This window comes from Saccoglossus kowalevskii, chromosome 1 (assembly GCF_978046115.1).
Source record: "Saccoglossus kowalevskii chromosome 1, keSacKowa6.1, whole genome shotgun sequence".
Taxonomy (NCBI): Eukaryota; Metazoa; Hemichordata; class Enteropneusta; family Harrimaniidae; genus Saccoglossus; species Saccoglossus kowalevskii.
Window position 1 is genome coordinate 39,143,915 of NC_140641.1, and position 72,089 is coordinate 39,216,003.

Sequence of the window (72,089 nt, forward strand, 5' to 3'; positions counted from 1 at the left end):
CAGAGTATATATACGTGCACGTGGTATGACGTGGTCTTTAGTATCAAAAGCAATATACTGTATGCCCAGAGTATATATACGTGCATGTGGTATGACGTGGTCTTTAGTGTCAAAAGCAATATACTGTATGCCCAGAGTATATATACGTGCATGTGGTATGACGTGGTCTTTAGTGTCAAAATCAATATACTGTATGCCCAGAGTAGATATACGTGCATGTGGTATGACGTGGTCTTTAGTGTCAAAAGCAATATACTGTATGCCCAGAGTATATATACGTGCATGTGGTATGACGTGGTCTTTAGTGTCAAAAGCAATATACTGTATGCCCAGAGTATATATACGTGCATGTGGTATGACGTGGTCTTTAGTGTCAAAAGCAATATACTGTATGCCCAGAATAAATATACGTGCACGTGGTATGACGTGGTCTTTAGTATCAAAAGCAATATACTGTATGCCCAGAGTAGATATACGTGCATGTGGTATGACGTGGTCTTTAGTGTCAAAAGCAATATACTGTATGCCCAGAGTAGATATACGTGCACGTGGTATGACGTGGTCTTTAGTATCAAAAGCAATATACTGTATGCTCAGAGTAGATATACGTGCACGTGGTATGACGTGGTCTTTAGTGTCAAAAGCAATATACTGTATGCCCAGAGTAGATATACGTGCATGTGATATGACGTGGTCTTTAGTATCAAAAGCAATATACTGTATGCCCAGAGTATATATACGTGCACGTGGTATGACGTGGTCTTTAGTATCAAAAGCAATATACTGTATGCCCAGAGTAGATATACGTGCATGTGGTATGACGTGGTCTTTAGTATCAAAAGCAATATACTGTATGCCCAGAGTATATATACGTGCATGTGGTATGACGTGGTCTTTAGTATCAAAAGCAATATACTGTATGCCCAGAGTATATATACGTGCATGTGGTATGACGTGGTCTTTAGTATCAAAAGCAATATACTGTATGCCCAGAGTAGATATACGTGCATGTGGTATGACGTGGTCTTTAGTATCAAAAGCAAGATACTGTATGCCCAGAGTAGATATACGTGCATGTGGTATGACGTGGTCTTTAGTATCAAAAGCAATATACTGTATGCCCAGAGTAGATATACGTGCATGTGGTATGACGTGGTCTTTAGTATCAAAAGCAATATACTGTATGCCCAGAGTATATATACGTGCATGTGGTATGACGTGGTCTTTAGTGTCAAAAGCAATATACTGTATGCCCAGAGTATATATACGTGCATGTGGTATGACGTGGTCTTTAGTGTCAAAAGCAATATACTGTATGCCCAGAGTATATATACGTGCATGTGGTATGACGTGGTCTTTAGTGTCAAAAGCAATATACTGTATGCCCAGAGTATATATACGTGCATGTGGTATGACGTGGTCTTTAGTATCAAAAGCAATATACTGTATGCCCAGAGTATATATACGTGCATGTGGTATGACGTGGTCTTTAGTATCAAAGGCAATATACTGTATGCCCAGAGTATATATACGTGCATGTGGTATGACGTGGTCTTTAGTGTCAAAATCAATATACTGTATGCCCAGAGTAGATATACGTGCATGTGGTATGACGTGGTCTTTAGTGTCAAAAGCAATATACTGTATGCCCAGAGTATATATACGTGCATGTGGTATGACGTGGTCTTTAGTGTCAAAAGCAATATACTGTATGCCCAGAGTATATATACGTGCATGTGGTATGACGTGGTCTTTAGTGTCAAAATCAATATACTGTATGCCCAGAGTAGATATACGTGCATGTGGTATGACGTGGTCTTTAGTGTCAAAAGCAATATACTGTATGCCCAGAGTAGATATACGTGCATGTGGTATGACGTGGTCTTTAGTGTCAAAAGCAATATACTGTATGCCCAGAGTAGATATACGTGCATGTGGTATGACGTGGTCTTTAGTATCAAAAGCAATATACTGTATGCCCAGAGTATATACACGTGCACGTGGTATGACGTGGTCTTTAGTGTCAAAAGCAATATACTGTATGCCCAGAGTATATATACGTGCACGTGGTATGACGTGGTCTTTAGTATCAAAAGCAATATACTGTATGCCCAGAGTATATATACGTGCACGTGGTATGACGTGGTCTTTAGTGTCAAAAGCAATATACTGTATGCCCAGAGTATATATACGTGCACGTGGTATGACGTGGTCTTTAGTGTCAAAAGCAATATACTGTATGCCCAGAGTATATATACGTGCATGTGGTATGACGTGGTCTTTAGTATCAAAAGCAATATACTGTATGCCCAGAGTATATATACGTGCATGTGGTATGACGTGGTCTTTAGTGTCAAAAGCAATATACTGTATGCCCAGAGTATATATACGTGCATGTGGTATGACGTGGTCTTTAGTGTCAAAAGCAATATACTGTATGCCCAGAGTATATATACGTGCATGTGGTATGACGTGGTCTTTAGTATCAAAAGCAATATACTGTATGCCCAGAGTATATATACGTGCATGTGGTATGACGTGGTCTTTAGTGTCAAAAGCAATATACTGTATGCCCAGAGTATATATACGTGCACGTGGTATGACGTGGTCTTTAGTATCAAAAGCAATATACTGTATGCCCAGAGTATATATACGTGCATGTGGTATGACGTGGTCTTTAGTGTCAAAAGCAATATACTGTATGCCCAGAGTATATATACGTGCATGTGGTATGACGTGGTCTTTAGTGTCAAAATCAATATACTGTATGCCCAGAGTAGATATACGTGCATGTGGTATGACGTGGTCTTTAGTGTCAAAAGCAATATACTGTATGCCCAGAGTAGATATACGTGCATGTGGTATGACGTGGTCTTTAGTGTCAAAAGCAATATACTGTATGCCCAGAGTAGATATACGTGCACGTGGTATGACGTGGTCTTTAGTGTCAAAAGCAATATACTGTATGCCCAGAGTATATATACGTGCATGTGGTATGACGTGGTCTTTAGTATCAAAAGCAATATACTGTATGCCCAGAGTAGATATACGTGCACGTGGTATGACGTGGTCTTTAGTGTCAAAAGCAATATACTGTATGCCCAGAGTAGATATACGTGCATGTGGTATGACGTGGTCTTTAGTGTCAAAAGCAATATACTGTATGCCCAGAATAAATATACGTGCACGTGGTATGACGTGGTCTTTAGTATCAAAAGCAATATACTGTATGCCCAGAGTAGATATACGTGCATGTGGTATGACGTGGTCTTTAGTGTCAAAAGCAATATACTGTATGCCCAGAGTAGATATACGTGCATGTGGTATGACGTGGTCTTTAGTGTCAAAAGCAATATACTGTATGCCCAGAGTATATATACGTGCATGTGGTATGACGTGGTCTTTAGTGTCAAAAGCAATATACTGTATGCCCAGAGTAGATATACGTGCATGTGGTATGACGTGGTCTTTAGTGTCAAAAGCAATATACTGTATGCCCAGAGTATATATACGTGCATGTGGTATGACGTGGTCTTTAGTGTCAAAAGCAATATACTGTATGCCCAGAGTATATATACGTGCATGTGGTATGACGTGGTCTTTAGTGTCAAAATCAATATACTGTATGCCCAGAGTATATATACGTGCATGTGGTATGACGTGGTCTTTAGTGTCAAAAGCAATATACTGTATGCCCAGAGTATATATACGTGCATGTGGTATGACGTGGTCTTTAGTGTCAAAAGCAATATACTGTATGCCCAGAATAAATATACGTGCACGTGGTATGACGTGGTCTTTAGTATCAAAAGCAATATACTGTATGCCCAGAGTAGATATACGTGCATGTGGTATGACGTGGTCTTTAGTGTCAAAAGCAATATACTGTATGCCCAGAGTAGATATACGTGCATGTGGTATGACGTGGTCTTTAGTGTCAAAAGCAATATACTGTATGCCCAGAGTAGATATACGTGCACGTGGTATGACGTGGTCTTTAGTATCAAAAGCAATATACTGTATGCCCAGAGTATATATACGTGCATGTGGTATGACGTGGTCTTTAGTATCAAAAGCAATATACTGTATGCTCAGAGTAGATATACGTGCACGTGGTATGACGTGGTCTTTAGTGTCAAAAGCAATATACTGTATGCCCAGAGTAGATATACGTGCATGTGATATGACGTGGTCTTTAGTATCAAAAGCAATATACTGTATGCCCAGAGTATATATACGTGCACGTGGTATGACGTGGTCTTTAGTATCAAAAGCAATATACTGTATGCCCAGAGTAGATATACGTGCATGTGGTATGACGTGGTCTTTAGTATCAAAAGCAATATACTGTATGCCCAGAGTATATATACGTGCATGTGGTATGACGTGGTCTTTAGTATCAAAAGCAATATACTGTATGCCCAGAGTATATATACGTGCATGTGGTATGACGTGGTCTTTAGTGTCAAAAGCAATATACTGTATGCCCAGAGTATATATACGTGCATGTGGTATGACGTGGTCTTTAGTGTCAAAAGCAATATACTGTATGCCCAGAGTATATATACGTGCATGTGGTATGACGTGGTCTTTAGTGTCAAAAGCAATATACTGTATGCCCAGAGTATATATACGTGCATGTGGTATGACGTGGTCTTTAGTATCAAAAGCAATATACTGTATGCCCAGAGTATATATACGTGCATGTGGTATGACGTGGTCTTTAGTATCAAAGGCAATATACTGTATGCCCAGAGTATATATACGTGCATGTGGTATGACGTGGTCTTTAGTGTCAAAATCAATATACTGTATGCCCAGAGTAGATATACGTGCATGTGGTATGACGTGGTCTTTAGTGTCAAAAGCAATATACTGTATGCCCAGAGTATATATACGTGCATGTGGTATGACGTGGTCTTTAGTGTCAAAAGCAATATACTGTATGCCCAGAGTATATATACGTGCATGTGGTATGACGTGGTCTTTAGTGTCAAAATCAATATACTGTATGCCCAGAGTAGATATACGTGCATGTGGTATGACGTGGTCTTTAGTGTCAAAAGCAATATACTGTATGCCCAGAGTAGATATACGTGCATGTGGTATGACGTGGTCTTTAGTGTCAAAAGCAATATACTGTATGCCCAGAGTAGATATACGTGCATGTGGTATGACGTGGTCTTTAGTATCAAAAGCAATATACTGTATGCCCAGAGTATATATACGTGCACGTGGTATGACGTGGTCTTTAGTGTCAAAAGCAATATACTGTATGCCCAGAGTATATATACGTGCACGTGGTATGACGTGGTCTTTAGTATCAAAAGCAATATACTGTATGCCCAGAGTAGATATACGTGCATGTGGTATGACGTGGTCTTTAGTATCAAAAGCAATATACTGTATGCCCAGAGTATATATACGTGCATGTGGTATGACGTGGTCTTTAGTATCAAAAGCAATATACTGTATGCCCAGAGTATATATACGTGCATGTGGTATGACGTGGTCTTTAGTATCAAAAGCAATATACTGTATGCCCAGAGTAGATATACGTGCATGTGGTATGACGTGGTCTTTAGTATCAAAAGCAAGATACTGTATGCCCAGAGTAGATATACGTGCATGTGGTATGACGTGGTCTTTAGTATCAAAAGCAATATACTGTATGCCCAGAGTAGATATACGTGCATGTGGTATGACGTGGTCTTTAGTATCAAAAGCAATATACTGTATGCCCAGAGTATATATACGTGCATGTGGTATGACGTGGTCTTTAGTGTCAAAAGCAATATACTGTATGCCCAGAGTATATATACGTGCATGTGGTATGACGTGGTCTTTAGTGTCAAAAGCAATATACTGTATGCCCAGAGTATATATACGTGCATGTGGTATGACGTGGTCTTTAGTGTCAAAAGCAATATACTGTATGCCCAGAGTATATATACGTGCATGTGGTATGACGTGGTCTTTAGTATCAAAAGCAATATACTGTATGCCCAGAGTATATATACGTGCATGTGGTATGACGTGGTCTTTAGTATCAAAGGCAATATACTGTATGCCCAGAGTATATATACGTGCATGTGGTATGACGTGGTCTTTAGTGTCAAAATCAATATACTGTATGCCCAGAGTAGATATACGTGCATGTGGTATGACGTGGTCTTTAGTGTCAAAAGCAATATACTGTATGCCCAGAGTATATATACGTGCATGTGGTATGACGTGGTCTTTAGTGTCAAAAGCAATATACTGTATGCCCAGAGTATATATACGTGCATGTGGTATGACGTGGTCTTTAGTGTCAAAATCAATATACTGTATGCCCAGAATAAATATACGTGCACGTGGTATGACGTGGTCTTTAGTATCAAAAGCAATATACTGTATGCCCAGAGTAGATATACGTGCATGTGGTATGACGTGGTCTTTAGTGTCAAAAGCAATATACTGTATGCCCAGAGTAGATATACGTGCATGTGGTATGACGTGGTCTTTAGTGTCAAAAGCAATATACTGTATGCCCAGAGTAGATATACGTGCACGTGGTATGACGTGGTCTTTAGTATCAAAAGCAATATACTGTATGCCCAGAGTATATATACGTGCATGTGGTATGACGTGGTCTTTAGTATCAAAAGCAATATACTGTATGCTCAGAGTAGATATACGTGCACGTGGTATGACGTGGTCTTTAGTGTCAAAAGCAATATACTGTATGCCCAGAGTAGATATACGTGCATGTGATATGACGTGGTCTTTAGTATCAAAAGCAATATACTGTATGCCCAGAGTATATATACGTGCACGTGGTATGACGTGGTCTTTAGTATCAAAAGCAATATACTGTATGCCCAGAGTAGATATACGTGCATGTGGTATGACGTGGTCTTTAGTATCAAAAGCAATATACTGTATGCCCAGAGTATATATACGTGCATGTGGTATGACGTGGTCTTTAGTATCAAAAGCAATATACTGTATGCCCAGAGTATATATACGTGCATGTGGTATGACGTGGTCTTTAGTGTCAAAAGCAATATACTGTATGCCCAGAGTATATATACGTGCATGTGGTATGACGTGGTCTTTAGTGTCAAAAGCAATATACTGTATGCCCAGAGTATATATACGTGCATGTGGTATGACGTGGTCTTTAGTGTCAAAAGCAATATACTGTATGCCCAGAGTATATATACGTGCATGTGGTATGACGTGGTCTTTAGTATCAAAAGCAATATACTGTATGCCCAGAGTATATATACGTGCATGTGGTATGACGTGGTCTTTAGTATCAAAGGCAATATACTGTATGCCCAGAGTATATATACGTGCATGTGGTATGACGTGGTCTTTAGTGTCAAAATCAATATACTGTATGCCCAGAGTAGATATACGTGCATGTGGTATGACGTGGTCTTTAGTGTCAAAAGCAATATACTGTATGCCCAGAGTATATATACGTGCATGTGGTATGACGTGGTCTTTAGTGTCAAAAGCAATATACTGTATGCCCAGAGTATATATACGTGCATGTGGTATGACGTGGTCTTTAGTGTCAAAATCAATATACTGTATGCCCAGAGTAGATATACGTGCATGTGGTATGACGTGGTCTTTAGTGTCAAAAGCAATATACTGTATGCCCAGAGTAGATATACGTGCATGTGGTATGACGTGGTCTTTAGTGTCAAAAGCAATATACTGTATGCCCAGAGTAGATATACGTGCATGTGGTATGACGTGGTCTTTAGTATCAAAAGCAATATACTGTATGCCCAGAGTATATATACGTGCACGTGGTATGACGTGGTCTTTAGTGTCAAAAGCAATATACTGTATGCCCAGAGTATATATACGTGCACGTGGTATGACGTGGTCTTTAGTATCAAAAGCAATATACTGTATGCCCAGAGTAGATATACGTGCATGTGGTATGACGTGGTCTTTAGTATCAAAAGCAATATACTGTATGCCCAGAGTATATATACGTGCATGTGGTATGACGTGGTCTTTAGTATCAAAAGCAATATACTGTATGCCCAGAGTATATATACGTGCATGTGGTATGACGTGGTCTTTAGTATCAAAAGCAATATACTGTATGCCCAGAGTAGATATACGTGCATGTGGTATGACGTGGTCTTTAGTATCAAAAGCAAGATACTGTATGCCCAGAGTAGATATACGTGCATGTGGTATGACGTGGTCTTTAGTATCAAAAGCAATATACTGTATGCCCAGAGTAGATATACGTGCATGTGGTATGACGTGGTCTTTAGTATCAAAAGCAATATACTGTATGCCCAGAGTATATATACGTGCATGTGGTATGACGTGGTCTTTAGTGTCAAAAGCAATATACTGTATGCCCAGAGTATATATACGTGCATGTGGTATGACGTGGTCTTTAGTGTCAAAAGCAATATACTGTATGCCCAGAGTATATATACGTGCATGTGGTATGACGTGGTCTTTAGTGTCAAAAGCAATATACTGTATGCCCAGAGTATATATACGTGCATGTGGTATGACGTGGTCTTTAGTATCAAAAGCAATATACTGTATGCCCAGAGTATATATACGTGCATGTGGTATGACGTGGTCTTTAGTATCAAAGGCAATATACTGTATGCCCAGAGTATATATACGTGCATGTGGTATGACGTGGTCTTTAGTGTCAAAATCAATATACTGTATGCCCAGAGTAGATATACGTGCATGTGGTATGACGTGGTCTTTAGTGTCAAAAGCAATATACTGTATGCCCAGAGTATATATACGTGCATGTGGTATGACGTGGTCTTTAGTGTCAAAAGCAATATACTGTATGCCCAGAGTATATATACGTGCATGTGGTATGACGTGGTCTTTAGTGTCAAAATCAATATACTGTATGCCCAGAGTAGATATACGTGCATGTGGTATGACGTGGTCTTTAGTGTCAAAAGCAATATACTGTATGCCCAGAGTAGATATACGTGCATGTGGTATGACGTGGTCTTTAGTGTCAAAAGCAATATACTGTATGCCCAGAGTAGATATACGTGCATGTGGTATGACGTGGTCTTTAGTATCAAAAGCAATATACTGTATGCCCAGAGTATATATACGTGCACGTGGTATGACGTGGTCTTTAGTGTCAAAAGCAATATACTGTATGCCCAGAGTATATATACGTGCACGTGGTATGACGTGGTCTTTAGTGTCAAAAGCAATATACTGTATGCCCAGAATAAATATACGTGCACGTGGTATGACGTGGTCTTTAGTATCAAAAGCAGCTGATAAATTAAAGAAGAATGACGTGCTTCCTTCGTGACATTGAAATATCGTGGATTTTCAGGAGTGATCATTTATAATTTTTGTGATAATCTTACTTAGTGTTGACAATAACGAACAGCCATGGTAATTGTTTACGTCATTACGTCATTTAATGTTTTTTTTATGTAATCGAAAAATAACTTCCTTACCCAAATTTGATGGGCGTGAACACTCCAAGAGAATTTCACCTCTTCTGATACAAATTGGTTTCCTTATTTTGTTAACAATACCATCTGGACCTGGTTATTTAAAATTGTTAATGTTTTGGACCCAAATTGAAAGTTCATACCGAGTGATATTTTTATATTAACTGTTCTAGGAATATTATTAGGGCAAAGGTAACCTTGACAATCATATTCTCATATTGTATCTAGAAACATTACTTCCAAAAACATGCAAACGAATCTGTAATTCGAAACCAAAGTGATGAATTAATTTGAATACTGTGGGTGCTTTCTGATCTACTGCTCTTGATTTCGTTAATAACTAAACATTATTATTGTCTTGCACCATAAACAACAAAACATTACGTTGATTTGATCTATAATTTTCATACTTTGTTCTCACAGACTTTTATATTTATTATGCATTTCCAAAATCCACTCTTTCTGCTCTACAAAATTGATTTACTGCTCAGATTTTCGTTTTCTCGTTGTGTGCCGTGCACCGGTATTACATTCAGTATTTATTTATTACATTTCTTCTTACCAGTAATATTCATATCAACTCATGCTCTGAAAAATATATTATTTAAATGGGCCAGGGATTCATCTGTTTCATATTTCTAAATGGATTGGCGGAGTGCTGTGATGCATCTAATATAGTTTTTTAACTGGGATGGGCAATCTTTCCCACGCATGAAAATCCCTAGAAGTAGGACCTGTATATTTTTGCAGCGTCAATGACAATCTGATTAAAATCCGATGTAGGCAAGGTATACGATATGAAACAAAAACATACATAAAGTAATACCGCGGTATATATATATATATATATGTTTATTCAGTACCATTGGCCATAGGCCATAATGTACACACTTAAATGTAACACAAATAAATAAATCGTTTGACAAGAATAATCACTGCTACTGCTTGTCTGAATATTACAAATTTATACTTCACCTATGAATACCAAATTAAATTTATATTTCAGTTAAATTTCCCTCCAACAAACTATGACGTTTTTGTAAAGAGTAGAATACGTATTTTGCAAGATTTTGTATTATATGTGTATTTTCAGATTGCAGTAGCAAAATAAATTTCCATTCAAGCGCTGGGCAATAGTAAAACTTGTGTATAAAACGAGTTCTAATTTCCTCAAATTTGGGGCATTGTAATAGAAAGTGGAACTCGTTTTCAATGAGATTACAACCAAGAGGACACAATCTTTGGTCAAGTGGTATTCCCAATGCCCTACCCTTTTCAATCATGAGCTCATGAGCAGATATTCTAAAACAAGCGAGAGATTTTCTAAAAACACTTATAGTAATAGAATCCAGATATTTTTCCCCGGCTAATAATTTTTTAAATTTAGAATAAGTGCATAATTTTGAACTATTACCAATCTGATCATGCCACTGTTGCTGGGAAATATCTAGACACCGTTGGTTAAACTGTAGCAGAAAACAATTTGGGTTATTCACATACTGGCTTTCCCATACGTGTGCAAAACCAAAATTACATAACAAATCCTTAACATATGTTGCCCAACAATTGAATCCCCTTTGTACCCTGTCATATTGATAGCCATAACATTCTTTTACTAAAACAGAAGAATCACCACCTATACATTTTAACCAATACCGAATTATTTCTTTGTTCACATGTGTTCTAATTAGATGTCTTCCCAACTCCCCCCTCACAGCAGAGTTTGTGGCCTTTGGGTGTACCCCTAAAACAAATTTACAAAATTTATGATGAACTGTTTCTATATCGTAAGATTTAAATGTTCCCCATATTGCACTGCCATAAAGCAGGATTGGGAGAATTTTGCAGTCAAAAACACGAAATGCAATAGCTGGTTTGAACCCATCATATTTATAAAGAATACTTTTAATACTGTGCATGGCTTTCGTTGCTTGTTCAGCAATGTGTTTTTGGGCCTGATAGAGGGCGTTTGTCCAAGCAACAGGGTGTTTTCAGTGCTCTTCATAAATTCTGTAAAGTTATACGAATTTTACCCGAAATAACATTTAAAAGTGACATAGACTGCTCAGTGAAGAAATATCTTATCATCAGGTGTTTATTGCGCTATAGTATTGCTCGAAAATGTTTTCTCAACACGAGAATATTCCCGAGTTCCGGTTCAGCGAAAGCACATGTGCGATCAACATGGCCGAATACACGTGAGTTTATTCATCTTCGGGATCTTGCTACTTTTATCGGGCGATATTGAAGATATATATATATATATATATATATATATATATATATATATATATATATATATATATATATATATATATATATATATATATATATATATATATATATATATATATATATATATATATATATATATATATATATATATATATATATATATACCGCGGTATTACTTTACTTGCCGATGTATGTTTTTGTTTCATTTTGTTTCACCGATTATTAGTTGATTATTAGCGAATTGCTGTGTTATGTTTGTCATCGTTTAGGCCTATTTGAAGTTTTGAACGGAACTTGGCTCAGTGATTTTGAACTAATTACGAGATAACCGTCGCTATTCAGACTACTCATTCTGACAGTTGGTATCCGTAGTTATTAATGTAGTGAACGATTAATCAAAAGATATGACGTATTCAGTGCTTAGTGTGATTGGCCTTATGATTGAAGGTTACGCCCTAGAGTCTTTTCACTGTTTTGTAATTGGTTAGAGCTTTGAAAATGAATAAAGAGAGTTTGAGTTGGTCTTGGGGAGCACAGCACGATAGACGCAGTCGAGTCCAGTCCTGGAGAGCCTTGGGGCAAGTGTTGACGCAGTCTAAGAGAGTCTTGGGTCAGCCTTGCGATAGTCTTGGGGATTTTTCCCCAGGGCGCTGTGTCTTATAGAGTGCTCGATTGACCGACTAAGACGAGAGCTGAAACGTATTTCGTTGTGTGTGTCTTATTTGACTGTAAAGCTTAAGTGACTTTCCTGATCCCGTACCTCAAGGGGACGCGATATAGAGACGAGACGAGATTCCCCCCTGACTCGTGTGGAGAACCCAGAGGAGAAGATTTCCCCCCTGATAGAATGAGTGAGTGGATCTCATCTCTGGAACAGCTAAAGCTAAACTATTTTCAATGAACCATTACGACAATTTTTATTTAAATCTGTTAAGTGGTTCTTGAGATACATAGAAGTTACTTAATTTATGTTCAAGCTTCATTGGGTCTTGAAGAATCTGTTAAAGGGCGGTAGTCGTCGCGCCGCTTCCTGTTTGATATGGGACTCACAGCGACGTATACAACGCGTGTAAAATACGATCACCGCGCTTTAAAAAAGAGGAAAGTGGATCATAACAATGCAAATTAGGTCAATAATATGCATGATTTGAACCCAATTGTACCAGAGCATCCATGTATATATAGTGCCATGATTAGTTCTTGATATATATATATATATATTGGAAAAAAGCTAGATATTAGGATTTCAGCCCAAATCCAATCGTGTCTGTCAATTGTTTAAGATCAAATTTGTACCGAGTTTCATTGAAATGTGATGATTAGTTCTTGTGATGTCATTGTAAAAACACACAGACAGGATAACCGCATAGACATTTTTGTGAGTGAGGCTCACAATAAACTGTTCATTCAACCTTTGAAACAGAGGCTTTATTGCTTGCAAGATAAGAACAATATTTCAGGCATTTTACACCAAAGTAATGAAGCTACGTCATAAGCTACGTCACATTACTCTAATTAAGAAAACCATGGTATTAGAGTGATAAACGTAAATATTATTACAGTAATTAGATTCGTCAGCATGCAAACAAAGTGTGACACTCGAGGTGACTGTCCAAAATATCTTCAATACATCGTTCAATACTACAGGTTGTTTGTTGCATTCAAGCCTAGACACATTTGACTAAATTAGGCGAGATATGCAATTATATAGGCACCTCATATACTGCCAGTGTAAATGAAATAATAAAATAAGTTTAAAATTTGACTGTTTTTAAATTTACATACGTCGATAACCATGTACATGACGGGTGGGCGACTGTGAGCTGTGCGTAACGAATGGATGAACAACTTTGCATGGAAAGACACAAAATGGCGCAATACGGTAGTTATCACAAAGTGAGTTTGCACTGAAACAAACCGAACGCATCTACTCATGCAAGCCATTAGAAGAACAATCAATACAGCACTCAATGAAAAACAATCTTTTCACAGTTGCTATAGTAACCGTGGTTTAGTGAAAAAGCACACAGGTATTGCTGAGGTAATTATGCGTGACGTCAGCCAGGAGGTCAGGCCATAGCGGCCAGTGAGGTAAGCATGGCATTTACATTGTTAGCGTTAGACGTAAAATAAAAACGTATACTAGTATATATATACGTTAGAGTTAGAGAGTTAGCAATCAAGGTTCCACACGCCTCATACACAATGGATACGTGGATTAAATAGCCGTATATGCAGATATAAGGCTCCGGCTTTTTACACAAGATAAATACCATTGTGAATAAATTTAAACAAAACAAAAACGTGGCCGAAATAATCAAATATAATGCTAGCAAATCGTAACTGCACAATTCATTTTTTCAGACAGGCAATGAAAGTTGTTGTAACAAATCGGAGACAATTATTGAAATCGTGCATATTGAATATGGCGATTTACCTTAATTAGCGAATTTAAATTTACAAAAAAATCTCAGGATTCACAAAGTCAGGTCGTGACCGAAAGTTTTGAAATTAGGGTTTTTGCAATGAGGTTAGTGTCACCTTGAAAAGCAGCCACCCCAAACATATATGCATTTGTCTCAATTCATAACGTTCCATGGGGTTCGAAAGCACCTTTATTTCGCTGTTTCATAACTTTCAGCGGAATAGCAGAGAAAAGAGCAGATGTGAATAAAAATGACAGCAAACTAGGTTGTTAGTCTAAAGCGGTATGATTTTCAGAAATAATAATATTACATTATAATGTAATGGTTTATGTACACCTAGTTTTGACGTCATATCCGGTTTCACTCTGTTACATCATGCATTGTCCAATGAAATGTGACTTCTTTAAGTAGGTACCGATCGTGAAGTGCTCTGAAGTGAACAAAAAGAAAAATGAAGAAAAATATATGAAGCTCAAAATACTATATTACGTGACTAATTTACATATCTATTTAATGGACGCCATATAGTATCAATGAAATATGTGTGTACAAATTGGACGAGGAGGCTGTGTAACTTTTTGTCTTGATAATTTAGGTTTAACGGTAAAATAGAATGCATTTTATGTGATAAATGCATAATAATTAGGAAAATACTAGGTTTTGTGAAATATAGTAGTCTGACTAGGACGGAAGTAGACACTGATTCGCGCCCTCATCGACGGTGTATTTGCAGCTGACTATGAGGGCGCAATTCACACGACCATTGACAGGTCAGAACATGTTTGCTATCCGAATTTATTCCGATTCATTGTTTTTTCTGTCCATACTGAAATAACCAACACATTATTCTTTGTATGCTATGTACAGCGGAATTAGTCTCAGGATTAATCTCACTCTTTGGCAGTGTTTACTAAATGTGGCAAACTGACGACGCCAGTAACACGACCACGTGATTCAAGCATATATTACGTATTGCACGTATCCCACAGGACATAACATGAAAGAAGATTTGAGCTCGTCAATCGTTAACTTTAGCCTAGTATCTTTTTAGATTGTTGGCTTGTCGTAAACATACATATAGTTTTATACTGGTCTCAAAGAAACTGACCATATAAATAGTATTACTTCGAAATGACATATTTGTAATGGCGGGAAACAAATAAAAAATACGTGAATGTAAATAAGGACAGCATTAATGTCTAAATTTAAAGCACTTTTTTTACACTGAGGTAGAAATGTAAGGCTAATGCTGGGCAGCAACGGCTTTGGTTTGAATTGAACCTACAGATTTAAGATTGACCCATCCCATGTGTGTCGGATCAGACGATTCTTCTTCGGCAGCAAACCTGTGTTTTCTGCGAGTGTGCACTGTGAATGAGCACAATATTATTGACATCACTAGCATGAGTAGACCGTTGATAGAGGTCGCCCATCCAAACCCATACAGGTCAGTAAGAGTACCACTCACAGTCGGCCCAACGAATACTCTGTAAAACAGAAAGAAAGACAATAATCACTATCTCTCATTAGCATATCTTAAAAATGGAACATAGACGAAGACATATATATGTTTAATATTGTTTGATAATGCATGTTGAAGAACAAATGGAATTAATATTTATCGTAAACTGAGATGTTTCTTTTGCTTCATACCACTCTCCACGTAAGATGGCGCTTAACCTGCCTGCGCTAAGAACTTTGTAAGCACTTACTCGAGTGAGTATGTAATGTAAAACAGGTACTTATCCCAGTGAGTACATGTATAGTAAAACAGGTCACTTACCCGAGTGAGTATATGGAGTAAAACAGGCCACTTACCCGAGGGAGCACATGGAGTAAAACAGAGCACTTACCCGAGTGAGTACATGGAGTAAAACAGGTCACATACCCGAGTGAGTCAATGGAGTAGAACAGGTCACTTACCCGGGTGAGTACATGGAGTAAAGCAGGTCACTTACCCGAGTAAGTACACGGAGTAAAACAGGGCACTTACCCGAGAGAGCACATGGAGTAAAACAGGGCACTTACCCGAGAGAGCACATGGAGTAAAACAGGTCACTTACCCGAGTGAGTCAATGAAGTAAAATGGTCACTTATCCAAATGAGTACATGGAGTAAACCAGGTCAATAATCCAAATGAGTACATGGAGTAAACCAGGTCACTAATCCGAGAGCACATGGAGTAAAACAGGGCACTTACCCGAGTGAGTACATGGAGTAAAAAAGGTCACCTACCCGAGTGAGTACATGGAGTAAGACAGGTCACTTACCCGAGTGAGTATATGGAGTAAAACAGGTCACTTACCCGAGGGAGCACATGGAGTAAAACAGGGCACTTACCTGAGAGAGCACATGGAGTAAAACAGGACACTTACCTGAGTGAGTACATGGAGTAAAACAGGTCTCTTACCCGAGAGAGCACATGGAATAAAACAGGGCACTTACCTGAGGGAGCACATGGAGTAAAACAGGTCACTTACCCGAGTGAGTCAATGGAGTAAAACAGGTCACTTACCCGAGTGAGTCAATGGAGTAAAACGGGTCACTTATCCAAATGAGTACATGGAGTAAACCAGGTCACTAATCCGAGAGCACATGGAGTAAAACAGGGCACTTACCCGAGTGAGTACATGGAGTAAAACAGGGCACTTACCCGAGTGAGTACATGGAGTAAAACAGGTCACTTACCCGAGTGAGTACATGGAGTAAAACAGGTCACGTACCCGAGTGAGTACATAGAGTAAAACAGGTCACGTACCCGAGTGATTACATGGAGTAAAGCAGGTCACTTACCCGAGTGAGTATATGGAGTAAAACAGGCCACTTACCCGAGGGAGCACATGGAGTAAAACAGGGCACTTACCCGAGTGAGTACATGGAGTAAAACAGGTCACATACCCGAGTGAGTCAATGGAGTAGAACAGGTCACTTACCCGAGTGAGTACATGGAGTAAAACAGGTCACTTACCCGAGTGAGTACATGGAGTAAAGCAGGTCACTTACCCGAGTTAGTACATGGAGTAAAACAAGCCACTTACCCGAGAGCACATGGAGTAAAACAGGGCACTTACCCGAGTGAGTACATAGAGTAAAACAGGTCACTTACCCGAGTGAGTACATGGAGTAAAACAGGTCACGTACTCGAGTGAGTACATGGAGTAAAACAGGTCACCTACCCGAGTGAGTACATGGAGTAAAACAGGTCACTTACCCGAGGGAGCACATGGAGTAAAACAGGGCACTTATCAGAGGGAGCACATGGAGTAAAACAGGGCACTTACCCGAGTGAGTACATGGAGTAAAACAGGCCACCTACCCGAGTGAGTACATGGAGTAAAACAGGTCACGTACCCGAGTGAGTACATGGAGTAAAACAGGTCACCTACCCGAGTGAGTACATGGAGTAAAACAGGTCACTTACCCGAGTGAGCATATGGAGTAAAACAGGCCACTTACCCGAGGGAGCACATGGAGTAAAACAGGGCACTTACCCGAGTGAGTACATGGAGTAAAACAGGTCACCTACCCGAGTGAGTACATGGAGTAAAACAGGTCACTTACCCGAGTGAGTATATGGAGTAAAACAAGCCACTTACCCGAGGGAGCACATGGAGTAAAACAGGGCACTTACCCGAGTGAGTACATGGAGTAAAACAGGTCACCTACCCGAGTGATTACATGGAGTAAAGCAGGTCACTTACCCGAGTGAGTATATGGAGTAAAACAGGCCACTTACCCGAGGGAGCACATGGAGTAAAACAGGGCACTTACCCGAGTGAGTACATGGAGTAAAACAGGTCACATACCCGAGTGAGTCAATGGAGTAGAACAGGTCACTTACCCGAGTGAGTACATGGAGTAAAACAGGTCACATACCCGAGTGAGTACATGGAGTAAAGCAGGTCACTTACCCGAGTTAGTACATGGAGTAAAACAAGCCACTTACCCGAGAGCACATGGAGTAAAACAGGGCACTTACCCGAGTGAGTCAATGGAGTAAAACAGGTCACTTATCCAAATGAGTACATGGAGTAAACCAGGTCACTTACCCGAGAGAGCACATGGAGTAAAACAGGGCACTTACCCGAGTGAGTACATGGAGTAAAGCAGGTCACCTACCCGGGTAAGTACATGGAGTAAAACAGGTCACCTACCCGAGTGAGTACATGCAGTAAAACAGGTCACTTACCTGAGTGAGTATATGGAGTAAAACAAGCCACTTACCCGAGGGAGCACATGGAGTAAAACAGGGCACTTACCCGAGTGAGTACATGGAGTAAAACATGTCACTTATCAGAGTGAGTACATAGAGTAAAACAGGTCACATATCAGAGTGAGTCAATGGAGTAAAACAGGTCACTTACCCAAGTGAGTACATGGAGTAAACCAGGTCACATACCCGAGTGAGTACATGGAGTAAAACAGGTCACTTACCCGAGTGAGTACATGGAGTAAAACAGGTCACTTATCAGAGTGAGTACATAGAGTAAAACAGGTCACTTATCAGAGTGAGTCAATGGACTAAAACAGGTCACTTACCCAAGTGAGTACATGGAGTAAAACAGGTCACTTACCCGAGTGAGTACATGGAGTAAAACAGGTCACTTATCAGAGTGAGTACATGGAGTAAACCAGGTCACTTATCAGAGTGAGAACATGGAATAAACTAGGTCACTTACCCGAGTGAGTACATGGAGTAAAACAGGTCACTTATCAGAGTGAGTACATGGAGTAAACCAGGTCACTTATCAGAGTGAGAACATGGAGTAAACCAGGTCACTTACCCGAGTGAGTACATGGAGTAAAACAGGTCACTTATCAGAGTGAGTACATGGAGTAAACCAGGTCACTTATCAGAGTGAGAACATGGAGTAAACCAGGTCACTTACCCGAGTGAGTACATGGAGTAAAACAGGCCAGAAACCATTCCATATGTAGCCATGTTGTCTTGTAAACCGGCCATTCTGGTGGAGAAATGAGCATGTTAACCCAGTATTAAATACCATGCAATTATGACGCAATGCCTTTTAACAATGTAATAGCCAATGTTGCAATGCAGTGAAAGTTCGATTATATCACAAAAACTTGAATACTTATATCACTGAATCATTTCTTTACATATCCATTGGAATATGATGTAACGAAAATTATAGTATATTTACCTTGTTGTTTCAAGTACGGCTCTGAGGATTGGTACTAGAATAGCCGCCAGTGAAAACCCTAGTAATGCCAGCGATACTCCTATCAACCACAGTTTACTAAATATTATGTAGAAACGAGAAGAAAATGTTAAATGACCCTGGAAAATATGTCTACACACAGATACCGCAAGTACCACACTAGACACAGAAGTAATAATACGTATTGACACAAACGCTGACTTAGAATATTAAAGCAGCAAGGTCTAAACAAAATAATAAAACTGAAACATATCCTTATGCAGAATTTCGATTTTTGAACAACACAATTTTTTTATCAGTTTTTGCGTTACATTTTTGAAGTGTCATTGAACTAGTAAACCATTATTATAGGCTACGCCCTCTAGGATGGAGAATATCAATGTATTGTGGGTGACACCACACGGCATATATAAATATATATTACCATAAATCATTACGTGTTCGTGAACAAATTGAAACAATTGAAACAAAAATACTAAACACATATTTATCGATATCTGAATCCGTATGAAGGGGGTTGGTTTTTGGTACTTTTCAAAGTGCAAGCAAAATACTCACGATTCGACTCCAAATATTGGACATGGCCCAACTAAGAAATACGACAAAGCTGCTCCAAAGAGACCTCCAGTCATAATAATTTTGGCAACACCCTACAGATAAACACGATTTTCATAGTTGTATATGTACATACTTGTCACAAAATACAGATATGACGAATACTTTGTTGTTATATTGGGAAAAAGTTCGCCGTGTTGTAAACCGAAACCGGCGCTGATGCGCACGTGACCGGTGTTTATATATAAGTATGTCATTGTGACGTCAAATACTATACGAGTCGACTAACTCGACTATAACGACTATTTGGTTACTTACGTGTACTCCTTTAAGGTCCGAAACCCACCCCCAGAGTGGGGCAGAGGCAGCATAGCATAGCGCAACTAACAAGAAAAACAGCCCTACCACTGTCCTGCTCAGATTGAACTGGGTGGAAGAAATTGAAAACAACTTTGATGAAACGTGTGACGAATGAATTATCGTGAGCCTAGAGGGTCGACAATTTCATATACAATTAGCTCACAAACTACATAAGAATTATTATGAACCACTAAATATATCCGGTATTATATATACATAACTGCATAGAACTTCCACACATGGAAGAGCGTCACTTACCGGTGCTAGATGTATAGACAAGGTTGGGTTCATATAAGATAGTGCTACTGCTCCCATACACGTTGCCATGGCAGTGATCAAAATGGCAGGAACCTTTAGCAATTCTAAAAGTGACCCTGTTTCTATTTTTGAATCATCTGTGGGGAGAAACTATAGCAATGAGAGACGAGAAACTAGCCAGTAAACCCGTTGGCACTTTCAAACGAAACGTTTGCTAACATGTGTTGCACGACTTGTCGGTTTTCCCGATATATATATGTTTTACTTGAAGTTGAACGACAACAAATTGATACGTTAGAATTGATACGTCTATTTGTGAAAAGTTTGTGTTGACAGACCCGACGATATTAGTTATTAACAACGCTCTACAGTCATTGGAAATATTAACGTACCTTTTTCTTGAATTGGTAGTAGAAAGTATGTAAGAAGAGCAAATAATAACATAATTGCACCCAGGAGTATAAAAGGAAGCATGTAGCCACCAGCCTGTAATAACGGTAGTAGTTATTTAATTGGGAGGTTAAGACGATATACACCGTGATGTTGGTAGACACTGGGTTGGAGGGGTGGCTGGACGATTTGTTGAAAAAACTGTACGCTCGGCACCGAGAGAGTACAACGTACTGTACGAAACGGTGCTTGTACACTCACGAAAATAAAAATGTACAGGTTAGACACGGCGAAAACAAAATTGCGTTGGTTACACACATTAGTCCAGCCCCTCCTATGATTTCAAATGACTGTCCCCTAAATTCGCCTGTACATAGTTGCTACTTGTCACAAGACAGGTATACATTGCCTGGTCTGACGGCAACCGATTCAAATGCTACTTTTGAGGCTTCAAAATAACCAGTGAAAATAAAGTATAATTCAAGACCGAAATATAAAAAGAAAATTAGATATATTCAAAAAGCAAGGTTCGTACTCACGTCATAAAGAGCGCCACCCACGACTGGTCCTGCAATGAATCCAAGTCCGTTGAATAATTCCACGGTTCCCTGCAGCAGTACAAAAATTCAACATTAGAAGTGACACGGGGACAGTAGAAACTAATAAATTATGAATTACGGTGTATTGAAAAAATATCCATATTTAATATCAAAACGGAATGTGAACTTCCCAGCTGCTATGTTTTACGTCCATTATTCATTGATGCGAATAGTGGATATATTCATGCCAACGAAAGTGCAGATACTCCGAATCTTGGAAAACAACCGATAACCTCTTCGACCCTGACATCAGTGGCATGTCAACAGCTGAGTGTTTTTATTATACTTCTAATCAAATAAACACAATGAATATTATTATTTAATAATAAATCTGTTATTCCTCTGTCGCCAAATTGAACTTCAGAAATATCACAACGTTGGAAATCCCGTTTTGATTTCTTGTCAGTAAGATATGTAGTCTCATTAGACCACGTAACCCCCGCTGATTTGTCGGATATTAAAAAACGTGTAGATGGTAATCGCGTATGCGATGATGCGTGGTTATCGTCCTCGTTCGCATAATTTATCAGAGACGATGCTCGTTGTGTGTGCGAAAATGGCGAGAGGAGGGTGATACTCACAGATGCCGTGGCAACCGCATCAGGAAACTCGTTAACTATAATAACGTACGAGGCCGTTATACATGCTGAACACCCGAGTGCTTCTATGATTCGTATAAAAAATGACATACCAATGAAAAGGCCGCGGGTTTCGAACACATCCAGAATTCTATAATTGACAGGAAAATAGCAAAATAAAAAGAATTAATCATAACGTAATACACACATACAGCGCATGCGTAACATATCAGATACTATTATGTGAACAATTGTAATGCAACATACACACATACACATGAGGAAACAGTAATGTACCCACCTATTCTATAAAAAAAAACAGTGTAAAAAGTGTAAAATTTGTCATTGCATGTCAATACGTTCAGCCACGGTCTAAGTTTAATTTAACAGTAATAACCGTACAAGAAATTCAATTCATGAGAGACACTTCTAGACATCGATCATTTTATGTGCGTTTTAAAAGTTCATTGACACCAATTAGCAGTGAAATACAAGCAACGTTACATCAAGAAAACGACTTTCTTAACCTTCTTACTGTACAAGTCGGTGCAAGTCTACGACAAATGTCGCGTGTTATATCATAAACCACCTTTGTATAGCACAGGTCACGTACTCATATAATATAATTACAAACATCTAACGCTGCTTTTGTTTATTTCTCTTTTCTAATAATTCATATCTATACATGCAATAATCACAATTCTATACAGATACATAATTAGTTATAATTAGAATTGGTTAAAATTAGATTTATTGACGACCCAGCTGTACTATCCCCGACACTTACCCGAAAGCTATTGTAGCGATACCACCTACAGCCATTCCCCCGAGAAACATTCTCCGGGAACCCAATTTTGGCAACTGAAATGAAAATAGAAATAAACACATAGAGACATTGGTACTCATGTAATGAGGGACGGACAAACTAATAATTAAAATCAATTGTCTTAATGTGGCTCAACATTTTTAATATACAGCTAATGAAGTGTGAAAATGGTATCATCGGACGATCGAGAAACAAGAGTCTTAATATACAGCTAATGAAGTGTGAAAATGGTATCATCGGACAATCGAGAAACAAGAGTCTTAATTATTGTGGAAAATTGCATAATTGTCAATTGCTTTTATCTTCATCATTTTTCAAAATCATTATTCGATTTTGTATTTGTTCTCGTGGTCACGGTTATTAAACCTTGTTTTAGTCAAATCAGTTTATCGACCCTGAATCAAGGGCGACATGGGCTGATAAAGTTGTCAATGTTTTTTACATCTTACAACTTAAAAATGATTGTAAATATTAATTGTAGTTTAATTAAGTAAGTTTCCAATGCCATGCAATAGTTTTCAATTCATTACAGCTAATAAGAACTTCACTTTCATAGTGCGTTGTCATAGTAACATGCTCAAAGTTTTACACTTGGCTTGAACTCTATTAAAAACCGTGATCGCATTTTACTTGCACGGCAATATGTAAAGATTTCAAACATTGTTGTACCAATGTAGAGATGTCATGAGTTATTCCAAAAACGAAGCACACACGCACACACACAACACGTACCACTGCGATATATACTTAGTTTGGTTTTAGATTTACTTTATCACAGCTGTTTTCCGAGTCCGTCACCATCGAACGGAAGACGTCACAACGCCCGAATGACATGTGTTAAACAATAGTTGAACTTACAAATTTTCCAAAGATAGGCGCTGATAAGAACAGAGTCAATGCATATATACCAAATACAAGTCCAGTCTCAGTTTCCGAGGCGCCGACTTCACTTGCCTGAAATGTCAATGCAGTTCAATTGTAGTTTTAAGTTGCGAACTTGAGAGACGTCGCGCTGCGTCATGGGGGGGGGGGGGTCTTATGCAACGCATACAACACAGGTAAATGATCGTAATGTCTTGAGGGTAGGGGATTACTTATAATATCTCATGAAGAGATGGTATTTATTATAGGTTGGAATTTGGCGAGAAATTTAAAGAATGCATGTATTATACTATTCATGTAATTGCAATCTGTGGGTGGGAAATCCAAGTGGAGAACGCCGAACTTTCCAAATGTTTACAGAAGGGGGCATATTTAAGAATTATCAACATGAGAAGGGAGTGGTCACGTGCTTAGTGAGATGTGATACATATATTGGACATTCTATTCAAAATCAGATAGATTGCTCCTTGCCAGAAATTGTTACTTTGTTTCAAACATTTGTTTGTGGTTGCTAGCCAGTGATTACGTCACGGTCCAAACGAAGCTCACAAAACGTACAGCATAAACGCAATGGATGCCTTACCTTGTCAGGAAAAAACGGTGCTATAACCGAATAACACAGCGACGATGTGAATTTCATAATAGATATACTAGCCACAGTAAATTTTTGCCTTCGCGACATGAATGAATATTTCAGATTTTTCTCCTCTTCGACGCTTTTGCTTTTCTTCAAAATTGGCTTGGTATCATCAGTGCCGTCTTCGCTCGAGAAGGACGGGTTGTCGGGCTGTGTTGCCAGTTTGACAGTCTGTGTTGTGAGTTTAACGTTCCCATTTGGAGCCATCTTCTCGATCGATCCGGAGATCGGTATCTTCTCTGGATCTGTCATTCTGTGTATATTACCGAGAATTTGACTTCATACGTATTATTGTTAAAAAATAGTCTGAAATAAAACAAACATAATTGTGTTATTTACCTAACATTAACAGGTCTCAATGTAACAGATCATGGTGCGCTCTCTGTCGGCGGGAAAGATATTTAATAAAATGCTAATGAATTGCCATTAAACTACTCATATGACACGTGTATTCCCAAAGAGCCAATATTATCTCCTACAAATGCCTGCAACATGAATTGGTGAACGGAATTTTCTGGTCGTAAATAATAATTTTAAAATTAATCACAGATATTTAGGTTTCAATCTGACTGCTCCTACATACTATGATAAACACGTTGATGCTATCACAAAACGCGCGTGATTTGTTTGCAAATTATAAGCATTCCGGATTTCGATACGATTAGGCTAAACTTAGCATTCTCAGGTAAATTTTGAAGTAAAGGCAAGTCTTATTGAAAGTAATTAAATATGTAATGATTGATGCTTTTCGATGTAGAAATGTATTTGTATTTATTCCTATGAACAAAAACCAGACCGAAAAATTATGTAGAAATTATAAGATATGCTTTTGATGTAGAAATGTATAAGATATAATAAAATGCGCGTAATTACATCGATAATAATTGTGCGGTATTATTATTTGACTGCCCTGTCAACATATCGAGAAATTGTCAAATTATTACAGCGGTTGTTATACTTTAACGTATACGTCTTTTTGACAACACGGTCAGGCAGGTTTTGCCACCTTCGGTTCCTACGATGAAGAAAGAAAATATGCAAATGCTTTATTTATTTTCACCTAGCGCATGCGTATATCAAAGCATAATATATATGGGTTGTTGCAATATGACAAATGCGTGAACAACAGCTGTGTACTGGATCGAAATGATACACTTTCGTCCTTAGTGCAAACACACACCGCAACAGATATCACGTGACAATATAACTATAAAGGTTCATTTTAGACATACATCGTCATTATGATAGACGATATATCACACCATTATTAATATTTTTTTATTATTTTTAAATTATTATTAATTACATCAGACGAATAATGCTACTATTAATACTAAGAATGATTTTTATATTACGACGAGTGGTGTGTTGCTAGGAACAAAAATACGATAGATTGTCAAACATTGCTTGTTGTGTGAAATAACATTGTTTGTATATGTGTTTCTGTAATGTTCTCAGTGACACGAAAGTTTTTGAATTGTAGAATGACCGATATTATACTACAGGTCTATTTAGACGACAACGTAAACCTTGCAAAGCTGAGCTAGAATGAATCAAATTATTACATGTTCTCGTCCATATTGCATCTTTAGCCAGAGGCACGAAATTTTGCACGGGTGGGCGAGATCTGCTCACCATCCCTCGCACCGAAGGCGCGACCTTACTAGTGTGTGTGTGTGTGTGTGTGGGGGGGGGGGGTTCCGGAGGCATGCTTCCCCTTGAACATTTTGAAATATAGACCATCTGAAACTGTTAGCAGGTGGTCGTCGTTTAATTTTGTGTGCACAAACATTGTATACATGCATTGTATACTTCGCGTTGTATTATTATTTTAAGGCCGGCAGTCGTCGACATTTGTGTTGATAAACATTGATTTTCCCACAATCGAATGCACTCTTCTAATGAAAATCACAAGTATGAGGTTTGACCTGGGCGCGACTTGCACTAATTATTGCCGGTGACTCCGTCGATACCTTCCAATCACCTAAAAAAGGCCTAATTAAAGCTTGGTAACGTCCCAGTTTATACTGTCTCGTTGATCTGCGAAGTTGCCACCTTTGTTCATATGCGATCCATATATCTCGCGCATGGGTGGCGCGACGACTACCTCCCTTTAATACGGGTTGTATTGTATACGTCGCATTAAACACACATCGTCGCGACGACCACTGACCTTTGAATACTATAGTACATTCTCATTCGCAGATACTATGGGTCTTTTATCACTAAGCTAGGTAGTCGCAAGGGAACGCCACACGAGTTGCGCTCTATGTGGCTCCGTAGGTCAGGTCATAAGCTCGAAGCCCTCCAAGGGAGAGTGCTTTGAATACAGGGAGTTTTATTTTTAGTGTATGGTATGTGACCCCATGCCGGAACACAAGTTATAATCATTTGACTACTAATGTAGCAATATTTGATGCATTTTTCTCAACACTGATTATTTGCACATAAAAAATAAATTTAAAGGTTATCCATTTATTGTATTAATTTTAGGTGTTAAAACTAAATTGGTTTAAGACATGACATTGACGTAACGAATAAATATTCGCCATTTTGAAATGATCCATAACGTGATCTCATTCACACAAAATCTGAGACACGATCAAACGAGACGTCAACAATGAATATTGTATATTATTACGATTTTAAAATCGCAAGTAGCGACTATTATTGTTGGTACAAGGCCCAATTCAGTCATACAATTTTCTTTACGAGTTTAACCAGACACAGTGGAGCTATTCTTCAAACACTGTACAGTTTTAACTGCCATTTTCTCTATTGTAGCACGGTCAGTAACCATGATTGTACGATGTTTGGTCTCACAAGTATAGAATCAAATAGGATAGTATTTTATTGAGACTCGCGCACGTCATTAATTATTTCACGAGGTCGTATGGAAATTTTATTTATCATATATTTATAACACGGTTCCAATATTCTGTTACACGATAACATATCTGACAACACGAGTGAGCGTATTAGTCTGACACGCGACAACTGTTACGTCATCACGGCACTATGTCGTAATGTAAGATAGCACGTGCACCGTAATGGAGTGAGTAGGTCGCAGATAGGTGATAGATGAGCCGAATACACTTAATACCATGGAAACATAAACCTTTTTTTATTTGAACAGAGTACTTCATCTTATTTTAACAATTTGCCGCCACAGACAGATTAATGATGTTAAAATATATCTGATTATCTTATGTGGCGGGGATTTGAGGCGCGTATGTAATTTAAAAATATATTCTATATTCAGAACTGTTACTACGCAGTGATGCGTAATTCCTCATATATAGTATAATTTTTTGTTTATATATTTATGAATATGTTTTGGTTTTACTTGCCGTTATTAAGTTTATATATATATATATATCGTATCTTGGTCGCCGTAACTACTTTAAAAAATTTAAAAATTTAAAAAACTTAAAAAAATGGAGCCTATACCTACACCGGAATTTAATCAGATTGTGTAGTACTGAGCTTGAGAATGGATCGCGTTCTCACAATCCTGATTCCTGAGTTGAAGAAGAAATGCGCATAGAACATACATGTTTGAGACGTACTTCAGTCTCGGACCTCGTGTCATTAATAATGTTATTAATTCTAAACACGTGTGAAATGTGGCAACTTCCTCAATATATCGGTTATGAATTTACATAAATTTATACATTTATGTATGATTTATAATTTGAATGATCGAAATATTGACCGGCGTTATATGGGTAGGGTCAATACGTTTTGGTTGCACCCAAAGCATATATTTCAAGCTGTGTTATCAAATAATAGTATCGACGATTACTATTTACTTCTGTCCAAACGGTGACACAAGAGGAACCATATAACGAACACGAAACTGCTGCGTGAATATAATATAATATAAACAGTTCTCATTGAAAATATTATGGATTATGGATTATGTTATTATGAAATACCCAAGAGTTTGCTTATATATATTAATTTGTCATGCAAGTATATTATTAATCGCGGAAACCTGCCGACATAACGAAAATAGTAACGCTGATAATCGACCTCAGGTTACAGTGCGCACGCGATAACTAATCATATTGTAAATACTCCCGTCAGAGACTTGTCGCAGAATGTTAACAGAATATCCTTTTACATGCGTCATATAATAATATGAATAATATATGAATTGAAATGATATTACTCCCCGGGCAAATATATAGCTATCGACCAAGTAGTCGATAAGAATATTATAAATGACATTCTACGAATAGGTCGGGTGCACTTTGTTTAATTTAAACTATGTCTGGCAATTTGCATACACCACGTATGTCTACGGAATGTCCACCGACACTGTTATATAAGGAACATACAAAAGCACGTCGCAATGGCCAAGGATGATAACATGAAAAGCAGCAAATTACCTGGTTATGCAAGAATGTATAGGTGTCTGTCTGCTCTTCGTCAGAAAACGCCCAAGACGAGGTCTCGAACCGCCTCTTTAAAGCGAGAGCAAGCGACAACTGAGACCACCCCTTACCTGTAGACGTATCCGATTAACAATAAATCGTCGACGTCATTAAGTTCATTTTAATTTCCTTAACAATTTTATTTTTCTAATATAAAATATAATAATAACAACATCACCAATCTTAGATGATTTACTTCATAATTGAAGGGTCAGGGTCACTAAACTATCATTGTTAACAATAAAAAATGGGATTTAAAAATATATTGAATTGTCATACAAACTGGGTTTTAATTCTACTAGTTGAACTATGCACTTAGGACAGGCTCAGCCACACTATTTTGTTTCTTGTGCAATTGTATACCCTCCGGTATCACCCCCCCCATAGCACACCGCCGTCTTTTCCAAATTCTCCATGCTGCGCATGCGCTAAATAAAATATTACAACAATAAGCATGTAAATTCGTTTACTTTTAGTTTAACCGTATTCAATGTAGACGAATAGTTTATATAATCATATCGTATGTAATACTCACAACAATTGTAATTAGGTTCATTTATCAACGTCGAACGAAGTGTGGTCCACGGGGGCACGAAGTCACGTTTATGTACATTGTCACATTTTTACCGTTTTCTCATTAGTTCTGCTATTCATTCACAGTGGCGGATCTTCGTAGAGTGACTGAAGCGACTGAGCAGGCTACTGAATTACAAACTACCAATTTATTAAAAAACGCTTAAAACTTCTCGGAAAATTAATTAAAATGGTCACATAAGAAAACATACACTTACTAACAAATCTCACGAACAACAATTGCTAAGAATACAATTATGAGAAGTGATGAGAACCCCGCGAAAATTTGCAATCCGTACATTGTATTATTGTATTAAGACTCACTCATAAATTATTGACATCCGCGAGCGGCGAGAATCCGGAAGTTTTCATTTGTAGCACTAAATTACTACAAACCACTCGTGCTTGTACCCCCTAAGCTGGTAACATTTTGAAGAAAAGCGGCGGATTAGAGCGTAATGCAGACCAATTATGAATATAGCGGAAAACAGCGTCTAATTAGGACATGTCTTCCGCGAATATGGATTGTATGAGTATTATTTAAAGTCACAAATTATCGATCCGCGTTGTCATCGATAAGAGTACCACGCGACGTGCGCAACGCGTGTAAAACTCGTTAACATCACAATTGTGATGCTTTAAAGGTATATCACGTGTCTGACTATAATTGTAGTTTCCATGGTTATAGATGTTCATGTATTGTGAGATACATTTATATTGAATAAAATACGGTATAATGTTACGAAACATGGCGATAATAACGACATAGCGTCCCAGGAAGCGCATTAAACGCAACGCAATGGCACCAGACGTGGCGCAACGCTAGTGTTTCAAAAGATTGAAAATATGTCTTCATGTGGAATACCATCCTGGTTTCATAACGACTGTTCATAAACGACACTACGACATGACTGTTAAATTCACCGCGAGAATTAATTCATAGCATATGGTGCATCGCCGCCGGTTGTCAAGGTAACCCATATAGGGATGAGATAATATAAAATCTGGTGCATTAATCACAACAATATAATGCTGTTTATGTCCCTGGATAGTAAATAGGACGACGTGAAAATACCAGGGTCCCTCAAATTAAGCAGACAACATTTATAAGAAGAAGAGTTGATATTAGAGATATGGTATTTTATTCAGGAGTCAGTCAAAACAATTATCAGGAAAGATGATATGCGAGTTTGGATTATTTTATTTTTATGTTTGATGTTCGATAATTAATATAATGTAGGTGGATTATGATTTATCGTTAATTAAAGATGCAAAGCTCAACTTGGTTTATATTTGATGAAATAATGTTAACTCGAAAAGAAATAATTAAAAAACGTCTAACAGTTTTCAATCCAACGTTATTATAAGCCCTTTATATGTGATGACAATACATTCTATGGATTATACATGTATATACAATGCAGATTGTTTCGTTTACATTTGAGTAATCTGACTTACATATGTTACGCCGGCCATTGAGCTAATGCGCTGAACTTAATAAGAATAAAGGTCATAGTTAATTCAAAGATATTTTATTTGTTATTCCTACACGGAGTGGTTACTGTCAATCAAAAAGAACACCACAATACAACAAGAAAACACTTTTTTCTAATGAATGATAACAATTGTGACTAAAATCCACAATGGGTCTGATTGGTTACTAAAAATCATATTGTAAAGTTGAATTGTTCACTTACTCGTGCGAATCATTTGTTATTTGAATATCCTCATACAAAGACAACTTCTGTAAATTATTAAATTAATATTAATATGCACACACAATTCCTATGGCGTGCGCCCTCTAGCGACGCAACGCGTCACAAAAATGACGCGATGATACGAATGCCGTTGAAATCATCGATATCGCTTTGATCGGTAGTTGTCCTACAACGATTTTTGTGTGATTTTACTTTATTGTAGATGATAACACACCAAACACAGTTGTCGATTTGAGCGACACTGCTTTGAGTCATATACGTCATGCTGACGTCAAATAAGCGCTCTGTCACTAGAGGGCGCACAATGGTGTAATATTACATAAATTATTCGTTTCAAGATGACGTTACGTTATCTATGGTCATTTAATCGTTATATTCAATTATAGAGGTAGTTTCTACCACGATAACAGATCTAATCGTGAATGTGTTTACGCATGATTACTAGTACATAGAATACAATATCTTTCAGTGTGCACACAGAATCACGGAATCTTCTCGTTAATTATCCAGAAATAATTATACAGAAACTAAATCATATATGAACCACTGTCGGCTTTTCCATGAAAGCCTAGTTTGTTAAATGCAATAAATGACTGATAATAAACAGCAATTCAAATTTCGTTATTAATATATTGTTTTGTGCTCAGATATATAAACTATGATAATATTCACATACATTACTAAATTTGATTTTGGACATCGGTGTAGTAAGCGTTGATCTGATATATTTTAAAGTACGTTCCCGTATGTTATAATATTATTGGTAACGTTAATGAACAAAATAAAACGCACAAAGTCGATGTTTCACAAACAAATACAGTGACTGTACACCCATAGTCTAAAAGGAACACTGTCATTCTTTTCTATAAATTCAAACATTTTATGTTGAATGTTAATAAATCACTGTCACGTAGCGTAATAATGTTGTGATGTGTCTAATACTCAAAGCCACCATATCCCCCAAATACAAATATATATATATATGAATTATGATATAATAGTGCCTTGGTGACAACAGGCGTGTTCTTTTGACACAGGATTATTTTGCCACTTTGTTAATCCTTGTAACTCGCTTGACATTTGATAATCCGAAGAAAGAGGTGTCACGCCATTAAAAGGGAAGCTGTGGATTCTGGGATTTGCACTTATGGGTCATTATTGTGTATGTTGTTTACACTACTGAGTTCTTTATTTTCATGGTGAATTTCATCCAGTAAATAAATTTGCTGTGAGATATGCTTAACTAGATATATGGAAGAACTACACAAAACACTGAAGAACTACACAAAACACTGAAGAACTACACAAAACACTGAAGAATTACATGTTCTATAAATCTTACTGAAAGGCCAATTAAATAGATTTTTTATCAACACTCGTTCAGGTAAGGTTCAGGCACTCCAAGGACGGAGGACGGAGGCAAGGACGGAAAATGACTTCGTAACATTATCAACAAATGATGAAACGATGCAGCATTAATTTATGCATTCGTGCAACGCAACATTTATATTCGTTTCAGTCGATTAGTATCTACAATAGTATAGGTGATTATCCGATATTATAACCGACACAACGAACGGGTTAGTCACTCAGCTATATCCGTGATGGAACACACACAATTATAACACAAATGAGCGGTTTACATATATCCAGTATATTGTAACACAAATTGCTATCATTTTGAAGAAAATAATTTCAGCTTTACTCTTTTATTAAAAATGACAATCTGAGATAATAGAATGTTATTATTAAAAATTGTATTCCCAAATACATAGCCGAGTGGGCGTTACTACTATCACCTTGTCAATTCAACGCTTGACATCCGTACAGCTGTAGCACAATTCAATATTTCCAAATCATCACTCTAATATTGTTTCAATTCACACTATTATTATTACAATGTATATCACATAACACCATTTGAAAAATATAAAACTATAATGCATTTGAAATTGTATACTGTCAAGCGAAGCAGCAATTTAACATTTCCCTTTTCAGGCAATATAAATGGCGCGATGTTACTAATGGGTGTCACGTGTTGTCAACTGTCTATTGTTGGAGATTTAATGTTATACTATTGGCTTCTACTGCTTCGGTGTTAGCACGGCTGTCATCGACAACACAGCAACATATTATGAAAGCATCAGCTGGGTCTGACACAAAACTAACATGTTGTAATATGTATCAGTAATAATGTATATCAATACATTCATGTATGTAATATGTATCAGTAATAATGTATATCAATACATCCATGTATGTAATATGTATCAGTAATAATGTATATCAATACATCCATGTATGTAATATGTATCAGTAATAATGTATATCAATACATCCATGTATGTAATATGTATCAGTAATAATGTATATCAATACATCCATGTATGTAATATGTATCAGTAATAATGTATATCAATACATCCATGTATGTAATATGTATCAGTAATAATGTATATCAACACATCCATGTATGTAATATGTATCAGTAATAATGTATATCAATACATCCATGTATGTAATATGTATCAGTAATAATGTATATCAATACATCCATGTATGTAATATGTATCAGTAATAATGTATATCAATACATTCATGTATGTAATATGTATCAGTAATAATGTATATCAATACATCCATGTATGTAATATGTATCAGTAATAATGTATATCAACACATCCATGTATGTAATATGTAGCAGTAATAATGTATATCAATACATCCATGTATGTAATATGTATCAGTAATAATGTATATCAATACATTCATGTATGTAATATGTATCAGTAATACTGTATATCAATACATTCATGTATGTAATATGTATCAGTAATAATGTATATCAATACATTCATACTTTCATTAGTTCATTTTGTTAGTTACACCTTAGCAGCAATATGTTTTGCTAATATGAAATTGAGGATGTGGCATCGGAGTTGATATAGCGTCAGTCCCTCTAGGTGTGAATTCGATAGGGGGATTAAAACTAAGATAACATGAAATGAATACGCACAGTTGCATGTCTCTGTTTTCTAAGGTCTACGGTTTATGCTCAGATACCAATAATATTTGCTAACTGAGATTTATAAGATACATCGATGTTTTGATATTGTCACAGTATACATTCATTACAATATCATAGAACATAACACCAATGCGACATAGGCAAACCTGTTGAGTGAAAATATTCACATACATATTTGTGTATTAGCAGAAAATGAAAGCTTTCGCATTACTGTCTGATAGCGCCATCTTGAAAACGGCAATTATTATTTATTATTAATCAAGGCTATGACAGGAAATCCAATACTAATTTTTCTTCGGGTTAAAATTAGTTATTAAAAATGAAAGGATTGACAATTCTTAAAAGCCGTGGCGTGGCTGTAAATATATGTTTCGCCATGGGTGTATACGATTATGTCACACACGTGTATAACGTATGTGATGATTTGAAGACTACACACACATAATTGAGACTTCAATCACGTATACTCTGTATACTACTAATGACCGTACGCGTAGCTAATAAACAACACAGTTATTTACTACGTACCCCATGACCTCATTGCCAAGCATGATTTTAACGGAATATGTGTAACCAGTTGGGTACATTGATATCGAAAGCAATCGATTGAAGACAAAATTCTACGAAGTAAAATGGATGCTAATTATAATAATTGCAACTTGAATACGGGGCGGATCTAGGATTCTGGAATAGAGGGGCGATAAGTTGACCGAAGGCCTAGTTCGCTGGCGCGAAGCCCTTGCGGGGAGTTAAAAATAGGGGGGCCGTCGCCCCTTCTAAATCCGCCCCTGAACATAGATGGTATAGGATGGTATCAACAAGGGCGGGATTTATTGCGATCCAATCTCTTGCACCGCGTCAGCTGGTGTCGCATTTCGTTTGGCTCGTACAAATCTAGGGCAGTTTTTAACGTTACGAGAGACGTGTTAAGTTCAAATGGAAAAGATGCAGCCCCAGAGACGCCGAATTATACAGCGCTTCCAAGCACACCTGGTACACGATAATGAATGTTAGTATTCTCTTGGGATGTGATGTAATTTCCGAGTTGGATGATTAATAAAGTGCACACTCGTATATTTCTCGCAACAAATATTGTAAAACTGGTTTGTTTGTTTGTTTCTTTATTTCAACACTGTGTATCGTCTTTGGCATATCGCGTTGCCTCGGGTTAATATAAATCAGGAGAACGAAAATGTAATATAGAAATTTACTGAATTATTATGTGGCTAGAACATTTTGCTGCTGTTTACATACTTTATAGAAATGAGTGGATGCAAATCTGAGGCATAAGTTAAGGCAAAGGCCAATCGATGCTTTGTGTACATTTGATTTGCAGAATATACACGTTACAGTTAAGCAACATCACCCGCGATAATAAATTTGAAGCAACCCTCCATTTAACAACATTGTTGTGACAAATGTTCGGTTACCAAGGAAACGGGGCATTCCCCGGGCATCAAAGAGATAATAGTGACAGAGTAGTCATACACGCGTGGGTTATAAAAGCTTCTGATTTGATTAATAAAAATAATATTTGCACATACACGGACACGAACAAATATTCCCATGTGTACACATCAACATTGTGTTCAATATTAGGAAGTATAATCATAGTTCATTGTGAACACGAACTTGTGCATTAATTTTGCTGGGATCGGAGCAAAGAATCGGGGAAAAAGAACAGAAAAAATGATTTTTAGAAAATGGAAAGATTTGAATAATAATGAATACAAAAAATGAAACGTCTATCTTCATTAATGCATGATGAAATCAGCGTATGTAATAGTACTGACAGCGACTCGGAGAGAACAATTATTAGGAAATTGGAAAATTGGAATTCTAGCCGAGCCTGGATAATGAAATCGAAAATTGTGACATCTGTCATTTCTCGTGATTACATTGTACAGGTGTGCTTAGAAGAAATTAACATGGTGACATAGAATGTCCTTTCATTTAAATTTTACATTTATTCTATGCAGGAGTGATACTGCGCATGCACAGATTATCGGTCGTACATACATGTATATGGACAGACAGGTATCAATTAATACGTTTTGAAGACAGTATTATACTCATATATATATATGCGAAATATAAGTGAATATTATTAAACATTACATCAACCAAACACAACTTTCATTAGTTCACCTGGATCGGAAATTACATCATCGATATCAAAGGTCGACTATCACTTGCAATTTGTATTCAAATGTATCGGTATGATAATACAAAGGTTTACAGTGTGTGAAAATATTTTAGAACAACGTCGCGTATTGCAGTCTAAAAGAGACCGGCTGTCGGGAAAATAAAACCCGCATGAGCATTGTAAATACAATATTTTTATTCACTCTAGAATACTTTATTTTCACTTGGTATTTATTTTAGCCATATTCTGAGTCGCCGAAGAGATGACCCAGCAAGAACACAATCCAGTGAAATATTGTTACTATCTATAATTTTACTGTATACTATCACATAATTTATTTTTATTATATATGTATTTCATATTGAAGATCATTAGGCCGATTGGTCAGAACACGATCACGTGGTGTTGAATACTTCTTATTCCTGACTGGATTAAGAATGAAATCCAGTGACCTCGATTTCATTATTGTGCAGATAGCGTTAAATAAATGTCTAGCTCAAGTCGTTCTAATATATTTATTCGGTATAATAAATATACTTCATTGTCTGTCCGATATTCAGTTTTAATGACTCAAAATAATTATTAACCTCGACTGCGTCTCAAACAATAATTACTTCCTCTAATTTCCACATTAGATATTAATATTGACCTCCACTTTGGTAATTAACTATTTATTAAATTACACGTGTCTATTATTATAGACTACTATTATGGTGAAAATAAATTCTACAATATTACAGCAAGTGAAAAGAGTTTAATGTATTCTCAGTTTGGTCGCAACTATTTAATAGATTCAGAATCTGATGATATCGATCCTATAGGTTTCCCCCGACATAATCCATAAACGTTCCCCGCGGAATTATGTAGGCATTTTTCTGACCTTTTTAAATACCTAAATCAGTAAATTCCGGGTAAATTTATACTAGTTTGTCGATTTGAATTATTGATTAGTATTAATACTATACTAATTTTGTTCACAATAATTACACGACGAGCCGTATGGTGGGACATCCCTTCATTATTGAACCATTTGGTGTCATTGATGTATTTCGTTGAACTCAGTTTTAGTGCATTAATCACCCTCACTTAAAACTATGAATAATTGTCATACACATTTAAATTATTGAAAACGGACAAATATAGTATTGTTTGTGTGGATTTATTTATATATGTCATGCAAGATAGTTTTTCATTTTAGGCGATTTAGCTGTGAAATTAACGAGTATGTGACGTAGAGGGACCATGTATTATGGATTTATGTCACGGTATTTGGCACTGTTATGTGTGACGTAAGAATCACGTGGTTAAATGTGTCATCGCATCGTGCGTGTGGTTTATGTCATATATTATTAGGTTTGTATGACGGTATACTGCAAATGTATGTAAGTGTGTTCATTTTGTATACGTCAAACACATCAGAGCATGGGGTATAATAGATTTGTTGTACATTTAGCCACATGATATGCAAATTAATTCACCCCTAACGACACTGTGGCAGTGAAAAAATTCATGGCAGAAACAATAAACTCGAAATGTACACAACATGAACTGTATAGTCCGTCCTTGTAAAGACGGACAGGTGCCAACATAAAAAACACGTCTGATATGAATTCGACACGAGGTGCCATACACTGGCACTTTATGTTAAAGCTGTCCCACAGCAACACAACACAATATTCGAATTTAACAGTCCATACATGTACATGTTCACGTCTCATTAAATACATAACATAATACAAACATAATTGCGATCATATTTGGGTCACGTGAAAACACTGCATACCCAATTTTTTTTGTTTAGTCAACTCACGTTTTTCATTTAATCACGTTAATTGGAATCCATCATGTCATGGAATCATACATGGTATTCCTTGAGAAAATATTTTAATTAGTTTTATGTAAAGCAGAATAAAGGGATTGTGGGATAAAGCCACCTGGATGAAATATAATATACATTCTATAAATAAACTACCAGCATACCTATAGAATTCTAATTCAATGACTCTACTTTTTTGAGTTTCATACTCGGCCGAGTATAATGGTCACGTGATGTCGTGACTCACATGCGAGTCTCGTAAGAGGCAAACTCGGAGATATCAATCAATCAATCGACCTGTGACTTGTTCAAAATGAACAATAAACACATATTTGAGAGACTGTTATTACATGTTTCAAGGTTCCATCCCAAAGATGGACGTTTTTATTCATTCGTCAATAGACAACTTCGTGAGGGTGAACTGAAGGAGCATTTATTTCGACCCGACGATAGCGTAGTTCCAGATAACTTTTACAAAAGGCCATACATCCTGTATCGGTACTTGATTTACGTCGGTCCGCAGAAACAACTCCCTATTATTATGTTAACTACCCACTCGGCACAATTCACATTGACACGGTTTTCAAACAATGCTATCCTTGTTCTCCGCTCCGACACAGAATGGGAACGCCGGTTCGCTGTGTATATAGCACCGACTATAAAACCACTGTGTCGAAATGCGACACGATTTTTTCGCGTATAGAGAAAAAATCAACGACTCGAAGACTTTATAATTTAACGTACATAGGGAAGGGAAAATGAATGAATATAATCATACTACGGGCAGTGTGAGCTATATACATAGTCCATGAGTATGCTTTCTGCGTCAGAATGACGTGAAATGGCGAGTATAAGATACTTAAGTCGTCTACAGTAAGGGTGTGTCAGTGCAACTATCGATAATTTTTATTCACAATGTTAATAACCTACCTGTACAGATCCAAACCTTGTGATGTAAGCTTTGGTAGTCCCCACTCCCGTATTATATGACTGACAGCAGTGATGTGACATCAACCGAAAGTGACTCCTCTCTATTGGTACGTCCGTGGAGATAGATACGATATCTAGAGTCTAGAACATTAAAATTAACACTGGAATAAATGTCACCGTACTCGTAAAAAACATTAAAGTCCTAGGCGTGGTAAACATGAGAAAGTTTCCATTTTCAAACGACGTAAATATATACACTGAACTGTACACAACAAGGGGTGTATGCAGCTTCCAATTCAATGTAGCAGATGGGAGACGTGTGCCAACTCATACAAAATGTATTAACATGTTATTGTTGGTACTCTCTCTGCCGTTGGCGGCGCTACCTTAAAACTAACCCTGTAACAGGTGCGCCATGTCATATTTGCATATTAATCCTGAACTTGACTTTCGAAACAGCGACGCCCGACACAAGATCGTTATTTTTGGTATTCCTGTGTTTACCTAACACGAAAGTATTTTTTATTTATCGTTTTAGTGTGAACGCCCACATATAATGTATAGTTGAAGTGATTAGTAAAGAAAAATATCTAAAAATGTTATTCCGGCATTTGGGTGTGACAATTATGGAGTTCGAAGACTATAAGATCTAAAATAATCTCATACTAAAATAATTGATAGAACCATTGTATATGTTTCTTTTGGGGTAGACCTTTTTTTGAAATCAACTAAAAATCCTACCTTCGCATGTTATATATATATTTCGCTGACACTCGGACATTATTGTTGGTCTTGTTATTTTTATTTTTGACACGATTAAACTGATATGGTAGGCCATGTAATGCGAACGTCCACATCTGTGTATAATTGATAGGTAAGCGTAAACCCTATAGTGCGATTCAACTTGGACACTTCTCATTTATCACCGAATCATCCATAATGGAAAAATAATCAAAAACCGTGTGTCATTCAAAGTTATTTGTCACGACTCGGGCGTACACATATAAACGTAACATATCCGTCATCGTCTTTAAAATTGGCACCGAACGTGAAATCATAGCCGTGGGTCTGTATTACTTGTGAATCTCAAGTTGTTTATTGTTGTTATCGCATACATATGTGACCCTTTCCGTTAAACTATTGGGGCATAGTATATGATTTTTGTTCAAATATATTTAAATTATATTTTCTTTTCAAAATAGGTATTATTTATTGAAAAAAAGGTTAAGCATCCATTACAAAAACAAGTTTCAACTAGAGCTAGCATACATACAGCTATGGTGGATCTCAATCGTATTAAGATGTCTATATCTTCACATGAACTTATTAAACAAATGAGCCCTGTGTTTGATTTTCATGGGGAATGACATTATTGTCATTGTACTAGCACTCTTGTGTTTGTTTCTCTACGGCGAAACTCACAGCTAGTATATTATATGGGTTGATATTGTTAACTTACACAACAAATCCATCCTTTTTTTTCCTAAATATTTATATGACATTTGAATCGAATTAGCCAATCCGAGCGCAGTATGGCATTTTAATCCACTCAGCCAATCCGAGCGCAGTGCGCAATAACGGCTTTTAAAAGGTTCCAACGCTATTTCATCGTACGGTATAAACCTTTGAATTGTGACTGTGTTGTATCGATTCACTGCATGCTGACTGGATACAAGGAAGACAAAACCTGTTGACGTTATAAACGTTTTATAAATATACAATTTTATAAATAAAAAATATGTATTGATTGACCAATCCAGAAATGGTGTTGTGACATCTTCTTTAGTTCTAATTATCAGTGCAATGCAGTGAACGTCAGAAACCGGGGACGTTATACGCATTTTATAAATATAATTGTTCAATCAATCATAATGGCTGTTAGAATTCAAATTTACACAGCAATAATGTACTGTGACACCATCGTGAGTTCTAGTTAATATTAGTAGTGAGGTAGTTCAACATAAACCAATCAGCAAGCGATTAATTTGAATAGGTGGTCGCAGAACTTATGTCACGTGATGCATGCACTCGCATTAGTAGATGCACAATGTTGAGCTCTTGGACAAACTTGAATCACTATTCAATATATTAATTTGAATAAAGGTACAGATTTCTTTCGGTCACTGTATAAAAATGTATTGAATATATTGTGTTTTTAATAATGTGTTTCCATTATGATATTCAATGGGAATTGCTCTCCCATATTGCATTGCATATGCTCAGAGCATGTTCATAGAAGTACAACTTAAACTAATAATTGACAACGACTGTGTGTATAAATTGCTAACAACTGAATACATTTAGACATTGTAAATAATCCTGAAACTTGTCAAAATGTTACCGGTTTACGAACTTCTTGCGAAAAAAACAACAACAATAGTTCAAAGCTTGGATCAGTGAACGAACGTTCAAGACGGTTCTAAAATATTTAAGGCAGGTTAATTGGTCGTGCGCTGCCCAGCGTCGCCTAATCGTTGTTGAAGTATGTCTCATCGAATATTTGCATATAATTAGCCCAGCTCTACCAATCGAATATCGACGATAAACTCATAGTAACGTTCGAGTGCTTGGTAACACAAAATAATTAACTTTTTTTTACACTTTCAAGGCAAATTATATATAAAAAATGACTATTTTTTATATTGGAAACAATTGGCGCAGAAATTAAAAAAATTAGTAAAAGAAATTCACTCACACTTATATTTGGTGAGACCACGTCCGGAGACTACGTTACATCTGCTACCTTTCTTGTGCCGGACGAAATGAAATGCGTTGCTTATCACAGCGCCCTTTGCGGACAAAATGAACATCACGAACGGGTGCGAGATTGTCGCGAGATTCCAAGTCAGGTGGTTAAAGAAGATGGCGGAGTACGGCGTAGGTTTTGTGGCCATTCTGTTGGCTTACCTCACGTTTGTGGCTGTGAGAGACTTCACACAGCCGATAAATCAAGTGGAAGCAGAACAAGATGTATCGCTTCCCAAAAAGTTAAAACATTTTGGCGGCCCCGTCATTAGATTTATGTACTGGTAAGTGTAAAATCGAACTACGCACTGTACAATGTACTGTATCATTCACTCCTGAAACATTCGCTTGTAAAATGATGATAAAGAAAAATACGGCGGCAGGGTTCCAGTAAAAGTCATATTTACCTTACACGTAACTCTGCTCCTGACGTCGTACACAGTACATGTCTGTATATTATTTTCGCGCAAACCGTACCGGGTAGTTTAATTCCATTGTTCTTTTTTTAACTCGTGATTTCAATTTATTATTGTGACGACCGAAAGTGTTAACACCGGTTACAAGTAAATACTAATAGATTAACTGTGGAGATTTCGTTTGATACTGTTTCTGTTAGATATCACACAATGTGAAAAATATGTTTAACTGATCAAGGGTCAACTAAAAATTTCCAGTGAGGCAAGGTTCACTGCTCTGCAAACAAAAGTACAATTTTCAGTGTAGGGTGATGGTTAAACTACATTTATTTTGTCAATAAGTGTAATAAGACATGCTACAACAAGGCAACGATGGGCAGTGTTTGACCCATTAAAATGCTTTTTTCATGTGCGAATACAGCATGGATACATCGCATCTCAAGCAAAAATAATTTCTATAGTCTATAAAGTCAGGGCGAGGCCATGGTGTTCTTTTATTTTCTCAGAACCACTTCATCCAAAATGTTTGTGCAAGGACAGTGATCTATTTAAGATGCTGTTCAATGATTGGTTACAGGCCCGTAGCCAGCACTTTTAATAGGGGGTTCGAAAACAACAATTATATATTTGATGTGAAATGTGTGGATTTATAATAATCAAAAAGTGTTTTGAGCTCTGTTACAGACATTTTTATATTATCGGTTTTAAATTCAATTGGTTTACTTTGTGTTACGTTGGTAAGATATTTCACATAACATCTTTGAACTATTTTATCATTTTAGAGAAGGGGTCCTGAGCAATTCCCTACCTACAGACAAACGCATCTACACCATTGATCCACTACGGCAAAATGTTGTACACAAAAAAGACAAGACTGTACTTATCTTAGCATTATTGTCTAAGTATTTTAAGGTAGAAGGCTACTTATGAGTTTTTTCGCTCTTCGCAGATGTTAGCGCACATAAAAGTGATACGATTTCATGTCGAAATCTGTCTACAATTATTCATTTTAGTATTAGTCAATTTTGTATTATGTAATTTTATTTCTGTACAGGGCCTCAGCCTATCGTAAAAAATGTAATGGGTAGTAAAGTGCATAGCACGTTTTAAACACAATACAACATCCATGTAAACATATGGTACTAAGTTAAGCTGAATTCATATTCAGCTCGTCGCTTGAAAACTTTTAAAAGATATAAAGCTATTTGATATATGGTGTGGCAATTTGTGTAGCGACTAAGTAAGCCCAGACTATCAGTATTTGTATAATTGCATAGGGTTATTGACAAAAGATCAGCCCTCATTATAAAATGGACATATAAAAACAAAGTGAATTTTATTTTCTACCATGCTAAATTCGAACATTTCACTGCAAAAACTAAAAAAATATTGATCTAACTGTATTTTTGTGTGTCTGCCTAATTCAACATTATGTTTATGGCCAAAACAGCGAAAACTCATCAGTATATATTTTAGTCTATAATTGCTTGCCAATAAATCTCCCAGGTTATAATACTACTTTGATTTTTCCCGAAAGTACACAGCCTGGATGATTGTGAAATTGAGGCATGCCACTATTTTTTTATTCTTTGAGTAAATATCCCTAAGAAATTTGCAGTATCTCCAACTTGTTTTTCAAACCAGACAATGCCGAAACCATATTTGAATAGGAGATTTTTATGTCGGTTTCCCAAGCAAGTCTGTCGGTCTTGTCTAATCGTTTAAGCATGATATAACATGTTTTGGGGTTTCAGTAATTTTAACCAATATGAGATACAACGCTTGAAATAACCACAGCACAATGGCAGCCTTCCACATTCGTCTAACATCGCTACATTGTTTGTACAACTATTAATGCTAAGTACCAGGTAGATATCTGCAAAATTTTATCTGTTCCCTCTCGGTTTCCAAATTTATGTACCCCCATATCGCTACCATAAGAAATAGTTGGCACAATGATTGCATCAAACAAATTAAATGCACTAACCAATGGCATACTACCAAGTTTCTTACAGTATGTAAACATATTTGGTTCACTGTAAATCTGTTTTTAAAAGGTGGTAAAATAATATGCATACAGTGGCAGTTTAGCAGCGGTCTCAATAGTCTTCAATGACTACAACTCCTTTTATGAACCCACTAAAAATATAGTAAATTTTCTGAGACATCCAAAAAAAAACGTGTAAAAAAAATGTTTGCAATTTATGATTCATCGCATATAGTTTCAGTGCTGAAGCAACACTGTGGGATAAATTGTTGGCTGCAAGAAGCTCTTCGACCTATACAACTCGTGATGATAAATCTTCGGCATTTTTTTAATGATATGTTCAATCCCTAGCTGTACACTATTGTCCAATAACACAGGCTACATGTACTAATACAATAAGTTAACTACATTTGGCTGATACACTTGGAACAAAACAGTATATATGCCATCATTAACTTGAAGAATACAAAACTAATGAACCAAACTAGGAAAGTACAGTGTGGTGTTGTCGTGTCAATCCCGTTCAATCCCCACACTTTACTAACTGAGCGAACATTAGCACAAGACAAACTGCCCTATTCATGACCACCACATCATTCAGAGAGTGACTACCATTACATTATTGTTTCACTGTTGTTTTAATATTTAACATCAGGTGCTTGAACGCGATCTTCATTACACCATCGCGGAAAAACCGAATAAAAGCTTGCCTATTTATAACAACCTGTTTGGGTTGGCTGCTGTTGAGCTGAGACGGCATAACTTCACGATTGACATTTAAAGCTCGTTGCCACCTAAATGCTCATTACTATGCATTACTCATTACATTACTCTGATAGTTACCTCACGGAGTCAAGTGATTTAAACAATGATTATTATTTTAATTAATACTGTTTGTTTTATTATGTTCTAATCTACGATCATAAATCTATTGACTTCCAAAATTTAGGGGGTTTCGACCGAACCCCCCCCTCCCCCGAACCCCCCAAACTATGGGCCTGGGTTAATCTGTCATTCCATTCTATGTATATGGAAATGCAAACAGACATGGGCTCTTGCAGTGTTAGCAAGTGTTACAGGTGAAAATGTTGACTCCTTCAGGGTTTAATTTTATCAAATCAAGACTTAACACGTTTCTTGTCATCACTGGTTCAGAAAAATGCACATTTCCCAGCATCAGTGTACACCACATTGTATGCCAGTTTTATGCCTGCCCCATGATTATATTATACTTTACATCAAAAGTTTCATTTGATACGAAGTGCAATTTTCACTGCTGGGTATAATAATTCACATTTTATTAATAATTTTATGTATCTGTATTTTATTTTTTTGGGAAAGCATTGCTGCATGTATCTTGGTGATTGAGACATGAGGTTCAAGTTTTAAACTTCTATATTTCTATACAGTTCTAACCCCAACATATTTTTGGCATATGGACTCAAATTATTCTCAATTTCTATGCTCTTTTATTTTTCCAGTATATCCTGAGGATATCGTCGCCTCTTCGAGGAGTACTCCCAGGTTATTCGCCAGAAGTATCCAGGAGTACAGATTGAAGGGGAAAACTTTCCACCACACCTCATAAAGCAATATTTAGCCAATTTAATTGGTATGCTCAAATTCATAATTATCGCCATGGTTATTGGTAGTATCAACCCCTTTGCAATGTTCAACATGGAGACACCAAATTTTTGGACATATGCCATGCAGAATAAGGTAATGGACAACTGTGGACAGATGCAATTGTGTTAAGCGAGTAGTATTGTATGCTGCTACCACGTACAACATTTGATAATCCTAATTCAATGCGACTCGCAGTATGATACAGTCCAAAATAGCTGGCAGGTGGTCTAATTAGCATACACTATTTTAGCATTTATATTTACAAAAAATGTTTAGTGTCACTACCTGTATATACACTCAGTTAAATTTTTGGAGAGCAAGCACAAACATAGTTGAGTGTGCGACCGTGGGTGTATCCAGTCGTTTCTCACACATGCTTGGACTGAAATATGCACATTTATGATCCAATTAAAGAAAAAAAAAAATGTATCAAATTGCGCATTTCCCCATTCAGGAACCTGATGCAAGTTGTGATGGATTTTATTTTTCTAAATGGATTCAAAATGACTGACTGGTGGCTATTTTGTTTTGAAGTATACAGTTTGGATCCATATACATGTATCCAACAAGCATGGACTGTTCATGTTTAAACTTCACACACACATCAGACATTGCATTAAACAAATACATGTGAAAAACTGGTAACGTGTACCTGCTTACCACCCTGCATAAAAAAGCTACAAAAAATACCTATGTTAGATTGCAAGATTGTATCAAAATAATTTTTGTATGTTAATTTCCACTTTCTTTTCTCTAGATGTATGCTTGTTTAATGTTATTTTTCATCACAAATTTTATTGAATCACAACTGCTGTCTACTGGAGCTTTTGAAATAGCATTTAATGGTGAGTGCCTGTTTCACCTTTTTATTAGCTCCGCTGTCGACTATGTCGAGCGGAGCTTATCATATGAGTGATTGTCCATCGTCATCGTCGTTCGTGTCAATGTTTTAATTTTTCAACTTCTTCTTAAAAACTACAAGCCTGAATGCTTTGATACTTGGTGTATATGTACCTTGGGTAGACCTCTGTTAGATTTGTTCATTTCATGATGATATCTTTAATTCTCTAATTTTGGTGAATATTTTTGTCAGTTTTGGTAAAAAGTGATATTTTCGACTTCTTGTTAAAAACCGCAAGTCCAATTGCTTTGATACTACATATATAGGTACTACATGTGGACCTCTCTCAGATTTGTTCATTTTGTATTGATATTTTGGTGAATATTTTTTTTTTTTTTTTTGTAAAAAATTGATATTTTCGACTTCTTGTTAAAAACCTCAAGTCCAATTGCTTTGATATTACACACGGTTTAAAAATTAAACAGGGCGCGCCAATGTGAAGTGGGCGTGGCACATTTGTAACATGCATCATTGGCAAGGATGTTGAAAAATGGAAACCAAAAAATCTATTATTCTACATATTATTTCATATGCATAATATATATTATTACAAAATAAATGAGAATTTTGAAGAGCTATTATTAAGTAAACGTCAACACGTACAATCAGCTGATTTTAGCTGCACGATTCATCACGCGACGACATGAGTTGTTTACCAGTAATGATCGCGTCCAGAAAAAGACGTAACAAGTTTGTTAATTTATTTTCCCAAACAGATACATACATGCTTTATTTAATTTTTAGCAAAAAATTTATATTTATGATTTATATTTATTTGCACGAAGCAAAATAAAATGTATGATGTCGCACAAACGTTCGTAATTAGTTCATTAAAACAACTTGCATGAATGGCTCCAAAAAGCAAGATGATCAAACGAAATAAAATGTACACAATAGAAGATTTTCGACCTGCAGTTAACAGTTACTATCAAAAATAATAGAATTAGGTATAAAAAACAAAATACATACTTAAAAGAATAATTTTCATTCGAATCGAAAGTTTGTTGATGCTTCATTGAAAACAGCTATGACCCGGAAACAGTTCATTTTACTGTGTGCACCCTGATACTATGTGACGATGCTTTTGATTGGCTAAAGCCACACATTGACGCGAAAAACAACCAATCAGAATATTTGTTCCAAGAAGAACACAAGTAAATTTATTTCCTCCACTTATGATGCAAGTTGAAACCATGGCCGTTTTCCCGGGGGTTTTAAATCGCAATTTAAAGAAAATTCAACTTTAAATAGTAACATTTAAATATAAACATTTACATGTTCAAGCAAGCATTCGCGTGGACTTCTTGGTGATCAGCAATGTCTGTGATGGTATGTCGGCTGCGCTGGTCGTTTACCGATCATGCAAGTGCATAGCTGCCTTTGTTCCACTCGGCGGTGACGATGTTGCCGCTACAAGTCACGGCTTGAGCTTGGTTTTAACCATAGACCTTATGTTTTAACAAATGGTTTTACCGATAACGATTTTATATATTTGACGTCACCCTGGCAGTGAAAATGTGGGTACGGTAATGCACTTGTCTAGGCCACATGTTCATTTTTAATCGTGTTGAAAAAACTTTTTGTTAGGTGGTGTTATCATGCTACAATAACAAGCCGTAATTTTTACAGTTGCACCTTAAAACAATGAACCAGTTACCCTGAACAGGATGAATAATTTGTGAAGACAATGAGTGTTGGCATGTCTTGTAAACAATTCTTTGTCTGGGACTATGCAGGGCGCACAGGAAATATAACAGGGCGCTGACAATTTAAACAGGGCACCAATTTCAGATAACAGGGCGTGGCGCCCTGTTAAAACCCCTCGTGGAGAACACTGTTACATATATAAGGTACTACATGTGGACCTCTCTCAGATTTGTTCATTTTGTAACGATATCTTGAATTCTCTAATTTTGGTGAATATTTTTGGTAAAAAGTGATATTTTCGTCTTCTTGTTGAAAACCACAAGTCAGATTGTTTTTATATTGCATATATAGGTACTACATGTGGACCTCTTTCAGATTTGTTCATTTTGTAATGATATCTTGAATTCTCTAATTTTGGTGAATATTTTTGTAATTTTTGGTAAAAAGTGATATTTTCGACTTCTTGTTGAAAACCACAAGTCCGATTGTTTTTATATTGCATGTATAGGTACTACATGTGGACCTCTTTCAGATTTTTCCTGTTGCTTTTTATATATATTGTTCATTTTCTAATGATATCTTCAGTTCTTTAATTGTAATGTGCATTGCTAACAGCGGAGCTATCTCAGCCGACAGGCTGCTTGTTCCATATTTCCCTTGGGAGAACACTGCATTTCATTACTTGTATATGTACATGTTCTGCTATTGTTCTCTTCACAGATGTACAAGTCTGGTCTAAATTAGAATCCGGCAGAGTACCACAGCCTAATGAATTATTTCAAATCTTGGATAACCAGCTGAACTTCAATTTCAGATCATAAAACAAAAAAAAGGTTTGTGCTCTTCTTATTTTACTCCTTTGTAGACCTTATTTGCAAATGACCTAGTTGAGTGAAAGACACATGCAACTTTTTTTTACTACCCCTAAATATTCTCTACCTCTATCGCATTCACTGTTCCAAATACAGTGTTGACATTGACATTGACATAACAAGTTGTGTGGCACTCAACAACATCTCCGAGACCTATTTCAGCAAAAGGTTGGATATTTGGATTTAACTAATAAACTTGTCTTAAATGATAAATGGTGGGTCCCATATAATAACCCAGCATGTATGTTGAATTCTAAATGGCTGCCAGAAAGCACATTACCGTATTTATCCGGGTATAAGCCCAGGGTCTTGAACATGGAAAATTGCCAAAAAGAAGGGATGGGCGTTTGCCAGGAGATCCCCGGCAAAAAAAACGAAAATTCGTGAAAATTTACAACAAGCAGATTGAACTGCGGCAGGGAATAGAACGGCAAATAAAAACATGCAACGGAAATAAATGAACAATATGCAACACTAGAAGTAAAACAAAAATAATGTGACAAATAAACCAGAAAAAATAAAAATCGACAGTGAGAAATCATTTGAATTAGGATTTTCCCGCCGACAAACACGCCCAATACACGTGAACTCAAAATGAATTTAAATGTCAGGGGTTAAACTGCGTAAAATGATTTCCGGTCTCGACAAATTACGAATCAACCGTCATGCAAGATCAATAATAATTTACAAATTTACACAGTAAAAATCATAAAAATTCATAACTGTTTGAATAAACTTCTCAGATTTTTATTTGTACGTTCTTTGTCATCTTTTGTCAAACTCAAAACCCTCAAATGTCCAAGTCAGCGTCACTGTAGCTGTCAACAAAATCCCTACAACTTATTCCTTAAGTTCGTTGATATCGTCCCACGCAATTTGGATTTAGCACTTTTAATCCACGGATTTCGCAGTCTGTCAGCTTGGCACTTTTCATTCATGTCTAATCATAATAGAGACAAGAAAAATGAGGTCGCTCTGCTGCGATGGCACACAATGCTTTTGTTTACAGTCTAGCAATCATCTTTGAACTTTATGCATCTGCTTTACTGATTGGCTAAGAATGACATCACTACAGTCAAACCTGTGTTAACGACCACCTGTGCAGAGCGGCCACCTGCTCATAGCGACCACCTTAGTACAGTCCCTTCGCAATTTACACGTTAAAGACACTGGATATAGCGACCACCTGTCCAACGCGACCAGCCACCACCCTATTGTAGACCTATTCACACTTTAACCTTTGTATAAGGACCACCAACATTTCCATCAGACTGTCTCAGCAAAAAGACAATAGCTACTTGCGAATCGCTAACAGGAAAGTGGCCATATGTTACGTTCAGATTACCGAGTACGCAATCTTTAGGGCTAATAGACAGGGGTACCATCGCAACTTGGTTTGTGAAGTTGCGAAAAAGTAAAAAAAAAAAAAGTTGAATATCATCTGAATGTAACGTCTAGAGACTGGAAAGATTTTAACAACAAATTAAAACAGTTTCATTCAAAGTTTGAAATGAAAAACTAACTTGTTTCGGATCGGTACTACCCCCGGTATACTATCGATGCCCAGCCGGCCAGTGGCACTTCTGTGGACTGTCTCGCACATGAAGAGCAAATTCCCCCTGTCTCGAAAACAAAAAAAATGAACCAGTTTTATTAAATGAGATGTTTTATTTACCTTGTCGACATGAAATATCCAAACAAAATAATAAAACATTCGTTTATTTCGTTTTCATCGCGGGATTGCAAAATCCGACCTATTTTGGCCGCCATGTTGTTTGTTGTTGATCGTTATAAATTATGCTAATAAAGCTAGCGCATGGGCAAAACGTATATTTACTGAGGGGTCATCTCGGGGTTATTCTCAACGAAAGATGTTTTCTATTTTGATCCTCTTTTTTTATAAACGGTAATATCAATATTTCGCAATCGAGAAAATTCGTTTGGGCAGTTTTGACACGTCGTTGCTTGCAACAAATAACTGTAAAATTGCATGTACGATCACCGTGTTTCATTTCCGGTTCGTTTGACTTTCTGATTCAACACCGAGAGTTCGAGCAATCGTTACGAGTTTGGTCAATTTTGTTTATTACCAATGCTTCTTCATTTTTAATGCTTGTTTGTTTTTTCAATCACGGCAACTTTGCCTGTGCATTTTGTCACAGTGTACAATCGACAATACTAACGATGGGACTGATTACCGCCTGTGATGGAATATGTGTAAGAGACTGGGGAATAAGACTGCTTGGCGAGAGTGTGAAAGTCCGAGCTGAAACGCCAATGCGACCGATCGTTGACAATTGTTCTTATGCATTAAATACACCAATGAATCCATGGGCAGAATCACTTGGCTTCAGTGAATTTACATGATATAATTTGTAGTAAAAAAGTAAAGCTGTGTAATTATCCAGATGAAAATGAGTGACTTTTATTAAAAAAGACATATTCATTGTAGGTTTGTTTTTATGTTTTGCTTATGATCTCCCTTAAAATTCCGGTCCTAATTAATATTCATGATTAAATGAATAAATTAGGCCATCTTCATATAAAGACCACCTGTCTATAAAGGACAGTTTGGCTCAGTCCACTGACTGTCCTTTATAGACAGGTTTGACTGTACTAGTATTTCATCATAAAGGTCAAATCGTGACATTGCTTTCTTAACAGACTCGACGCTTATATGGATATCGCGGTGGACTTGAAATGGAAAGTTTTTTTTTTATCCAACGACAGAAGAATAGTTTTCATGACAGAAATGCAATAGCGGTGATAAAAGATGGTAAAAAAGTTGTCAGTCTTCGGCGTACCATTGCAAAATTGCTGGCCCCAGTTATGGATTCGCAAGCTGCTACAAAATATTTATAAAGCCAAAATAACGTGATTTCAACATTTCTCCCAGGTACAGGTTGCTATAATATTGCAATATTGTTTTCATTGTTGGCGACGCTAAAGCCGAACGAGTGCGACACTTGCTTAGCGGCTCTCCTTATACGATTTGCTTGAATCGTTTCTAAGGATGCACCAATCTGATTAAAATCTGATGTAGTGTGCGGGCTTTAATTATTTTAGCTATAAACTTATTTTAATTTTATTTTTCATTACTTTTGTTATTAATGCCCTTTTATTTTATTATTTTACTTTGATTTTTTTTAAATTCCGCCCTACCTACATCTGATCCGACGCCTATGTAAGTCCCGTTCAAATCTCGCGTAAGTAACAGCCAATCACAGACCCCCTTTTATACAGGCTGTCGGTTGCTTACTTTTCAGTGTATACGGGCAATCTATCTATACATTATATTTTGCCCACTTGAATAAACCATTAATAGAAAATTGCTAGTATATTTTTATTTGCAAAAGAAATTCCACAGCATTTTACAATTTTTGTCATTACATTGAATATGTTTTTCACTTCCAACAAATGTGTACACTTCCAGATACATCTTCGCCAGCCAAGGTTCGTTCATTCAGTCATCGCTTAATTATCTAGAATGGAAGCAAAAAAATAAGTAAATCGTAATGATTAGAACACTGTAAACAGCTATAGTAAACAATGCAAACTGATTTTAAATTGTATAGCGGTCACCGGCCCACGGCATCGACGCAGAAAATTGGAGCAAAATAATATTTCCTGATCAATTGCGATGTGTTCCAAATAAAAAAAAATATTTTATTCCAGTCCAAATCAGCTCAATTACTTTAATAAAGAGTTATTGTATAATGTACAAAACATTGATACAATTTGATGAATATTTACAGCTACGGCTTCAATACCGGAGACGATTTTGGCCCAATCGTCAACAAAACATCACCTGTCTCCAGGGCAGGCGACTGGAAAAAGACACCGGTGTTCGGTCGAACCGGTGGAAACAAAATCGTCACTCCCAGAATAACTATGCAAAATAAGGATTGAACCATTCGAGCCACAATATTAACATAAAAATGACTTTCGTTGCATTTTACAATGATAAACTTACCGAAAAGCCGTGTCATTCCCCGGGTGTCATTCTCGGTCGCTAACGTCTGTATAATCCGCCATTTTATTTGAGTCTGTTTGCTACATGACGTCATCATGTGCACTATAGAAGGAGGTCTGTCGATAGTGGGTCTCGTTGAAATCTCGTTACATAGGCATCGGCTCAGATGTAGGTAGGGCGGAATTAAAAAAAATCACAAAATCAAAATCAAAGTAAAATAATAAAATAAAAGGGCATTAATAACAAATATAATAAAAATAAGTTTATAGCCAAAATAATTAAAGCCCGTACACTACATCAGATTTTAATCAGATTGAGGATGCACAAACCAAACGGCCGGCCCTTTTTAGGGCCACGACATATTTCAAAAAGAGAACTACCATTTCTGCTTTAATATTTATTTTTATAAACTTGCTGACTGTTATGATTCTGAAAAAAATCAGTGGTGAACGCGCTGCCCTGAAGGCAGAAAGTTGTCACAGCTATTTTGCGTTCACTCCTTGTTTTACGCAATTAACAATTTTTATAAGTATCACGACAGACTTCAAGAAATACAACCACAGTCAACGAATAGAAAATATTTTTTTTGTTTTGTGTAGAAAAAGACCCCCTGGGCGTGTGCCCGGATATGACCTCAACTTCTTTATTGTGTCAAAAGTGGGGGGTGGGCGTTTGTCCAGGCATGGGCTCTTACCCGGATAAGTACGGTAATATTACAGACAAACCTGGTCACTGATTCATAACGACATACTGGTGATTTTTTTTCTTTTTGTCATTTATCCTTTTCAGTTGATTTTGTTTAAATTTGGAAATGAGGCATTGTTCTTTTCTAGTGATACATCTACTAACATTGATTTATAGTACAGCGTGTCATCTTTATTTTGTTCTGTCATGTTTCAGGTCAATGATAACCAGTACTGTCGAGCAGTTGTGAGTGTCTACCTACAAGATTGGTGCATTTATGAAGGTTTGTACAGAAAGCAGTTAATACTGTGTGTACAGACTGGAACACAAGGTTTTTTCCTCTGCACCTTTTTTTTTATTAGAACCTGACATGTACTTGACAGAAACTGGCAAATCAAGTAATATTATTCAGTTGATTGCTCAAAATGATAAAAAATATGATCTGATTTCATTTTAGTCTGTTTTTCTCTTGCAATATTTGTGATGTTTCTGATAATTTTTTGTACTTTTCACAATATGACTTGATTTCATGAACAAACTGATAACAATATAACCACTTGTATATTTTAAAACAAAAAAATATTTAAACGTTTTGTTGTATTACTTTGAATTATGTTTGAATGAAATGTTAGTTTCTTATTTACACAGTGTCTTTAATCTTGAAAGGGTGACTCACTTTCCCTGAAATTTTGTCCTTGTGGAATTTCCTTTAATCATTAATGCTAAAAATTTAATTGTTTACAAGTAATATCTTATGTAAAAACTGTTTGTTCTTTTTCTTATCAAACATTTTAAAATTAGTGTATGTTTACAAGCACATTAGACTACTTTATTTTTTGCTGACATAGCGAATCATCAAAAATATAAATTTACTCCTAATGGGTACATGCAACAAGTCAAAATACTTGATGCACAACTGACTAAGTTCTTATTTTTTGTGAAAATAATGTATTCTACTGCGTATTGTAAATGTATTGTTAATTTCCTATGCAATGTTCTAAAGATATTAATGTAATTGTACATAGTGTGACAACTGCATGACACAAGGCACAACATCCACTAAATGATCTATTGTAGTGACAGATTGAAAAATAAAGAGTAAAAATATTTATCAAATTTTTTTTATACATTTTTACACTATACCGGTTGTGGGTGATCATTGGCATTACCTGGTTACTTTGAAGAAGCTGAAATAGTGTTGACTTTGAATATACTTTGAAGGTCCTTTACGTCAAGTTGGAAAATTAAGTGCTGTCCAGCATGTCTAAATACGTCAGGGTGAATTTATTGGTGGAGCACAAATTTGACTTGACAAAATGTGGTCTCCTAAACTTTAAAATTTTTTACTGGTATCTGAACCTGTGATGTTGGGAATTATTTGTCAAACCATGGTGCCAGTTTAACTTGCATGATTGTTGACAGAAGGGACTGGATGTGTTAGTTAACAAAGGATCGATTTTGGTATACAGGGTTCAGAGGGCAAAATTGAATTGGAATCCGTAACTAGAAATGAATCTTGGCCAACTGTGCTACAAAAGATATTTTTGGGGGTTTCTGATGAAGAGCGTTGAAAATAATTGTGACATAACACAGCAGTAATCATTAAATATACATGTATTTATTACTCAAACATGATCACATGCCAAGGCATTCCTTCAAAAATGCATTCATATACTACAGTATGTTTACTAATTAACTGTACCCTATGGTATCCGTAACTGTGGTTGCTATCACATTCATATTGTCGTCAAATTAGTAACATAACTGTCATCACACACATAACTCAACTGTATTTGTATTCTTAATTGTATTCATAACAATCACGTAAACGTAATAGCACGTTTGTAATCATAATTATAATCATGTAACCCTGTAGTAGTATCTGTCATGTAACTATACTTGTAATCTAAACATTAACACTATAACTTACAGGGGAACCGCTCGATTCCATGAATTGCACCACATGCTCATGGGTAATTAACTCCACCTCTGTCCACTAAGTAAATGAATGCTTATTATGCTCGCTTACTCAAACTGTGATTGACAGGCATTTTGCATACATTAGCCGCCATGATTTTTACTTGTCACGGCACGTTTCGATCAAAAACACCATTTTTATGCATCAAAATCCCAACCAGACGAGTGTACCGGTAATCGCTAGCGTACATATTCATGTCCCCATAGAAATGTATTTGGAATCGCAGCTTGATCTCTAAACATCGTAAATGACACATTTCCCAGAGTTTCCGCCACATGAGCGGCTTGGTTCCGATAAGCATACTAATTGCGGTGGCCATCTTGCCCCTATTTATAGTATCTGTTCCCTTTTAACTAAAATTATAACTGCAACTAAATTGCTGTATAAAGTCAACTCACTAACAGTTTTGCTTCTAGCACTCCACCAATTATTCAGTGATTCAATGATAAACACTCAAGGTTGCCAATGCATAAGTCGTCAGTAGGCACCAGTTAACGTACTTAAGGGATACCGGTGGTAGGTAAGCTTGTATCCCTGGTGCACAGATGTAAAGCTGATCGTACAGTATCCCTATAAAACTGTCATGAGTCTCTGCACGCCAGTACTCCAACAAATGTCAACAGTAAATTCACTACGTTCAATTACCCACCATAGACTCCGGTCAGTCAAAATGACTATTTTGAACTGTAGGCATTAATCAGCGATTCTGCCGGTGACTGAGAGATAGAATCCAGGTCAGGGGAAGCCCATGACCTCAAAATTCTTTTACCCCTTACGTCACGAACCCACGTGACCGAGGCCACCTGGCAGCGCCACAGGTAGCGGTCCTTCACTCTTAATTTCTCTCCGCCTCGAGTGGAGATGAAATCTAGCGAGCTCTGCTGGATCGCCTGCTTTTTTTCCTGTCCGGATTTATAGCTTGGGTTGTTGCCGCTGCTCGGCATCCGACATGGTAGCTGGTAGGATACCGCTGAAATCTCCTTTTCCCCCCATCAGTGTCTCCCCTGTTGGGCACTGCCAGAGGACTCCCGCAAGGCGGAAGCAATCAGACAGGAAGTAGCAGTTTGCTGGGGAAAGACGCCATACACAGGGTACATCAGCCGGAGCTAAGGCCAGGCTTCTACCCAAATGGGTTCGTAGTACCAAATCTACAAATGGCAGGCGTCCAGTTTTGGACCTAGGCAGACTGAATCAGTACGTGCTCCTCGATCAGTTCCACATGGAGACACCATTCAGGGTTCTTCTCTCCATCCACCGTTTTGACTGGCTAGCCCCGCTAGACTTAAGCGGGGCCTACCTGCACGTATCGATGCACCCAGCGAGTTGCCATCTCCTTCGAATCGCCCAGCTGGGCCAAGTATTCGAATCTCGGGTGCCTCCCCGTTCGGGTTAGGCACAGCGCCCTACGTGTTCACCAGAGTGATGAAACAGGTAGTGCTGCTGCTTCATCAGATGTCGGTACACCTCAATCCGTACCCAGACTTCCGGTTACCAACAACCCGGGCAAGGGGTAATAGCCAAACGCGTCAGGCTAACACAGGATTTACTTCACCAGTTGGGCTTATTGGTAAATCGACAAGTCCCACCTCAACCCAACGTGCTATTGGTGTCACTGGGCATGGAGTTTTGACACCGAGGTATTCTTGGCTTAGCTATTTCAAGCGTATTGCTTAGCGCTAGGCAGCCTAGCCGAATGCCTAGTCAGCGTTCCCTCTGTGTCCCTCCGCGAACTAACGCGGATCATCAAAATGATGACCTCGGTTCGAAGGGTCGTTCCCCAGGCCGCACTATGCAGCCGCCTGGTATAACGCTTGTTATAGCGCCGAGCTCTCCTATGGGAACTAGATAGGCGGGTTTCGATCTCGGACCAAGTGAAGGAAGCCCTGCCCTGGTGGTCGTCACTGGCCAACCTCGGACAGGGGAGCCCCTTGTGCCCGCTCGCCGCAGGTATGACTCTGGTAACAGATACCTCCCCCTAGGGTTGGGGAGCGCATCTATTGGGCCAATGAGCCCAAGGATATGGCCCCCGCATTAGTTTCGGGACTACCATATCAACCGGCTCGAACTGAGAGCAGTGTACTTAGCACTACCATGCTTTCTACCCGTAGTTCGAGACCACACGAGTCCTGCTCTGCACAGGCAACACAGCGGTGGTCTCCTTCAAGAAGGAGGGGGGGGACGCGTTCCCCATCGTTGTCAGTCCTAGCGAAGCAAAATCCTCCTTTGGTGCCTGGAATACAATGTGGAGCTAACCGCACACCACCTTCCAGGGGTGAGAAACAGAACAGAACACGGAGTAGCTGATACCCCAGTGGGTAGCCTCTAGGCTGTTTTGGCCGTGGGACGGTCCAAGGTTGGACCGTTTTGCCGCACCCCGGAACGCCAAGCTCCCGATGTACGTAACACTCCTGCTGACTCCAGGAGCCTGGGCCAGGGTCACTTTGCTAGCCCCGTGGACCCACTTGTTGTGTACGCCTTTCCTCCCTTCCCGCTAGTTCACCGGGCACCGGAGAAAAGCTTTGACAGGTGCATACCCGCATATTATCATAGGTTGCACCCAATTGGCCAAGCAAGGCCTAGTATCCACTTCTGTTGGGAAGGCTAGTCGAAGCGCCAGCAGTGCTTCCGGACTTACCGGACCTGCCGTCCCAACCAGACGGCGCACTACCAACGAGCCCAGCAGGTATCACTTACACGCTTAGAGGCTCTCAGTAGACCCGCACATATGAAAGCCTTATCTGAGCGGGCTGCCAACGTCCTGGCCAGGGCGAACAGGGATTCCACCTATGCTGCCTACATTTCTAGGCTGCAAGCATACACTGATTGGTTAAGCGGAAGGGAGATTCATCCATACCATCCCTCTATTGGCTAGGTAGCAGGCTCCTTCGTCCACCTGTTTGACGAAGTGGGTTTGTTCTACGCAGCGAACGTTGGCTACAGATCGGTCTTGTCCCCCACCACTCAGAACGTACGGGAACAAGACTAGCCGATTGTCCTATTTTTAGGAGACTATTTACTGCTTTCCAGACACCAAGACCCCATACAAGGGAGCCGCCCAACTGGGACTCGTTGGCTGTGTTGTCTGCTCTAAGCAGACTGCCTTTTGAGCCTCTCCAATCAGCACCACTCAAATTTTTGATGTGGAAAATAGTCTTCCTACTGGCCCTTGCCTCAGGTAGGCGCCGGTCAAAGCTATGCGCGCACTATCCTTTGCAGACGGTTGTGCTGCTTTTATGGACGATCAAGTTGTACTAAGACACGAATCGGGTTCTCGCCAAGAACCAAATCCCAGGACACGATCCTCAACCGATCGTCATCCCCCGGCTGGCAAATATTGTCAGTCCGGAGGATCAGGAGGAATTGCTTCTCTGCCCGGTCCGAGCGCTGAGTTGCTACGAGAACCGTACCAGGTTTTCTAGACGGGGAACCAAACACATGTTTTTGTGTTACGGCCCTGGCAAGCAGGATAAGCCGGTTTCCCCGACTTCCATCTCCAGGTGGATTACTGCGACTGTACTGGAGGTCTATAATACACTATGCTCCTCAACACAGACCTTGCAGAGACACCAAGTACAAGAACATGAGGTCCGTGCGATTGCTAACTCACTTGCGCTAGCGTCAGGTGCCCCCCTCAAACACATTCCGAGGGCAGGCTTCTGGAGAACGCAGAATGTCTTCATCAACTACTACCTAGGAGACACCCAATCTATTGAGCAGGGTCTCTTCAGGTTAGGCCCCGTCGTAGCGGGTCAGGCCTTGTTTGCTGACCCAGCCCGAACGACTGCAGGGGCCTCTGCGCATAGGCGATAAGTCAGTCTCTGCATTTTTGCCGGCAGATTGTCTGTTCCACTAGCACTTCCTGGAAGCTCCCAGGTTTCGCTTCTGTCGACCTACGCCCTCATGCGAACTGTTTCGGTCCTACTTCAAGCTTATCACCCCCGAAAATCGGCTTGGGTCTAGCTTTCTCGGGCACACTGAACCCTGTCACCACAGCAGCATTGGCTTCTTGCTTCTGGGACAGCACAGGCAAGGTAAGACACCACCCTTCTTGGGTCTTAACTTAGGTTTTTGGGTTTGTTTTTCATCCCGGGCTGGGGGAAAGTCTTTCATCATTCTCCTTTTTTTTCTGTTTGCTCGGAAAAACCCGCCACCTATCGGTGTCTGACTCTGCCTACAGTTCAAAATAGTCATTTTGACTGACCGGAGTCTATGGTGGGTAATTGAACGTAGTGAATTTAGGCGAGGGTTCTCCGAACCCGCCTATTCACATAGTTCATACCCACCATAGACTCTGGGTTCCCCCCAACCTCCCCACTCTTTCCGTCATGTGGTTTAAGTCCTCGAGGCGGAGAGAAAGAAACCAAAGTGAAGGACGGCTACCTGTGGCGCTGCCAGGTGGCCTCGGTCACGTGGGTTCGTAACGTAAGGGGTAAAAGAATCTTGAGGTCATGGGGCTTCCCCTGACCTGGATTCTATCTCTCCATCACCGGCAGAATCGCTGATTAATGCCTACAGTTCAAAATAGTCATTTTGACTGACCGGAGTCTATGGTGGGTATGAACTATGTGAATAGGCGGGTTCGGAGAACCCTCGCCTAAATCAGCCACATGGGTATGAGTTACAAAAGTTGATGTCAGAAATTACAAGATGCAATCGGGTATTCTTGTGACCATTGTGTCTTTAATAAAATCTTGGTAAATTTGCTCGAAGTTTGAAAATGTGGCCTTCAACGTCAAATATTGACTTCAATACAGCCACATGTAGCCCCATGGTGATTTCCCAAACATGCTACAAAATAGTAAAATTCACTACGTTCAATTACCTACCATAGACTCCGTTCAGTCAAAATGACTATTTTGAACTGTAGGCATTAATTAGCGATTTTGCCAATGACGGATAGATAGAATCTAGGTTAGGGGAAGCCCTTGACCCCAAGATTCTTTTCCCTTGCGCCACAAACCACGTGACCGAGGCCATGTGGCAGCGCCATCATAGCCTGTTAATCACTTCTTTTTATCTCCGCACCATACAGGGATAAAATATAGCGACTCTGCCTGGAAGGCCTGCTTTTTAAGTTTTACTTTCTATCTCATTTTCAAGTTATCTCTCACATTTTCTCAGAGACTCTGCAGCAGATGTCAATAAAACTTGGCAGGTTGATGAGCAAGTCTGTGCTACATATGCGCGTATTTTTTTTTTCAAATCTGAAAATCCTAAGTGGGTCTTTTTCAAGATTTTCATCCAAAATTACCTCTCTCTACTACACTGACAGAGCAACTGAGCATGCTCAGAATAATTGATTCTGTTAAATTCAGATTCATGAATTCCCGATTTCTGATTCACCAAATGTTTCGATCGGTAGTGTATACTTTTCAGAAATCAGAACCAACTTTGCAGAACCTCAGAATCCAATTTCAAAATAGCTTCCTTATCATTGGAATTCATCTTTTAGGTTATTATTAATATGACCACACCCTACCTAAAACATATGCAAATTAGCTAAATCCAGTTATTTCCTTTGATCTCAGCAACCATTGAGCTGATTTCATTCATATTTGGTAGGATTACACCTTGACACGAGTAGATGTGCTTCTGACAGTTAAATATGCAAATTAGATCAATGCAGTTTTTTGCTCTTATCCCAGCAACCATTGGGCCAATTTTGTTCATATGTGGTAGAATTACACCTTGAAATGAGTAGATGTGCTTTTGCCAGCAATGACCACGCCCACGCAAATTAAATCAATGCAATTACTTGCTGCTATCTCTACCACCACCGTGTCAATTTTATTCTTATTTGGTATGATTACACCTTGGCACGAGTCGATGTGCTTTTGGCAATAATGACCACACCCTCACAAAAATATGCAAATTAGATCAATGCAGTATTTTGCTCTTATCCCAGCAACCATTGGGCCAATTTTGTTCATATTTGGTAGGATCACACCTTGAAATGAGTAGGTGTGCTTTTGGCAGTAATGACCACGGCCTCCCAAAAATATGCAAATTAGATCAATGCAGTTATTTGCTCTTATCACAGGAACCATTGGGCCAATTTTGTTCATACTTAGTAGGATTACACCTTGATGGGAGTAGATGTGCTTCTGACAGTAATGACCACACCCTCCCAAAAATATGCAAATCAGACAAGTCCCATCCCTACCCAATGCAACAGTTGGTGTTCCTGGGCATGGAGTTTGACACAGAGGTAGGCTTGGTATAGCTATTTCAAGCGTGCTGCTTGGCGCTAAGCAGCCTAGCCGAACACCTAGTCAGCGTTCCCTCAGTGTCCCTCCGAGAACTAATGATAACCTCGGTTCAAAGGGTAGTTCCCCAGGCCGCATTACGCAGCCGCCCGGTACAACGCTTGTTGCCACAACACCGAGCTCACGTACGGGAACTAGACAGGTAGGTATTGACCTCGGACTGAGCGAAGGAAGCCCTGGCCTGGTGGTCGTCACTGGCCAACCTCAGACAGGGGGATCCCGTTGGACCCACTCGCCGCAGCTATGTCTCTGGACGAACAAGCCCAAGGTATATGGCCCCCACATTAGTTTCGGTACCACCATATCAACCGGCTTGAACTGAAAACAGTGCACATAGCACTGCCACACTTTTTATCCGTAGTTCAAGACCACAGAGTCCTGCTCCGCACAGGCAACACAGCAGTGGTCTCCCTCAACGAGGAGGGGGGGGGGGTTCCCCATCGTTGTCAGTTCTAGCAGAGCAAATTCTCCTGGAATACAATGTGGAGCTAACCACACACCACCTTCCAGGGATGAGAAACAGTCCGACAGATGCCCTTTCAAGGCGGCTCTGTCTCCAGAACATGGAGTGGCAGATACTCCAGTGGGTAGCCTCCAGGCTGTTTTGGCTGTGGGATGGTTCAAAGTTAGACCGGTTTGCCACACCATGGAATGCCAAGCTCCTGACGTACGCAACACTTCTGTCGACTCCAGGAGCCTGGGCCAGGGTTGCTTTGCTGACCCTGTGGACCCACATAGATGTGTACGCCTTTCCTCCCTTCCCGCTAGTTCACCGGGCACTGGAAAAACCCTTGACAGATGCACACCTGCATATTGTCATTGGTCACCCAATTGGTCAACCAAGACCTAGTTTCCACTTCTGTTAGAAATGCTAGTCAAAACACCAGTAGTGCTTCAGGACTTACCAAACATGCTGTCCCAACCAGACGACACACTACTAAAGAGCTCAGCGGTGTATCACTTACACACATGGAGGCTCTCAGTAGACTCACACAGACGAAAAGTTTATCTAAGTGGGCTGCCAATGTCTTGGCCAGGGCGAACAGGGATTCCACCAACGCAGCCTACAATTCTAGGTGGTGAGCATACACTGATTGGTGTAGCGGAAGGGAGATTGATCCATACCATCCTTCTATTGGCTAGGTAGAAGACTCCTTCATCCACCTGTTTGACAAAGTGGGTTTGTCTTACGCAGCGATCATTGGCTACTCAGAACTAGCCGATTTGGGAACAAGACTAGCCGATTGTCCTATTATTAGGAGACTATTTACTGCTTTCAATATCAGAGGCCTAGACCTCGTACAAGAGAACTGCCCAACTGGGATTTGGCGGTTGTGTTGTCTGCTCTAAGCAGACCGCCCTCTGAGCCTCGTTGATCAGCATCACTCACATTTTTGACATGGAAAATAGTCTTCCTACTGGCCCTCGCCTCAGGTAAGCGTCGGTCAGAACTGGGGCATTGTCCTTCTCGGACGATGTACTGCCTTTATGAACAATCAAGTTGTGCTAAAGACACGAATCAGGTTTCTCACCAAGAACCAAATCCCAGGACACGATCCTCACCCGATCGTCACCCCCCCGGCTGTCAAATTTTGACGGCCCAGAGGGTCAGGAGGAATTGCTTCTCTGCCCGGTTCGAGCACTGAGTTGCTACCAAAACCATGCTAGGAACTTAAGACGGGGTGCCAAGCACATGTCTTTGTGTTACGGCCCAGGCAGGCAGGATAGGCCGGCCTACCCGCCAGGTGGATTACTGCGACTGTATTAAAGGTCTATAATACTTTAACTTCTTCAACACAGAGCTTGCAGAGACACCAAGTACGAGTGCATGAGGTCTGTGCGATTGCTAACTCACTAGTGCTAGCGTCAGGCGCCCCCTCAAACATTTTCTGAGGACAGGCTTCTGGAGAACGCAGTACGTCTTTATCAACTACCACCTAACAGACACCAAATCCATTGAGGAGGGTCTCTTTTAGGTTGGGCCCCGTCATAGCGGGTCAGACTGTGGTTGCTGACCAGCCCGAACGACCACAAGTGTTCCTGCATTTTTGCGGACAGATTTCTCTACCATCAGCACTCCTTGGAAGAACTCCTCGCAGAACTGTTTCGGTCTTTACTTCGAAAGCATGCTGCCCCCTTACTCGGGTTTTGTGTCTAACTTTCTTGGGCACACCAAACCCTGTCACCTTAGCAGAATTTTTGGCTTTTTGCTCAGGGGACAGCACAGGAAAGGTAAGACACCACTCTCTTTGGGAGTCTTATCTATGTGATGAGTGGTGTAGAGTGTATTATCCTGGACTGGGAAAAGACTTTCATCATTTTCTGTTTGCTCGGAAAACCCGCCACCTATCGGCGTCTGACCTTGCCTACAGTTCAAAATAGTCATTTTGACTGTCCGGAGTCTATGGTGGGTAATTGAACGTAGTGAATTTATGCAGAGGCTTCTCCAAACCTATTCACATAGTTCATCCCCACCATAGACACCGGGTCCCCCAACCACCCCACTCTTTCCGTAGCGTGGCCTAGTCCTTGGTGCAGGGAGAAAGGAACCAGAAGTGATTATCGGGCTATAATAGCGCTGCCACATGGTCTCGGTCACGTGGTTCTTGACGTAAGGGAAAAGATTCTTGGGGTCATCATCGCTGATTAATGCCTACAGTTCAAAATAGTCATTTTGACTGACCGGAGTCTAAGGTGGGTATGAACTATGTGAATAGGCGGGTTCGGAGAACCCTCTGCCTAAGTTCTTTTCGAATGCTATGTATGCTTCATGGAGTTGATCGCTATTACTGCTGGATTCAATGTTGTAATACAGATCTTCTCGCTTCGACCGAAACAGCATTGTGAAGATGATGCTAGTTAGCCATCTTAATTTTTTGCTTTTTTATAGAGGTTCCATCATGCATTGCCACACTCGTTTTGTAGTTCCATTTGGAATTAACTGAGAACTACGATCAAAACAGAAAACATTAAGGTACAGTCAATCTCTTTGACAACTTAGAACACATAGAACACAAATAGTGGACTCGCCGACTACTAGATCACGTGCAACCCTTGAGTTGATTCCACCCTTTTTGACAGTCAATCAATCGTACATCAAATTAAAAAATAATAATTTTCAACATATCTGGGAAAATTTTATCAAAAAACTAATTAAAAATAAATGGACAAGAATTGGAAAACGTCCCATCATATACCTATTTAGTTCTATTCTGAATAGCGACTCTAGTATAGATGTATATATTGATACCACAATGACTAACACAAGCATTAGTATTAACATCCATGAGCATGAACCCCATTTTCAGGAGACCCATCGGTAAGTCGCGACCCCCGACAAGTCGTGGTTTTAGCTTGGATCCCGACACCCGCTACTTTGCGAGAGGTCAGTGTAATTAAAATGCATGGATTTTTACCCCAAACGGATCAGGTCTGTGCATTACTCCAGTGCATCTATATTTGTCATCAAAATCCAATGAGTGTTCTTTAGTTATCAGTGGAACAGCTAAAGATTAGCATGGTTTAAACAAAGCCAAATTAAATCTAATCATTAGCCAAGTGCATCTATGCATCTAAGCTAAATGCAAAGACTGGTAGCAATCGATTTTAAGCTTTTCAGTCTACTTTGTAATTAAAGGTAACAACACAACATTATGGTGTATGAGTAGTCAAATTACGATTTATCCTTATTTTTATTTTGGCGAAGGGACAAATATTAATGCATTCAATTTATTTTCTCATAAATTTGCTTTTGGTATGCATTTCAAAGGGAACGAACAAAACCCCACTGATTTAGCGGAATCAAATCCATGATAAATTATCTCGATTCATTTGTATCCGACAACGGATTCTGGTGGTGAAGTGAGCAGCCTATCACAAGTGTTTAACTTTGACCAATCACAGTTCGGCCTCGTTTTTCCGCCTATATTTGAAACTTAGTTACATAGTCTACGTCTAAATGTGTTTCTTTTCACGTTCGCATAGAGGGTATAAATACCTATGATTTCTGTTACATTTCATGTATTGCCAGTTGCCTCAGTGCTATGTCAGTTTACTCCGCATTGCAATAAACCAATACTGTGTTTCTGCTACCGTAAACTACGCTCGTGTGTCTTTCTGTCATTTATAATTGCCTTAGCGTGAGCAGTAGTATATGCATAAACTACTCTCCCACAACTACATATCATGAAATAACCTCCAGCAAACAAGTAGATGTGAAAGACACACTACCTATTAAGCTATATGTGTTTAAAACACAATGTCGGTCAATGGCTTTGGGGCATTTATAGCATAGTTCATTCGAAAATCGGGACATGGCTCACCTTTCTTATTACGTATTTCGTGCATAACGTATTGAATGCTTTTAAAAGTAAGAGAATTCTCCTCAATATGTATAAATATATATTTACATCATAAATTTTTAATGATCATAAAACCAATGATGAATTGTTTTTTATTAATATTTTATTAGTGTCTATGCATTATGCCAATGGTTAATCGGAATAATGTGACGTTGCACATCAAATAAGAGCAAAGCTGTTGAAACCTAGCAAGTACGTCGACCAGGAATTATTGTCCGTAACACCACCCATAACAATCGATGAAAATAAGGAAAATCTATGCAAACTTCCCGTCACGCAGGAATGTCGCGAAAAGGAGCTACCGATTAATGTGGACGAACATTTGGTTACCGTCATTTATCATGAGAAATGAAGAGGACATCGACAGAATATCAATAACTTTCGCTATCGTAATGGTCGGTTTGATAGTGAACGCTATTCCTTTACATCAATAATGAATTTAACACCGTGTTTGACAACGTGTTCACAATATCACTTACGTTAACTTAGATAATTACACGCTTGAGGTAAATATATTTACCCCAATTGAATGTTTAAATCTTAAACAGTCTTCAAGTGGTTTGAGTGCAGGTACTAAAACATCTAACATGTCTGAACAATTTCCAGTCTTTTAAACTTTTGAGAATTTTATTTGACGTCCATAGCTAAATTAGTTGGTTTCGTTTCATTAGACCCCAAAACAATTAAAACTAATCTAAATAAAAATCTTGGATGACCAGAGAAATTAGAAACTTAATTCACAAAAAACACAAATTAAACACCAAAATGATTGCACATAATTACGGGTTAAATACAGTGTCTTGCTATAAATCATATGGAAAAGTCTTAGTGGTTATTATGTTAATTTATATGTTCGTAACCGTGATAATGCTAAGAAGACATTGTGAATGATTTCATTGGTGGCAGCCCATAAAATATAATATTCTTACAGGTAATTTGATTGTGTCCGAAAATGGTATAACTTCTACAAGTTTTTTTTCTCCCCCCAAAACGAAAGAATTTCAAAATTTCGAAAACGGTAAGTCTTTATCGTAGTGTTTCTCCATGACTGCATGCCATAAAGTCAGATATAAATAAATCTTGACTGACAGCATTTGACTCATATGTAACAAATCTAACACTATTTGTTAGTGTCAGTATTCTGTAATTGTGAAGATGTTCATGAAACAGACTAATAACTCTAGAACATTCCTCATACTTAAGAACACGAAACATATTGCAAACATATATAAAAATTTAAAATATATCAAAAACTACAAATGTATTGTAAACATAGTTGAAATTCGAATTCATCAGCCATTGAGAGGAATGAGTTATAAATATATTTTAAATGCATGACATTTCTAAGTGTTGACGTATTTAGAACTATTACACACATCCATTTAAATAGTACAGTATACTAATTACCTACTGAATAGAATGGATTAGAAATATATTTTCAATACATTATTTCCACACTTGGATAATTGTGCATTTTGTCACAATTTCTAAATGTATTTCAAACATTTCAAACATATCAGTTTAAATAATAAACCTTATTTCCAAGTCGTGTCCTTAAAACAGATTTTAAATATTTGATTATAACCTTGGTTAGGCATTATTTAAGATGTCGACCGTTATATATACATGTAGTTTGAAGATTCCAACTGGAAATTGGATTTTACTATATTAAAAGTGAGCTATACCGAAATGTTCAGTGGAATGATGCACTGCTGTTTTCAGTGCACTGTCAGTGTTTTTCTTCGGATATAATAGATTTATCTATAACAGTTTCTGTGTAGTCCAGTTTGTCAGCAAATGCTATCAATTTTCCTGTTAACATTGTTGAATGATACAATTCTGTCACGAGACAGAAGATAATGGCGACGAGAAATCATATGTGATTATTTCAAGCAAGTTAGGATGCATGAAGATTTTTACTTTAAGGCCACAGAATGCATAAACTAAAATTAAAATGAAATAAACTAAATTTAAAATATATTTATTTATGACACACTCGGACGTATTTGAAATACATTTGAAAGTGTTTCGTTTACTGATGTATTTAAAAAGTGTTTTTGATATTGTAAAAAGTATTTTAAATTTAGAACATACATCACAAATGTATTAAAATATATTTCTATTCGGTAAAGGTTTAACTAAAAGGTAAAATAATAGTGCAATAACATTCAAAGACAGATCAAATTCCAAAATAAAGTTCTCCATTTGTCGTTGTGCTAAAAGTTGTTATACCACTCCAGTTAGCCTACACCCCAACATCATCGATTATCAGCAAATAAATGTTCTCATTCATGCGCCAAATAATTTGTTAACGCACCTCTTGAAATGTGTAAAATGTGTTAAGCAATACCAAATTCATACACGAGCATTTCCGGGTATAGAAACTGATGACAACGGTTTAGGATTGGTATTGGTATTGCACCCGGTAATGTTCTGTATGTTCATACGAATGCTTTAAATTATCACAGTATGATGATATCATAAACTTAAATAAATGTCAATCATGAGAAACAAATGACCATGTTCACTTGTCACTACCAATAGTATTGTCCGCCATTTTTTTTCGCATCGCGATTGTTGGGAATGTCAGGAATCGGCCGCAAGATTGTAAATCGTCATTTGTTCCATTCCACTTGATTTTGGCACCAGTCAAAACGTGTTCCTCGATTTTACGTTCTACGGGGCACTGTCTTCAAATAACTGAAATAAATTTAAAAAATAATTCTGGTGAACTAGACAGAGAACTTGTAGTACTATGCTAGTAGTACGACCATGAATTAACTCGCCATAGTTATAATACAGGCCATGGTCAAACTAAAAACAGGAGTTTACGGCCATGTATACATGGCATCGAATTCATATCTAACATGATGCAGTGCGAAGACTGTGGGGCTTTAAATGCTTTCACAATACATTTGACACTAAACAAAATACACTCATTACAACTTGAATTGTAAATTAACAATACTTTTTCTTGTTAATGAGCAACAACTATTAATGTACAATCAGAGATACCATTAGTTTTAGTCGGTCAACTTGTGGTGCCAGGGATGCTACAACACTTTTGAAATTAAGACAATTAAATAAATAATTGATTAAATGAACGAATAAATGTCACTTTTTGGATTATGCTCACATTTATCTATATGTAGGTTAAATACAATTAAAAAGCATATATCTGAGCCAACTATTGTTGTTACAATTCAATTAGAAACATTATTTAAGAACAAAACATATAATTCCAACATATCACAGTTGAATTTGTATTTTAATGCTCAATATATCACTTTATAATTACCTGAATCAATCACTGCCAGTACACACGAAGCCACATTTGATTTCATATCGATATCAGTACCATTAACTGTCATGGTGAATAAGAGACATTGTCATTAGGTATATGAACAACTGGAATTGTAGGACTCATTATTGTGAATAAAAGAAGTTGGTTGCAAACTAGGGGAAAACAACGTGCAGAGACTTACCCACACATGTGTTTGTATGCAGGAGAAGGGGCAGGGATCTCACTTAGTAAGCAAGTTCGTGCATAGCATTAAGTAATACAGAGCCGATATTCCAGATGGCAATACAAACACAAATTTGAACCACAGATCTCTCAATTTCAATATAAATAAGATACATTGATTCAGAACATGTTTCTTAACACACAAAAGGCTGTCTTAGTATATTCCGATCTATGCAAACGTACACACACTGGAATAACATAAATGTCTCTATGCTCATTTGCCAATTAAAATTATGCACACAAGCTTATTTACCATATTCACGTTGAAGATATTTTCATTAAGCTAATCAAATCTACTGACCATACTGTCATATTACTACTAGCACCTACAATAGGTGTAGAACGTCGCATATGTCCTGCAATAACCAAATTACCATTTGACGTTAATAGCATATTGTGATTTATGGATCTATTCACACAACATATCAAAGTAATATGAGTTTACACACAAATATAGCTCGTAAAAATATAATTACTGTCGATATTTTATTATCCGGGGATATGATTTTCACGAAAGGTAAATAGTGACGCTAGCTGATATATGAGTAGGTATTTTTTTGTTATTCATAGCTACAAAGTTCTCTTTAAGGTAGCGAGAGGGGTGTTATGACATTTTTGAAAAAACATTCTCTGTTATTTATATCAAAACTTTCATGTTAAAAGTGTTACATCCCTCAATGACTTGTAATTTATTAGTGAATAATTTCATACTATTGGGAGAAAAACTTGTAGATGTCCATTGTTATGTAAATATATAAATAAGGGGTATTCCATTGTTAAACATTACATTTCAGCAGTATTCACTGACCGATTATAAATAAGCTGTAGATCAAGTGCATCTGATTGCTGACAAAAAACGATCGAATATACTCTTCATCTAAGCTCCCCCAAGGTCAGACATTATGCAAAAATTATAGCAGTGCTCGTCTTTGTTTCATGTTATTAACAGCCATTTGAATATCATTCTAAAGCATTTTTTTAATTAGCTATAGTGATTTATCTAAGTTTTCGATTCTACAATAATATTTAAAATATCCTTTCCCTTCTCGCTACCCTAAACATTTCCAGGAAGCAAGTCTGTAAATGTAATGAGTGTGAACAATGAATGACCACTTGCGAATATAGAGTAACATACCTATTCATTAACCATGACGGAATGATCTAGTGAGTGCACAGTATCCCCTGTTTATCCCTGGTTCGTACAACTATTGCATTATTTGTGGATCAACACTAATAATGTAGAAATACCGACATCCTCAAACGATATCTAGTGATAATTAAACCAAAATCCAACAAAACAATCTACAAAAGCGAAATAACCGACAAGAACAGCAAATAGTAAAATTATTTTAAAAAATCACGCTATACAAGTAATATCAGACTATACTAATACTCATTACCATTACTCCTAAAACGTATGCATGGACGTGACTGTAGTAATTTTAAATCTGAATTCTATAGCAAATAATTCCGGAATCCCCATGATAAGCTCATGTAATAATCCGTGTTTGGGTCAAACGTTCTAATACGTAGAGATTGTACAATACTCCACGTCTACTACTTCTGCCTGCGTGAAGAAAATACACCAAAGAAATTATATTTATACGTGTGCACTGGCTTGGAATATAGATCAGCTCAATATACGGTATGAGATTTAGATTCAAAGTTTGATATATACGGCAATCAAGTACATTTGAAATAAAAATAAAACGATCTTGAAAATTGTCCGATTCCGCGGTTTATCAAATGATACGCACTTCTGTGTGGCGAAGCTCATGTTTTTTGAGACTATAATGCCACATAAAAGGTAACAATAGACTATCAACATAATACTGCTCTAACTTCTTACATGTGCTTTGTGTATACTGGCCGCAATGCATTTATATGAATATATATTAACTGAGAGGAAAGAGAAAAATATGAGCCAAGACTGTCATTTAGAATGCCATGATTTCGAATTTCTGAATTGACCGAGGCATAACACATTATTTTCCTTTTTGGATATATGGATGTATCCTAGTCGTTTTAATTATAGCTAAAAGTCATAGAAAG

General features: G+C 37.9%; 2 protein-coding genes across 2 annotated transcripts; one reads left to right on the forward strand and one right to left on the reverse strand.

Moving 5' to 3' along the window:
* Positions 1 to 13,120: 13,120 nt before the first annotated feature.
* LOC100377580 (MFS-type transporter SLC18B1-like) lies at positions 13,121 to 39,374 on the reverse strand. Its single transcript, XM_078011259.2, has 14 exons — positions 39,056 to 39,374; positions 24,352 to 24,711; positions 23,745 to 23,840; positions 22,848 to 22,921; positions 22,064 to 22,211; positions 21,423 to 21,491; positions 20,886 to 20,979; positions 20,494 to 20,630; positions 20,194 to 20,301; positions 19,879 to 19,970; positions 19,303 to 19,398; positions 19,030 to 19,104; positions 15,426 to 15,627; positions 13,121 to 14,570 (listed from the first exon to the last, which is right to left on the reverse strand). Exons 2-14 carry the CDS (start codon positions 24,655 to 24,657, stop codon positions 14,544 to 14,546), a joined length of 1,524 nt encoding a protein of 507 aa, XP_077867385.2. The 5' UTR covers positions 24,658 to 24,711; positions 39,056 to 39,374; the 3' UTR covers positions 13,121 to 14,543.
* A 2,538-nt stretch (positions 39,375 to 41,912) lies between these two features.
* Positions 41,913 to 55,019, forward strand: SELT (selenoprotein T). The gene is made up of 5 exons (NM_001199883.1): positions 41,913 to 42,084; positions 45,685 to 45,922; positions 46,587 to 46,674; positions 49,098 to 49,210; positions 54,123 to 55,019. Exons 1-4 carry the CDS (start codon positions 41,918 to 41,920, stop codon positions 49,196 to 49,198), a joined length of 594 nt encoding a protein of 197 aa, NP_001186812.1. The 5' UTR covers positions 41,913 to 41,917; the 3' UTR covers positions 49,199 to 49,210; positions 54,123 to 55,019.
* The last annotated feature ends 17,070 nt before the right edge of the window (positions 55,020 to 72,089 follow it).

What these genes read in the sequence shown, in the direction of transcription:
- LOC100377580 (XM_078011259.2), bottom strand. Translation starts at nt 24,657, where the DNA reads ATGACAGATCCAGAGAAGATACCGATCTCCGGATCGATCGAGAAGATG. An exon ending in CACCGTTTTTTCCTGACAAG is followed by an intron (nt 23,841 to 24,351) that starts GTAAGGCATCCA and finishes TTGACATTTCAG; the next exon opens with GCAAGTGAAGTCGGCGCCTC. An exon ending in CGGACCTTAAAGGAGTACAC is followed by an intron (nt 19,971 to 20,193) that starts GTAAGTAACCAA and finishes GTTTATCTGTAG; the next exon opens with GGTGTTGCCAAAATTATTAT.